This window comes from Lithobates pipiens, unplaced genomic scaffold, assembly GCF_037356315.1.
Source record: "Lithobates pipiens isolate NorthernLeopardFrog02 unplaced genomic scaffold, aLitPip1_a1.2 Scaffold_22, whole genome shotgun sequence".
Lineage (NCBI taxonomy): Eukaryota > Metazoa > Chordata > Amphibia > Anura > Ranidae > Lithobates > Lithobates pipiens.
Window position 1 is genome coordinate 135,725,209 of NW_027507784.1, and position 70,259 is coordinate 135,795,467.

At 50.5% G+C, this 70,259-nt stretch overlaps 12 non-coding genes across 12 annotated transcripts; all 12 read right to left on the reverse strand.

The window, feature by feature from the left end:
• Positions 1-464: 464 nt before the first annotated feature.
• TRNAC-GCA (transfer RNA cysteine (anticodon GCA)) lies at positions 465-536 on the reverse strand. The gene has a single exon. It is a non-coding gene; the product is annotated as a tRNA-Cys (tRNA).
• Positions 537-3,505: 2,969 nt separating this feature from the next.
• On the reverse strand, positions 3,506-3,577 carry TRNAC-GCA (transfer RNA cysteine (anticodon GCA)). The gene has a single exon. It is a non-coding gene; the product is annotated as a tRNA-Cys (tRNA).
• A 13,195-nt stretch (positions 3,578-16,772) lies between these two features.
• TRNAC-GCA (transfer RNA cysteine (anticodon GCA)) lies at positions 16,773-16,844 on the reverse strand. The gene has a single exon. It is a non-coding gene; the product is annotated as a tRNA-Cys (tRNA).
• Positions 16,845-19,826: 2,982 nt separating this feature from the next.
• Positions 19,827-19,898, reverse strand: TRNAC-GCA (transfer RNA cysteine (anticodon GCA)). The gene has a single exon. It is a non-coding gene; the product is annotated as a tRNA-Cys (tRNA).
• A 2,810-nt stretch (positions 19,899-22,708) lies between these two features.
• On the reverse strand, positions 22,709-22,780 carry TRNAC-GCA (transfer RNA cysteine (anticodon GCA)). The gene has a single exon. It is a non-coding gene; the product is annotated as a tRNA-Cys (tRNA).
• Positions 22,781-23,290: 510 nt separating this feature from the next.
• On the reverse strand, positions 23,291-23,362 carry TRNAC-GCA (transfer RNA cysteine (anticodon GCA)). The gene has a single exon. It is a non-coding gene; the product is annotated as a tRNA-Cys (tRNA).
• Positions 23,363-23,482: 120 nt separating this feature from the next.
• TRNAC-GCA (transfer RNA cysteine (anticodon GCA)) lies at positions 23,483-23,554 on the reverse strand. The gene has a single exon. It is a non-coding gene; the product is annotated as a tRNA-Cys (tRNA).
• A 1,865-nt stretch (positions 23,555-25,419) lies between these two features.
• Positions 25,420-25,491, reverse strand: TRNAC-GCA (transfer RNA cysteine (anticodon GCA)). The gene has a single exon. It is a non-coding gene; the product is annotated as a tRNA-Cys (tRNA).
• Positions 25,492-39,017: 13,526 nt separating this feature from the next.
• TRNAC-ACA (transfer RNA cysteine (anticodon ACA)) lies at positions 39,018-39,089 on the reverse strand. Its single transcript has one exon. It is a non-coding gene; the product is annotated as a tRNA-Cys (tRNA).
• Positions 39,090-39,209: 120 nt separating this feature from the next.
• On the reverse strand, positions 39,210-39,281 carry TRNAC-GCA (transfer RNA cysteine (anticodon GCA)). The gene has a single exon. It is a non-coding gene; the product is annotated as a tRNA-Cys (tRNA).
• Positions 39,282-39,973: 692 nt separating this feature from the next.
• Positions 39,974-40,045, reverse strand: TRNAC-GCA (transfer RNA cysteine (anticodon GCA)). The gene has a single exon. It is a non-coding gene; the product is annotated as a tRNA-Cys (tRNA).
• A 4,929-nt stretch (positions 40,046-44,974) lies between these two features.
• Positions 44,975-45,046, reverse strand: TRNAC-GCA (transfer RNA cysteine (anticodon GCA)). The gene has a single exon. It is a non-coding gene; the product is annotated as a tRNA-Cys (tRNA).
• Between the last annotated feature and the right edge of the window lie 25,213 nt (positions 45,047-70,259).

The following is a 70,259-nucleotide window of genomic DNA, read 5'->3' on the forward strand; positions in this document are numbered from 1 at the left end:
AAACCGGATCGACGGCATCGGTAAAGACACTCGCCGGCTCTCCCTTTTTCGGCGCGACTGCGGGCAAAACGCTGAGGGGGCACCCGGATTTGAACCGAGGACCTCTCGATCTGCAGTCGAATGCTCTGCCACTGAGCTATACCCCCCTTGCCTTGTCCTCGGTGTTTGAATTTTTTTTTATTTTTTTTTTGTGCTAAACCGGCTCGACGGCATCGGTAAAGACACTCGCCGGCTCTCCCTTTTTCGGCGCGACTGCGGGCAAAACGCTGAGGGGGCACCCGGATTTGAACCGAGGACCTCTCGATCTGCAGTCGAATGCTCTGCCACTGAGCTATACCCCCCTTGCCTTGTCCTCGGTGTTTGGATTTTTTTTTTTTTTTTTTTTGTGCTAAACCGGCTCGACGGCATCGGTAAAGACACTCGCCGGCTCTCCCTTTTTCGGCGCGACTGCGGGCAAAACGCTGTGGGGGCACCCGGATTTGAACCGAGGACCTCTCGATCTGCAGTCGAATGCTCTGCCACTGAGCTATACCCCCCTTGCCTTGTCCTCGGTGTTTGAATTTTTTTTTTTCTTTTTTGTGCTTATCCGGCTCGACGGCATCGGTAAAGACACTCGCCGGCTCTCCCTTTTTCGGCGCGACTGCGGGCAAAACGCTGAGGGGGCACCCGGATTTGAACCGAGGACCTCTCGATCTGCAGTCGAATGCTCTGCCACTGAGCTATACCCCCCTTGCCTTGGCCTTGGTGTTTGAATATTTTTTTTTTTGTGCTAAACCGGCTCGACGGCATCGGTAAAGACACTCGCCGGCTCTCCCTTTTTCGGCGCGACTGCGGGCAAAACGCTGAGGGGGCACCCGGATTTGAACCGAGAACCTCTCGATCTGCAGTCGAATGCTCTGCCACTGAGCTATACCCCCCTTGCCTTGTCCTCGGTGTTTGAATTTTTTTTTTTTTTTTTGTGCTAAACCGGATCGACGGCATCGGTAAAGACACTCGCCGGCTCTCCCTTTTTCGGCGCGACTGCGGGCAAAACGCTGAGGGGGCACCCGGATTTGAACCGAGGACCTCTCGATCTGCAGTCGAATGCTCTGCCACTGAGCTATACCCCCCTTGCCTTGTCTTCGGTGTTTGAAATATTTTTTTTTTTTGTGCTAAACCGGCTCGACGGCATCGGTAAAGACACTCGCCGGCTCTCCCTTTTTCGGCGCGACTGCGGGCAAAACGCTGAGGGGGCACCCGGATTTGAACCGAGGACCTCTCGATCTGCAGTCGAATGCTCTGCCACTGAGCTATACCCCCCTTGCCTTGTCCTCGGTGTTTGAATTTTTTTTATTTTTTTTTGTGCTAAACCGACTCGACGGCATCGGTAAAGACACTCGCCGGCTCTCCCTTTTTCGGCGCGACTGCGGGCAAAACGCTGAGGGGGCACCCGGATTTGAACCGAGGACCTCTCGATCTGCAGTCGAATGCTCTGCCACTGAGCTATACCCCCCTTGCCTTGTCCTCGGTGTTTGGATTTTTTTTTTTTTCTGTGCTAAACCTGCTCGACGGCATCGGTAAAGACACTCGCCGGCTCTCCCTTTTTCGGCGCGACTGCGGGCACCCGGATTTGAACCGAGGACCTCTCGATCTGCAGTCGAATGCTCTGCCACTGAGCTATACCCCCCTTGCCTTGTCCTCGGTGTTTGGATTTTTTTTTTTTTTCTGTGCTAAACCTGCTCGACGGCATCGGTAAAGACACTCGCCGGCTCTCCCTTTTTCGGCGCGACTGCGGGCAAAACGCTGTGGGGGCACCTGGATTTGAACCGAGGACCTCTCGATCTGCAGTCGAATGCTCTGCCACTGAGCTATACCCCCCTTACCTTGTCCTCGGTGTTTGAATTTTTTTTTTTCTTTTTTGTGCTTATCCGGCTCGACGGCATCGGTAAAGACACTCGCCGGCTCTCCCTTTTTCAAGGCGACTGCGGGCAAAACGCTGAGGGGGCACCCGGATTTGAACCGAGGACCTCTCGATCTGCAGTCGAATGCTCTGCCACTGAGCTATACCCCCCTTGCCTTGGCCTCGGTGTTTGAATTTTTTTTTTTTTTTGTGCTAAACCGGATCGACGGCATCGGTAAAGACACTCGCCGGCTCTCCCTTTTTCGGCGCGACTGCGGGCAAAACGCTGAGGGGGCACCCGGATTTGAACCGAGGACCTCTCGATCTGCAGTCGAATGCTCTGCCACTGAGCTATACCCCCCTTGCCTTGTCCTCGGTGTTTGAATTTTTTTTTTTTTTTTGTGCTAAACCGGATCGACGGCATCGGTAAAGACACTCGCCGGCTCTCCCTTTTTCGGCGCGACTGCGGGCAAAACGCTGAGGGGGCACCCGGATTTGAACCGAGGACCTCTCGATCTGCAGTCGAATGCTCTGCCACTGAGCTATACCCCCCTTGCCTTGTCCTCGGTGTTTGAATTTTTTTTTTTTTTTTGTGCTAAACCGGATCGACGGCATCGGTAAAGACACTCGCCGGCTCTCCCTTTTTCGGCGCGACTGCGGGCAAAACGCTGAGGGTGCACCCGGATTTGAACCGAGGACCTCTCGATCTGCAGTCGAATGCTCTGCCACTGAGCTATACCCCCCTTGCCTTGTCTTCGGTGTTTGAAATATATTTTTTTTTTGTGCTAAACCGGCTCGACGGCATCGGTAAAGACACTCGCCGGCTCTCCCTTTTTCGGCGCGACTGCGGGCAAAACGCTGAGGGGGCACCCGGATTTGAACCGAGGACCTCTCGATCTGCAGTCGAATGCTCTGCCACTGAGCTATACCCCCCTTGCCTTGTCCTCGGTGTTTGATTTTTTTTTTTTTTTTTTGTGCTAAACCGACTCGACGGCATCGGTAAAGACACTCGCCGGCTCTCCCTTTTTCGGCGCGACTGCGGGCAAAACGCTGAGGGGGCACCCGGATTTGAACCGAGGACCTCTCGATCTGCAGTCGAATGCTCTGCCACTGAGCTATACCCCCCTTGCCTTGTCCTCGGTGTTTGAATTTTTTTTTTTTTTTTGTGCTAAACCGGCTCGACGGCATCGGTAAAGACACTCGCCGACTCTCCCTTTTTCGGCGCGACTGCGGGCAAAACGCTGAGGGGGCACCCGGATTTGAACCGAGGACCTCTCGATCTGCAGTCGAATGCTCTGCCACTGAGCTATACCCCCCTTGCCTTGTCCTCGGTGTTTGAATTTTTTTTTTTTTTCTGTGCTAAACCGGCTCGACGGCATCGGTAAAGACACTCGCCGGCTCTCCCTTTTTCGGCGCGACTGCGGGCAAAACGCTGAAGGGGCACCCGGATTTGAACCGAGGACCTCTCGATCTGCAGTCGAATGCTCTGCCACTGAGCTATACCCCCCTTGCCTTGTCCTCGGTGTTTGGATTTTTTTTTTTTTTCTGTGCTAAACCTGCTCGACGGCATCGGTAAAGACACTCGCCGGCTCTCCCTTTTTCGGCGCGACTGCGGGCAAAACGCTGTGGGGGCACCCGGATTTGAACCGAGGACCTCTCGATCTGCAGTCGAATGCTCTGCCACTGAGCTATACCCCCCTTGCCTTGTCCTCGGTGTTTGAATTTTTTTTTTTCTTTTTTGTGCTTATCCGGCTCGACGGCATCGGTAAAGACACTCGCCGGCTCTCCCTTTTTCGGCGCGACTGCGGGCAAAACGCTGAGGGGGCACCCGGATTTGAACCGAGGACCTCTCGATCTGCAGTCGAATGCTCTGCCACTGAGCTATACCCCCCTTGCCTTGGCCTCGGTGTTTGAATTTTTTTTTTTTTTTTGTGCTAAACCGGATCGACGGCATCGGTAAAGACACTCGCGGCTCTCCCTTTTTCGGCGCGACTGCGGGCAAAACGCTGAGGGGGCACCCGGATTTGAACCGAGGACCTCTCGATCTGCAGTCGAATGCTCTGCCACTGAGCTATACCCCCCTTGCCTTGTCCTCGGTGTTTGAATTATTTTTTTTTTTTGTGCTAAACCGGATCGACGGCATCGGTAAAGACACTCGCCGGCTCTCCCTTTTTCGGCGCGACTGCGGGCAAAACGCTGAGGGGGCACCCGGATTTGAACCGAGGACCTCTCGATCTGCAGACGAATGCTCTGCCACTGAGCTATACCCCCCTTGCCTTGTCTTCGGTGTTTGAAATATTTTTTTTTTTGTGCTAAACCGGCTCGACGGCATCGGTAAAGACACTCGCCGGCTCTCCCTTTTTCGGCGCGACTGCGGGCAAAACGCTGAGGGGGCACCCGGATTTGAACCGAGGACCTCTCGATCTGCAGTCGAATGCTCTGCCACTGAGCTATACCCCCCTTGCCTTGTGCTCGGTGTTTGAATTTATTTTTTTTTTTTTGTGCTAAACCGACTCGACGGCATCGGTAAAGACACTCGCCGGCTCTCCCTTTTTCGGCGCGACTGCGGGCAAAACGCTGAGGGGGCACCCGGATTTGAACCGAGGACCTCTCGATCTGCAGTCGAATGCTCTGCCACTGAGCTATACCCCCCTTGCCTTGTCCTCGGTGTTTGAATTTTTTTTTTTTTTTTTTGTGCTAAACCGGCTCGACGGCATCGGTAAAGACACTCGCCGGCTCTCCCTTTTTCGGCGCGACTGCGGGCAAAACGCTGAGGGGGCACCCGGATTTGAACCGAGGACCTCTCGATCTGCAGTCGAATGCTCTGCCACTGAGCTATACCCCCCTTGCCTTGTCCTCGGTGTTTGAATTTTTTATTTATTTTTTTTTTGTGCTAAACCTGCTCGACGGCATCGGTAAAGACACTCGCCGGCTCTCCCTTTTTCGGCGCGACTGCGGGCAAAACGCTGAGGGGGCACCCGGATTTGAACCGAGGACCTCTCGATCTGCAGTCGAATGCTCTGCCACTGAGCTATACCCCCCTTGCCTTGTCCTCGGTGTTTGAATTTTTTTTTTTTTTTTTTTTTGTGCTAAACCGGATCGACGGCATCGGTAAAGACACTCGCCGGCTCTCCCTTTTTCGGCGCGACTGCGGGCAAAACGCTGAGGGGGCACCCGGATTTGAACCGAGGACCTCTCGATCTGCAGTCGAATGCTCTGCCACTGAGCTATACCCCCCTTGCCTTGTCCTCGGTGTTTGAATTTTTTTTTATTTTTTTTTTGTGCTAAACCGGCTCGACGGCATCGGTAAAGACACTCGCCGGCTCTCCCTTTTTCGGCGCGACTGCGGGCAAAACGCTGAGGGGGCACACGGATTTGAACCGAGGACCTCTCGATCTGCAGTCGAATGCTCTGCCACTGAGCTATACCCCCCTTGCCTTGTCCTCGGTGTTTGAAATTTTTTATTTTTTTTTTGTGCTAAACCGGCTCGACGGCATCGGTAAAGACACTCGCCGGCTTCGGTAAAGACACTCGCCGGCTCTCCCTTTTTCGGCGCGACTGCGGGCAAAACGCTGAGGGGGCACCCGGATTTGAACCGAGGACCTCTCGATCTGCAGTCGAATGCTCTGCCACTGAGCTATACCCACCTTGCCTTGTCCTTGGTGTTTGAATTTTTTATTTATTTTTTTTTGTGCTAAACCTGCTCGACGGCATCGGTAAAGACACTCGCCGGCTCTCCCTTTTTCGGCGCGACTGCGGGCAAAACGCTGAGGGGGCACCCGGATTTGAACTGAGGACCTCTCGATCTGCAGTCGAATGCTCTGCCACTGAGCTATACCCCCCTTGCCTTGTCCTCGGTGTTTGAAATTTTTTATTTTTTTTTTGTGCTAAACCGGCTCGACGGCATCGGTAAAGACACTCGCCGGCTCTCCCTTTTTCGGCGCGACTGCGGGCACCCGGATTTGAACCGAGGACCTCTCGATCTGCAGTCGAATGCTCTGCCACTGAGCTATACCCCCCTTGCCTTGTCCTCGGTGTTTGGATTTTTTTTTTTTTTCTGTGCTAAACCTGCTCGACGGCATCGGTAAAGACACTCGCCGGCTCTCCCTTTTTCGGCGCGACTGCGGGCAAAACGCTGTGGGGGCACCTGGATTTGAACCGAGGACCTCTCGATCTGCAGTCGAATGCTCTGCCACTGAGCTATACCCCCCTTACCTTGTCCTCGGTGTTTGAATTTTTTTTTTTCTTTTTTGTGCTAAACCGGCTCGACGGCATCGGTAAAGACACTCGCCGGCTCTCCCTTTTTCGGCGCGACTGCGGGCAAAACGCTGAGGGGGCACCCGGATTTGAACCGAGGACCTCTCGATCTGCAGTCGAATGCTCTGCCACTGAGCTATACCCCCCTTGCCTTGTCCTCGGTGTTTGAATTTTTTTTTTTTTTGTGCTAAACCGGCTTAACGGCATCGGTAAAGACACTCGCCGGCTCTCCCTTTTTCGGCGCGACTGCGGGCAAAACGCTGAGGGGGCACCCGGATTTGAACCGAGGACCTCTCGATCTGCAGTCGAATGCTCTGCCACTGAGCTATACCCCCCTTGCCTTGTCCTCGGTGTTTGAATTTTTTTTTTTTTTTGTGCTAAACCGGATCGACGGCATCGGTAAAGACACTCGCCGGCTCTCCCTTTTTCGGCGCGACTGCGGGCAAAACGCTGAGGGGGCACCCGGATTTGAACCGAGGACCTCTCGATCTGCAGACGAATGCTCTGCCACTGAGCTATACCCCCCTTGCCTTGTCTTCGGTGTTTGAAATATTTTTTTTTTTGTGCTAAACCGGCTCGACGGCATCGGTAAAGACACTCGCCGGCTCTCCCTTTTTCGGCGCGACTGCGGGCAAAACGCTGAGGGGGCACCCGGATTTGAACCGAGGACCTCTCGATCTGCAGTCGAATGCTCTGCCACTGAGCTATACCCCCCTTGCCTTGTGCTCGGTGTTTGAATTTTTTATTTATTTTTTTTTTGTGCTAAACCTGCTCGACGGCATCGGTAAAGACACTCGCCGGCTCTCCCTTTTTCGGCGCGACTGCGGGCAAAACGCTGAGGGGGCACCCGGATTTGAACCGAGGACCTCTCGATCTGCAGTCGAATGCTCTGCCACTGAGCTATACCCCCCTTGCCTTGTCCTCGGTGTTTGAATTTTTTTTTTTTTTTTTTGTGCTAAACCGGCTCGACGGCATCGGTAAAGACACTCGCCGGCTCTCCCTTTTTCGGCGCGACTGCGGGCAAAACGCTGAGGGGGCACCCGGATTTGAACCGAGGACCTCTCGATCTGCAGTCGAATGCTCTGCCACTGAGCTATACCCCCCTTGCCTTGTCCTCGGTGTTTGAATTTTTTATTTATTTTTTTTTGTGCTAAACCTGCTCGACGGCATCGGTAAAGACACTCGCCGGCTCTCCCTTTTTCGGCGCGACTGCGGGCAAAACGCTGAGGGGGCACCCGGATTTGAACCGAGGACCTCTCGATCTGCAGTCGAATGCTCTGCCACTGAGCTATACCCCCCTTGCCTTGTCCTCGGTGTTTGAATTTTTTTTTTTTTTTTTTTTTTTGTGCTAAACCGGATCGACGGCATCGGTAAAGACACTCGCCGGCTCTCCCTTTTTCGGCGCGACTGCGGGCAAAACGCTGAGGGGGCACCCGGATTTGAACCGAGGACCTCTCGATCTGCAGTCGAATGCTCTGCCACTGAGCTATACCCCCCTTGCCTTGTCCTCGGTGTTTGAATTTTTTTTTATTTTTTTTTTGTGCTAAACCGGCTCGACGGCATCGGTAAAGACACTCGCCGGCTCTCCCTTTTTCGGCGCGACTGCGGGCAAAACGCTGAGGGGGCACACGGATTTGAACCGAGGACCTCTCGATCTGCAGTCGAATGCTCTGCCACTGAGCTATACCCCCCTTGCCTTGTCCTCGGTGTTTGAATTTTTTTTTTTTTTTGTGCTAAACCGGCTCGACGGCATCGGTAAAGACACTCGCCGGCTCTCCCTTTTTCGGCGCGACTGCGGGCAAAACGCTGAGGGGGCACCCGGATTTGAACCGAGGACCTCTCGATCTGCAGTCGAATGCTCTGCCACTGAGCTATACCCCCCTTGCCTTGTCCTCGGTGTTTGAATTTTTTATTTATTTTTTTTTGTGCTAAACCTGCTCGACGGCATCGGTAAAGACACTCGCCGGCTCTCCCTTTTTCGGCGCGACTGCGGGCAAAACGCTGAGGGGGCACCCGGATTTGAACCGAGGACCTCTACGATCTGCAGTCGAATGCTCTGCCACTGAGCTATACCCCCCTTGCCTTGTCCTCGGTGTTTGAAATTTTTTATTTTTTTTTTGTGCTAAACCGGCTCGACGGCATCGGTAAAGACACTCGCCGGCTCTCCCTTTTTCGGCGCGACTGCGGGCAAAACGCTGAGGGGGCACCCGGATTTGAACCCGAGGACCTCTCGATCTGCAGTCGAATGCTCTGCCACTGAGCTATACACCCCTTGCCTTGTCCTCGGTGTTTGAATTTTTTTTTTTTTTCTGTGCTAAACCGGCTCGACGGCATCGGTAAAGACACTCGCCGGCTCTCCCTTTTTCGGCGCGACTGCGGGCAAAATGCTGAGGGGGCACCCGGATTTGAACCGAGGACCTCTCGATCTGCAGTCGAATGCTCTGCCACTGAGTTATACCACCCTTGCCTTGTCCTCGGTGTTTGAATTTTTTTTTTTTTTTTGTGCTAAACCTGCTCGACGGCATCGGTAAAGACACTCGCCGGCTCTCCCTTTTTCGGCGCGAATGCGGGCAAAACGCTGAGGGGGCACCCGTATTTGAACCGAGGACCTCTCGATCTGCAGTCGAATTCTCTGCCACTGAGCTATACCCCCCTTGCCTTGTCCTCGGTGTTTGAATTTTTTATTTTTTTTTTTTGTGCTAAACCGGCTCGACGGCATCGGTAAAGACACTCGCCGGCTCTCCCTTTTTCGGCGCGACTGCGGGCAAAACGCTGAGGGGGCACCCGGATTTGAACCGAGGACCTCTCGATCTGCAGTCGAATGCTCTGCCACTGAGCTATACCCCCCTTGCCTTGTCCTCGGTGTTTGAATTTTTTATTTATTTTTTTTTGTGCTAAACCTGCTCGACGGCATCGGTAAAGACACTCGCCGGCTCTCCCTTTTTCGGCGCGACTGCGGGCAAAACGCTGAGGGGGCACCCGGATTTGAACCGAGGACCTCTCGATCTGCAGTCGAATGCTCTGCCACTGAGCTATACCCCCCTTGCCTTGTCCTCGGTGTTTGAAATTTTTTATTTTTTTTTTGTGCTAAACCGGCTCGACGGCATCGGTAAAGACACTCGCCGGCTCTCCCTTTTTCGGCGCGACTGCGGGCAAAACGCTGAGGGGGCACCCGGATTTGAACCGAGGACCTCTCGATCTGCAGTCGAATGCTCTGCCACTGAGCTATACCCCCCTTGCCTTGTCCTCTGTGTTTGAATTTTTTTTTTTTTTGTGCTAAACCGGCTCGACGGCATCGGTAAAGACACTCGCCGGCTCTCCCTTTTTCGGCGCGACTGCGGGCAAAACGCTGAGGGGGCACCCGGATTTGAACCGAGGACCTCTCGATCTGCAGTCGAATGCTCTGCCACTGAGCTATACCCCCCTTGCCTTGTCCTCGGTGTTTGAAATTTTATTTTTATTTTTTGTGCTAAACCGGCTCGACGGCATCGGTAAAGACACTCGCCGGCTCTCCCTTTTTCGGCGCGACTGCGGGCAAGACGCTGAGGGGGCACCCGGATTTGAACCGAGGACCTCTCGATCTGCAGTCGAATGCTCTGCCACTGAGCTATACCCCCCTTGCCTTGTCCTCTGTGTTTGAATTTTTTTTTTTTTTTGTGCTAAACCGGCTCGACGGCATCGGTAAAGACACTCGCCGGCTCTCCCTTTTTCGGCGCGACTGCGGGCAAAACGCTGAGGGGGCACCCGGATTTGAACCGAGGACCTCTCGATCTGCAGTCGAATGCTCTGCCACTGAGCTATACCCCCCTTGCCTTGTCCTCGGTGTTTGAATTTTTTTTTTTTTTTGTGCTAAACCGGCTCGACGGCATCGGTAAAGACACTCGCCGGCTCTCCCTTTTTCGGCGCGACTGCGGGCAAAACGCTGAGGGGGCACCCGGATTTGAACCGAGGACCTCTCGATCTGCAGTCGAATGCTCTGCCACTGAGCTATACCCCCCTTGCCTTGTCCTCGGTGTTTGAATTTTTTATTTATTTTTTGTGCTAAACCGGCTCGACGGCATCGGTAAAGACACTCGCCGGCTCTCCCTTTTTCGGCGCGACTGCGGGTAAAACGCTGAGGGGGGCACCCGGATTTGAACCGAGGACCTCTCGATCTGCAGTCGAATGCTCTGCCACTGAGCTATACCCCCCTTGCCTTGTCCTCGGTGTTTGAATTTTTTATTTTTTTTGTGCTAAACCGGCTCGACGGCATCGGTAAAGACACTCGCCGGCTCTCCCTTTTTCGGCGCGACTGCGGGCAAAACGCTGAGGGGGCACCCGGATTTGAACCGAGGCCCTCTTGATCTGCAGTCGAATGCTCTGCCACTGAGCTATACCCCCCTTGCCTTGTCCTCGGTGTTTGAATTTTTTTTTTTTTTTGTGCTAAACCGGCTCGACGGCATCGGTAAAGACACTCGCCGGCTCTCCCTTTTTCGGCGCGACTGCGGGCAAAACGCTGAGGGGGCACCCGGATTTGAACCGAGGACCTCTCGATCTGCAGTCGAATGCTCTGCCACTGAGTTATACCACCCTTGCCTTGTCCTCGGTGTTTGAATTTTTTTTTTTTTTTGTGCTAAACCGGCTCGACGGCATCGGTAAAGACACTCGCCGGCTCTCCCTTTTTCGGCGCGAATGCGGGCAAAACGCTGAGGGGGCACCCGTATTTGAACCGAGGACCTCTCGATCTGCAGTCGAATGCTCTGCCACTGAGCTATACCCCCCTTGCCTTGTCCTCGGTGTTTGAATTTTTTTTTTTTTTTTTTTGTGCTAAACCGGCTCGACGGCATCGGTAAAGACACTCGCCGGCTCTCCCTTTTTCGGCGCGACTGCGGGCAAAGCGCTGAGGGGGCACCCGGATTTGAACCGAGGACCTCTCGATCTGCAGTCGAATGCTCTGCCACTGAGCTATACCCCCCTTGCCTTGTCCTCGGTGATTGAATTTTTTATTTTTTTTGTGCTAAACCGGCTCGACGGCATCGGTAAAGACACTCGCCGGCTCTCCCTTTTTCGGCGCGACTGCGGGCAAAACGCTGAGGGGGCACCCGGATTTGAACCGAGGACCTCTCGATCTGCAGTCGAATGCTCTGCCACTGAGCTATACCCCCCTTGCCTTGTCCTCGGTGTTTGAATTTTTTTTTTTTTTTTTTTTTGTGCTAAACCGGCTCGGCGGCATCGGTAAAGACACTCGCCGGCTCTCCCTTTTTCGGCGCGACTGCGGGCAAAACGCTGATGGGGCTCCCGAATTTGAACCCGAGGACCTCTCGATCTGCAGTCGAATGCTCTGCCACTGAGCTATACCACCCTTGCCTTGTCCTCGGTGTTTGAATTTTTTTTTTTTTTTTGTGCTAAACCGGCTCGACGGCATCGGTAAAGACACTCGCCGGCTCTCCCTTTTTCGGCGCGACTGCGGGCAAAACGCTGAGGGGGCACCCGGATTTGAACCGAGGACCTCTCGATCTGCAGTCGAATGCTCTGCCACTGAGCTATACCCCCCTTGCCTTGTCCTCGGTGATTGAATTTTTTATTTTTTTTGTGCTAAACCGGCTCGACGGCATCGGTAAAGACACTCGCCGGCTCTCCCTTTTTCGGCGCGACTGCGGCCAAAACGCTGAGGGGGCACCCGGATTTGAACCGAGGACCTCTCGATCTGCAGTCGAATGCTCTGCCACTGAGCTATACCCCCCTTGCCTTGTCCTCGGTGTTTGAATTTTTTTTTTTTTTTTTTGTGCTAAACCGGCTCGACGGCATCGGTAAAGACACTCGCCGGCTCTCCCTTTTTCGGCGCGACTGCGGCCAAAACGCTGAGGGGGCACCCGGATTTGAACCGAGGACCTCTCGATCTGCAGTCGAATGCTCTGCCACTGAGCTATACCCCCCTTGCCTTGTCCTCGGTGTTTGAAATATTTTTTTTTTTTTGTGCTAAACCGGCTCGACGGCATCGGTAAAGACACTCGCCGGCTCTCCCTTTTTCGGCGCGACTGCGGGCAAAACGCTGAGGGGGCACCCGGATTTGAACCGAGGACCTCTCGATCTGCAGTCGAATGCTCTGCCACTGAGCTATACCCCCCTTGCCTTGTCCTCGGTGTTTGAATTTTTTTTTTTTTGTGCTAAACCGGCTCGACGGCATCGGTAAAGACACTCGCCGGCTCTCCCTTTTTCTGCGCGACTGCGGGCAAAACGCTGAGGGGGCACCCGGATTTGAACCGAGGACCTCTCGATCTGCAGTCGAATGCTCTGCCACTGAGCTATACCCCCCTTGCCTTGTCCTCTGTGTTTGAATTTATTTTTTTTTTTTTGTGCTAAACCGGCTCGACGGCATCAGTAAAGACACTCGCCGGCTCTCCCTTTTTCGGCGCGACTGCGGGCAAAACGCTGAGGGGGCACCCGGATTTGAACCGAGGACCTCTCGATCTGCAGTCGAATGCTCTGCCACTGAGCTATACCCCCCTTGCCTTGTCCTCGGTGTTTGAATTTTTTTTTTTTTTTTTTTTTTTTTGTGCTAAACCGGCTCGACGGCATCGGTAAAGACACTCGCCGGCTCTCCCTTTTTCGGCGCGACTGCGGGCAAAACGCTGAGGGGGCACCCGGATTTGAACCGAGGACCTCTCGATCTGCAGTCGAATGCTCTGCCACTGAGCTATACCCCCCTTGCCTTGTCCTCTGTGTTTGAATTTTTTTTTTTTTTGTGCTAAACCGGCTCGACGGCATCGGTAAAGACACTCGCCGGCTCTCCCTTTTTCGGCGCGACTGCGGGCAAAACGCTGAGGGGGCACCCGGATTTGAACCGAGGACCTCTCGATCTGCAGTCGAATGCTCTGCCACTGAGCTATACCCCCCTTGCCTTGTCCTCGGTGTTTGAAATTTTATTTTTATTTTTTGTGCTAAACCGGCTCGACGGCATCGGTAAAGACACTCGCCGGCTCTCCCTTTTTCGGCGCGACTGCGGGCAAAACGCTGAGGGGGCACCCGGATTTGAACCGAGGACCTCTCGATCTGCAGTCGAATGCTCTGCCACTGAGCTATACCCCCCTTGCCTTGTCCTCTGTGTTTGAATTTTTTTTTTTTTTTGTGCTAAACCGGCTCGACGGCATCGGTAAAGACACTCGCCGGCTCTCCCTTTTTCGGCGCGACTGCGGGCAAAACGCTGAGGGGGCACCCGGATTTGAACCGAGGACCTCTCGATCTGCAGTCGAATGCTCTGCCACTGAGCTATACCCCCCTTGCCTTGTCCTCGGTGTTTGAATTTTTTATTTTTTTTGTGCTAAACCGGCTCGACGGCATCGGTAAAGACACTCGCCGGCTCTCCCTTTTTCGGCGCGACTGCGGGCAAAACGCTGAGGGGGCACCCGGATTTGAACCGAGGACCTCTCGATCTGCAGTCGAATGCTCTGCCACTGAGCTATACCCCCCTTGCCTTGTCCTCGGTGTTTGAATTATTTTTTTTTTTTTTGTGCTAAACCGGCTCGACGGCATCGGTAAAGACACTCGCCGGCTCTCCCTTTTTCGGCGCGACTGCGGGTAAAACGCTGAGGGGGGCACCCGGATTTGAACCGAGGACCTCTCGATCTGCAGTCGAATGCTCTGCCACTGAGCTATACCCCCCTTGCCTTGTCCTCGGTGTTTGAATTTTTTATTTTTTTTGTGCTAAACCGGCTCGACGGCATCGGTAAAGACACTCGCCGGCTCTCCCTTTTTCGGCGCGACTGCGGGCAAAACGCTGAGGGGGCACCCGGATTTGAACCGAGGCCCTCTCGATCTGCAGTCGAATGCTCTGCCACTGAGCTATACCCCCCTTGCCTTGTCCTCGGTGTTTGAATTTTTTTTTTTTTTTGTGCTAAACCGGCTCGACGGCATCGGTAAAGACACTCGCCGGCTCTCCCTTTTTCGGCGCGACTGCGGGCAAAACGCTGAGGGGGCACCCGGATTTGAACCGAGGACCTCTCGATCTGCAGTCGAATGCTCTGCCACTGAGCTATACCCCCCTTGCCTTGTCCTCGTTGTTTGAATTTTTTTTTTTTTGTGCTAAACCGGCTCGACGGCATCGGTAAAGACACTCGCCGGCTCTCCCTTTTTCGGCGCGACTGCGGGCAAAACGCTGAGGGGGCACCCGGATTTGAACCCGAGGACCTCTCGATCTGCAGTCGAATGCTCTGCCACTGAGCTATACACCCCTTGCCTTGTCCTCAGTGTTTGAATTTTTTTTTTTTTTCTGTGCTAAACCGGCTCGACGGCATCGGTAAAGACACTCGCCGGCTCTCCCTTTTTCGGCGCGACTGCGGGCAAAATGCTGAGGGGGCACCCGGATTTGAACCGAGGACCTCTCGATCTGCAGTCGAATGCTCTGCCACTGAGTTATACCACCCTTGCCTTGTCCTCGGTGTTTGAATTTTTTTTTTTTTTTTGTGCTAAACCGGCTCGACGGCATCGGTAAAGACACTCGCCGGCTCTCCCTTTTTCGGCGCGAATGCGGGCAAAACGCTGAGGGGGCACCCGTATTTGAACCGAGGACCTCTCGATCTGCAGTCGAATTCTCTGCCACTGAGCTATACCCCCCTTGCCTTGTCCTCGGTGTTTGAATTTTTTATTTTTATTTTTTGTGCTAAACCGGCTCGACGGCATCGGTAAAGACACTCGCCGGCTCTCCCTTTTTCGGCGCGACTGCGGGCAAAACGCTGAGGGGGCACCCGGATTTGAACCGAGGACCTCTCGATCTGCTGTCGAATGCTCTGCCACTGAGCTATACCCCCCTTGCCTTGTCCTCGGTGATTGAATTTTTTATTTTTTTTGTGCTAAACCGGCTCGACGGCATCGGTAAAGACACTCGCCGGCTCTCCCTTTTTCGGCGCGACTGCGGGCAAAACGCTGAGGGGGCACCCGGATTTGAACCGAGGACCTCTCGATCTGCAGTCGAATGCTCTGCCACTGAGCTATACCCCCCTTGCCTTGTCCTCGGTGTTTGAATTTTTTTTTTTTTTTTGTGCTAAACCGGCTCGGCGGCATCGGTAAAGACACTCGCCGGCTCTCCCTTTTTCGGCGCGACTGCGGGCAAAACGCTGATGGGGCACCCGAATTTGAACCCGAGGACCTCTCGATCTGCAGTCGAATGCTCTGCCACTGAGCTATACCACCCTTGCCTTGTCCTCGGTGTTTGAATTTTTATTTTTTTTTGTGCTAAACCGGCTCGACGGCATCGGTAAAGACACTCGCCGGCTCTCCCTTTTTCGGCGCGACTGCGGGCAAAACGCTGATGGGGCACCCGAATTTGAACCCGAGGACCTCTCGATCTGCAGTCGAATGCTCTGCCACTGAGCTATACCACCCTTGCCTTGTCCTCGGTGTTTGAATTTTTATTTTTTTTTGTGCTAAACCGGCTCGACGGCATCGGTAAAGACACTCGCCGGCTCTCCCTTTTTCGGCGCGACTGCGGGCAAAACGCTGAGGGGGCACCCGGATTTGAACCGAGGACCTCTCGATCTGCAGTTGAATGCTCTGCCACTGAGCTATACCCCCCTTGCCTTGTCCTCGGTGATTGAATTTTTTATTTTTTTTGTGCTAAACCGGCTCGACGGCATCGGTAAAGACACTCGCCGGCTCTCCCTTTTTCGGCGCGACTGCGGCCAAAAGGCTAAGGGGGCACCCGGATTTGAACCGAGGACCTCTCGATCTGCAGTCGAATGCTCTGCCACTGAGCTATACCCCCCTTGCCTTGTCCTCGGTGTTTGAAATTTTTATTTTTTTTTTTGTGCTAAACCGGCTCGACGGCATCGGTAAAGACACTCGCCGGCTCTCCCTTTTTCGGCGCGACTGCGGGCAAAACGCTGAGGGGGCACCCGGATTTGAACCGAGGACCTCTCGATCTGCAGTCGAATGCTCTGCCACTGAGCTATACCCCCCTTGCCTTGTCCTCGGTGTTTGAATTTTTTTTTTTTTTGTGCTAAACCGGCTCGACGGCATCGGTAAAGACACTCGCCGGCTCTCCCTTTTTCTGCGCGACTGCGGGCAAAACGCTGAGGGGGCACCCGGATTTGAACCGAGGACCTCTTGATCTGCAGTTGAATGCTCTGCCACTGAGCTATACTCCCCTTGCCTTGTCCTCTGTGTTTGAATTTATTTATTTTTTTTTGTGCTAAACCGGCTCGACGGCATCAGTAAAGACACTCGCCGGCTCTCCCTTTTTCGGCGCGACTGCGGGCAAAACGCTGAGGGGGCACCCGGATTTGAACCGAGGACCTCTCGATCTGCAGTCGAATGCTCTGCCACTGAGCTATACCCCCCTTGCCTTGTCCTCGGTGTTTGAATTTTTTTTTTTTTTTTTTTTTTTTTTTTGTGCTAAACCGGCTCGACGGCATCGGTAAAGACACTCGCCGGCTCTCCCTTTTTCGGCGCGACTGCGGGCAAAACGCTGAGGGGGCACCCGGATTTGAACCGAGGACCTCTCGATCTGCAGTCGAATGCTCTGCCACTGAGCTATACCCCCCTTGCCTTGTCCTTGGTGGTTGAATTTTTTTTTTTTTTTTTGTGCTAAACCGGCTCGACGGCATCGGTAAAGACACTCGCCGGCTCTCCCTTTTTCGGCACGACTGCGGGTAAAACGCTGGGGGGGCACTCGGATTTGAACCGAGGACCTCTCGATCTGCAGTCGAATGCTCTGCCACTGAGCTATACCCCCCCTGCCTTGTCCTCGGTGTTTGAATTTTTATTTTTTTTTGTGCTAAACCGGCTCGACGGCATCGGTAAAGACACTCGCCGGCTCTCCCTTTTTCGGCGCGACTGCGGGCAAAACGCTGAGGGGGCACCCGGATTTGAACCGAGGACCTCTCGATCTGCAGTCGAATGCTCTGCCACTGAGCTATACCCCCCTTGCCTTGTCCTCGGTGTTTGAATTTTTTTTTTTTTTGTGCTAAACCGGCTCGACGGCATCGGTAAAGACACTCGCCGGCTCTCCCTTTTTCGGCGCGACTGCGGGCAAAACGCTGAGGGGGCACCCGGATTTGAACCGAGGCCCTCTCGATCTGCAGTTGAATGCTCTGCCACTGAGCTATACCCCCCTTGCCTTGTCCTCGGTGTTTGAATTTTTTTTTTTTTTTGTGCTAAACCGGCTCGACGGCATCGGTAAAGACACTCGCCGGCTCTCCCTTTTTCGGCGCGACTGCGGGCAAAACGCTGAGGGGGCACCCGGATTTGAACCGAGGACCTCTCGATCTGCAGTCGAATGCTCTGCCACTGAGCTATACCCCCCTTGCCTTGTCCTCGGTGTTTGAATATTTTTTTTTTTGTGCTAAACCGGCTCGACGGCATCGGTAAAGACACTCGCCGGCTCTCCCTTTTTCGGCGCGACTGCGGGCAAAACGCTGAGGGGGCACCCGGATTTGAACCCGAGGACCTCTCGATCTGCAGTCGAATGCTCTGCCTTTGAGATATACACCCCTTGCCTTGTCCTCGGTGTTTGAATTTTTTTTTTTTTTCTGTGCTAAACCGGCTCGACGGCATCGGTAAAGACACTCGCCGGCTCTCCCTTTTTCGGCGCGACTGCGGGCAAAATGCTGAGGGGTCACCCGGATTTGAACCGAGGACCTCTCGATCTGCAGTCGAATGCTCTGCCACTGAGTTATACCACCCTTGCCTTGTCCTCGGTGTTTGAATTTTTTTTTTTTTTGTGCTAAACCGGCTCGACGGCATCGGTAAAGACACTCGCCGGCTCTCCCTTTTTCGGCGCGACTGCGGGCAAAATGCTGAGGGGTCACCCGGATTTGAACCGAGGACCTCTCGATCTGCAGTCGAATGCTCTGCCACTGAGTTATACCACCCTTGCCTTGTCCTCGGTGTTTGAATTTTTTTTTTTTTGTGCTAAACCGGCTCGACGGCATCGGTAAAGACACTCGCCGGCTCTCCCTTTTTCGGCGCGACTGCGGGCAAAATGCTGAGGGGTCACCCGGATTTGAACCGAGGACCTCTCGATCTGCAGTCGAATGCTCTGCCACTGAGTTATACCACCCTTGCCTTGTCCTCGGTGTTTGAATTTTTTTTTTTTTTGTGCTAAACCGGCTCGACGGCATCGGTAAAGACACTCGCCGGATCTCCCTTTTTCGGCGCGACTGCGGGCAAAACGCTGAGGGGGCACCCGTATTTGAACCGAGGACCTCTCGATCTGCAGTCGAATGCTCTGCCACTGAGCTATACCCCCCTTGCCTTGTCCTCGGTGTTTGAATTTTTTTTTTTTTTTTTTTTGTGCTAAACCGGCTCGACGGCATCGGTAAAGACACTCGCCGGCTCTCCCTTTTTCGGCGCGACTGCGGGCAAAACGCTGAGGGGGCACCCGGATTTGAACCGAGGACCTCTCGATCTGCAGTCGAATGCTCTGCCACTGAGCTATACCCCCCTTGCCTTGTCCTCGGTGATTGAATTTTTTATTTTTTTTGTGCTAAACCGGCTCGACGGCATCGGTAAAGACACTCGCCGGCTCTCCCTTTTTCGGCGCGACTGCGGGCAAAACGCTGAGGGGGCACCCGGATTTGAACCGAGGACCTCTCGATCTGCAGTCGAATGCTCTGCCACTGAGCTATACCCCCCTTGCCTTGTCCTCGGCATTTGAATTTTTTTTTTTTTTTTTTTTTTGTGCTAAACCGGCTCGGCGGCATCGGTAAAGACACTCGCCGGCTCTCCCTTTTTCGGCGCGACTGCGGGCAAAACGCTGATGGGGCACCCGAATTTGAACCCGAGGACCTCTCGATCTGCAGTCGAATGCTCTGCCACTGAGCTATACCACCCTTGCCTTGTCCTCGGTGTTTGAATTTTTATTTTTTTTTGTGCTAAACCGGCTCGACGGCATCGGTAAAGACACTCGCCGGCTCTCCCTTTTTCGGCGCGACTGCGGGCAAAACGCTGAGGGGGCACCCGGATTTGAACCGAGGACCTCTCGATCTGCAGTCGAATGCTCTGCCACTGAGCTATACCCCCCTTGCCTTGTCCTCGGTGATTGAATTTTTTATTTTTTTTGTGCTAAACCGGCTCGACGGCATCGGTAAAGACACTCGCCGGCTCTCCCTTTTTCGGCGCGACTGCGGGCAAAACGCTGAGGGGGCACCCGGATTTGAACCGAGGACCTCACGATCTGCAGTCGAATGCTCTGCCACTGAGCTATACCCCCCTTGCCTTGTCCTCGGTGTTTGAATTTTTTTTTTTTTTTTTTGTGCTAAACCGGCTCGACGGCATCGGTAAAGACACTCGCCGGCTCTCCCTTTTTCGGCGCGACTGCGGCCAAAACGCCGAGGGGGCACCCGGATTTGAACCGAGGACCTCTTGATCTGCAGTCGAATGCTCTGCCACTGAGCTATACCCCCCTTGCCTTGTCCTCGGTGTTTGAAATTTTTTTTTTTTTTTGTGCTAAACCGGCTCGACGGCATCGGTAAAGACACTCGCCGGCTCTCCCTTTTTCGGCGCGACTGCGGGCAAAACGCTGAGGGGGCACCCGGATTTGAACCGAGGACCTCTCGATCTGCAGTCGAATGCTCTGCCACTGAGCTATACCCCCCTTGCCTTGTCCTCGGTGGTTGAATTTTTTATTTTTTTTTTGTGCTAAACCGGCTCGACGGCATCGGTAAAGACACTCGCCGGCTCTCCCTTTTTCGGCACGACTGCGGGTAAAACGCTGAGGGGGCACTCGGATTTGAACCGAGGACCTCTCGATCTGCAGTCGAATGCTCTGCCACTGAGCTATACCCCCCCTGCCTTGTCCTCGGTGTTTGAATTTTTATTTTTTTTTGTGCTAAACCGGCTCAACGGCATCGGTAAAGACACTCGCCGGCTCTCCCTTTTTCGGCGCGACTGCGGGCAAAACGCTGAGGGGGCACCCGGATTTGAACCGAGGACCTCTCGATCTGCAGTCGAATGCTCTGCCACTGAGCTATACCCCCCTTGCCTTGTCCTCTGTGTTTGAATTTATTTATTTTTTTTTGTGCTAAACCGGCTCGACGGCATCAGTAAAGACACTCGCCGGCTCTCCCTTTTTCGGCGCGACTGCGGGCAAAACGCTGAGGGGGGACCCGGATTTGAACCGAGGACCTCTCGATCTGCAGTCGAATGCTCTGCCACTGAGCTATACCCCCCTTGCCTTGTCCTCGGTGTTTGAATTTTTTTTTTTTTTTTTTTTTTTTTTGTGCTAAACCGGCTCGACGGCATCGGTAAAGACACTCGCCGGCTCTCCCTTTTTCGGCGCGACTGCTGGCAAAACGCTGAGGGGGCACCCGGATTTGAACCGAGGACCTCTCGATCTGCAGTCGAATGCTCTGCCACTGAGCTATACCCCCCTTGCCTTGTCCTCGGTGGTTGAATTTTTTTTTTTTTTTTTTGTGCTAAACCGGCTCGACGGCATCGGTAAAGACACTCGCCGGCTCTCCCTTTTTCGGCACGACTGCGGGTAAAACGCTGAGGGGGCACCCGGATTTGAACCGAGGCCCTCTCGATCTGCAGTTGAATGCTCTGCCACTGAGCTATACCCCCCTTGCCTTGTCCTCGGTGTTTGAATTTTTTTTTTTTTTTGTGCTAAACCGGCTCGACGGCATCGGTAAAGACACTCGCCGGCTCTCCCTTTTTCGGCGCGACTGCGGGCAAAACGCTGAGGGGGCACCCGGATTTGAACCGAGGACCTCTCGATCTGCAGTCGAATGCTCTGCCACTGAGTTATACCACCCTTGCCTTGTCCTCGGTGTTTGAATTTTTTTTTTTTTTGTGCTAAACCGGCTCGACGGCATCGGTAAAGACACTCGCCGGCTCTCCCTTTTTCGGCGCGACTGCGGGCAAAATGCTGAGGGGTCACCCGGATTTGAACCGAGGACCTCTCGATCTGCAGTCGAATGCTCTGCCACTGAGTTATACCACCCTTGCCTTGTCCTCGGTGTTTGAATTTTTTTTTTTTTTGTGCTAAACCGGCTCGACGGCATCGGTAAAGACACTCGCCGGCTCTCCCTTTTTCGGCGCGACTGCGGCCAAAACGCTGAGGGGGCACCCGGATTTGAACCGAGGACCTCTCGATCTGCAGTCAAATGCTCTGCCACTGAGCTATACCCCCCTTGCCTTGTCCTCGGTGTTTGAATTTTTTTTTTTTTTTTTTGTGCTAAACCGGCTCGACGGCATCGGTAAAGACACTCGCCGGCTCTCCCTTTTTCGGCGCGACTGCGGGCAAAACGCTGAGGGGGCACCCGGATTTGAACCGAGGACCTCTCGATCTGCAGTCGAATGCTCTGCCACTGAGCTATACCCCCCTTGCCTTGTCCTCGGTGATTGAATTTTTTATTTTTTTTGTGCTAAACCGGCTCGACGGCATCGGTAAAGACACTCGCCGGCTCTCCCTTTTTCGGCGCGACTGCGGGCAAAACGCTGAGGGGGCACCCGGATTTGAACCGAGGACCTCTCGATCTGCAGTCGAATGCTCTGCCACTGAGCTATACCCCCCTTGCCTTGTCCTCGGCATTTGAATTTTTTTTTTTTTTTTTTTTTTGTGCTAAACCGGCTCGGCGGCATCGGTAAAGACACTCGCCGGCTCTCCCTTTTTCGGCGCGACTGCGGGCAAAACGCTGATGGGGCACCCGAATTTGAACCCGAGGACCTCTCGATCTGCAGTCGAATGCTCTGCCACTGAGCTATACCACCCTTGCCTTGTCCTTGGTGTTTGAATTTTTATTTTTTTTTGTGCTAAACCGGCTCGACGGCATCGGTAAAGACACTCGCCGGCTCTCCCTTTTTCGGCGCGACTGCGGGCAAAACGCTGAGGGGGCACCCGGATTTGAACCGAGGACCTCTCGATCTGCAGTCGAATGCTCTGCCACTGAGCTATACCCCCCTTGCCTTGTCCTCGGTGATTGCATTTTTTATTTTTTTTGTGCTAAACCGGCTCGACGGCATCGGTAAAGACACTCGCCGGCTCTCCCTTTTTCGGCGCGACTGCGGGCAAAACGCTGAGGGGGCACCCGGATTTGAACCGAGGACCTCACGATCTGCAGTCGAATGCTCTGCCACTGAGCTATACCCCCCTTGCCTTGTCCTCGGTGTTTGAATTTTTTTTTTTTTTTTTTGTGCTAAACCGGCTCGACGGCATCGGTAAAGACACTCGCCGGCTCTCCCTTTTTCGGCGCGACTGCGGCCAAAACGCTGAGGGGGCACCCGGATTTGAACCGAGGACCTCTCGATCTGCAGTCGAATGCTCTGCCACTGAGCTATACCCCCCTTGCCTTGTCCTCGGTGTTTGAAATTTTTTTTTTTTTTTGTGCTAAACCGGCTCGACGGCATCGGTAAAGACACTCGCCGGCTCTCCCTTTTTCGGCGCGACTGCGGGCAAAACGCTGAGGGGGCACCCGGATTTGAACCGAGGACCTCTCGATCTGCAGTCGAATGCTCTGCCACTGAGCTATACCCCCCTTGACTTGTCCTCGGTGGTTGAATTTTTTTTTTTTTTTTTTGTGCTAAACCGGCTCGACGGCATCGGTAAAGACACTCGCCGGCTCTCCCTTTTTCGGCACGACTGCGGGTAAAACGCTGGGGGGGCACTCGGATTTGAACCGAGGACCTCTCGATCTGCAGTCGAATGCTCTGCCACTGAGCTATACCCCCCTTGCCTTGTCCTCTGTGTTTGAATTTATTTATTTTTTTTTGTGCTAAACCGGCTCGACGGCATCAGTAAAGACACTCGCCGGCTCTCCCTTTTTCGGCGCGACTGCGGGCAAAACGCTGAGGGGGGACCCGGATTTGAACCGAGGACCTCTCGATCTGCAGTCGAATGCTCTGCCACTGAGCTATACCCCCCTTGCCTTGTCCTCGGTGTTTGAATTTTTTTTTTTTTTTTTTTTTTTTTGTGCTAAACCGGCTCGACGGCATCGGTAAAGACACTCGCCGGCTCTCCCTTTTTCGGCGCGACTGCTGGCAAAACGCTGAGGGGGCACCCGGATTTGAACCGAGGACCTCTCGATCTGCAGTCGAATGCTCTGCCACTGAGCTATACCCCCCTTGCCTTGTCCTCGGTGGTTGAATTTTTTATTTTTTTTGTGCTAAACCGGCTCGACGGCATCGGTAAAGACACTCGCCGGCTCTCCCTTTTTCGGCGCGACTGCGGGCAAAACTCTGAGGGGGCACCCGGATTTGAACCGAGGACCTCTCGATCTGCAGTCGAACGCTCTGCCACTGAGCTATACCCCCCTTGCCTTGTCCTCGGTGGTTGAATTTTTTATTTTTTTTTTGTGCTAAACCGGCTCGACGGCATCGGTAAAGACACTCGCCGGCTCTCCCTTTTTCGGCACGACTGCGGGTAAAACGCTGAGGGGGCACTCGGATTTGAACCGAGGACCTCTCGATCTGCAGTCGAACGCTCTGCCACTGAGCTATACCCCCCTGCCTTGTCCTCGGTGTTTGAATTTTTATTTTTTTTTGTGCTAAACCGGCTCGACGGCATCGGTAAAGACACTCGCCGGCTCTCCCTTTTTCGGCGCGACTGCGGGCAAAACGCTGAGGGGGCACCCGGATTTGAACCGAGGACCTCTCGATCTGCAGTCGAATGCTCTGCCACTGAGCTATACCCCCCTTGCCTTGTCCTCGGTGTTTGAATTTTTTTTTTTTTTTTTTTTTGTGCTAAACCGGCTCGACGGCATCGGTAAAGACACTCGCCGGCTCTCCCTTTTTCGGCGCGACTGCGGGCAAAACGCTGAGGGGGCATCCGGATTTGAACCGAGGACCTCTCGATCTGCAGTCGAATGCTCTGCCACTGAGCTATACCCCCCTTGCCTTGTCCTCGTTGTTTGAATTTTTTTTTTTTTTGTGCTAAACCGGCTCGACGGCATCGGTAAAGACACTCGCCGGCTCTCCCTTTTTCGGCGCGACTGCGGGCAAAACACTGATGGGGCACCCGAATTTGAACCCGAGGACCTCTCGATCTGCAGTCGAATGCTCTGCCACTGAGCTATACCACCCTTGCCTTGTCCTCGGTGTTTGAATTTTTTTTTTTTTTTGTGCTAAACCGGCTCGACGGCATCGGTAAAGACACTCGCCGGCTCTCCCTTTTTCGGCGCGACTGCGGGCAAAACACTGAGGGGGCACCCGAATTTGAACCCGAGGACCTCTCGATCTGCAGTCGAATGCTCTGCCACTGAGCTATACCACCCTTGCCTTGTCCTCGGTGTTTGAATTTTTTTTTTTTTTTTTTTGTGCTAAACCGGCTCGACGGAATCGGTAAAGACACTCGCCGGCTCTCCCTTTTTCGGCGCGACTGCGGGCAAAATGCTGAGGGGGCACCCGGATTTGAACCGAGGACCTCTCGATCTGCAGTCGAATGCTCTGCCACTGAGCTATACCCCCCTTGCCTTGTCCTCGGTGTTTGAATTTTTTTTTTTTTTTTTTGTGCTAAACCGGATCGACGGCATCGGTAAAGACACTCGCCGGCTCTCCCTTTTTCGGCGCGACTGCGGGCAAAACGCTGAGGGGCACCCGGATTTGAACCGAGGACCTCTCGATCTGCAGTCGAATGCTCTGCCACTGAGCTATACCCCCCTTGCCTTGTCCTTGGTGTTTGAATTTTATTTTTTTTTTTTTTTTTTTTGTGCTAAACCGGCTCGACGGCATCGGTAAAGACACTCGCCGGCTCTCCCTTTTTCGGCGCGACTGCGGGCAAAACACTGAGGGGGCACCCGTATTTGAACCGAGGACCTCTCGATCTGCAGTCGAATGCTCTGCCACTGAGCTATACCCCCCTTGCCTTGTCCTCGGTGTTTGAATTTTTTTTTTTTTTTTTGTGCTAAACCGGCTCGACGGCATCGGTAAAGACACTCGCCGGCTCTCCCTTTTTCGGCGCGACTGCGGGCAAAACGCTGAGGGGGCACCCGGATTTGAACCGAGGACCTCTCGATCTGCAGTCGAATGCTCTGCCACTGAGCTATACCCCCCTTGCCTTGTCCTCGGTGTTTGAATTTTTTTTTTTTTTTTTTTTTTTTTGTGCTAAACCGGCTCGACGGCATCGGTAAAGACACTCGCCGGCTCTCCCTTTTTCGGCGCGACTGCTGGCAAAACGCTGAGGGGGCACCCGGATTTGAACCGAGGACCTCTCGATCTGCAGTCGAATGCTCTGCCACTGAGCTATACCCCCCTTGCCTTGTCCTCGGTGGTTGAATTTTTTTTTTTTTTTTTTGTGCTAAACCGGCTCGACGGCATCGGTAAAGACACTCGCCGGCTCTCCCTTTTTCGGCACGACTGCGGGTAAAACGCTGGGGGGGCACTCGGATTTGAACCGAGGACCTCTCGATCTGCAGTCGAATGCTCTGCCACTGAGCTATACCCCCCTTGCCTTGTCCTCTGTGTTTGAATTTATTTATTTTTTTTTGTGCTAAACCGGCTCGACGGCATCGGTAAAGACACTCGCCGGCTCTCCCTTTTTCGGCGCGACTGCGGCCAAAACGCTGAGGGGGCACCCGGATTTGAACCGAGGACCTCTCGATCTGCAGTCAAATGCTCTGCCACTGAGCTATACCCCCCTTGCCTTGTCCTCGGTGTTTGAATTTTTTTTTTTTTTTTTTTGTGCTAAACCGGCTCGACGGCATCGGTAAAGACACTCGCCGGCTCTCCCTTTTTCGGCGCGACTGCGGGCAAAATGCTGAGGAGGCACCCGGATTTGAACCGAGGACCTCTCGATCTGCAGTCGAATGCTCTGCCACTGAGCTATACCACCCTTGCCTTGTCCTCGGTGTTTGAATTTTTATTTTTTTTTGTGCTAAACCGGCTCGACGGCATCGGTAAAGACACTCGCCGGCTCTCCCTTTTTCGGCGCGACTGCGGGCAAAACGCTGAGGGGGCACCCGGATTTGAACCGAGGACCTCTCGATCTGCAGTCGAATGCTCTGCCACTGAGCTATACCCCCCTTTCCTTGTCCTCGGTGTTTGAATTTTTTTTTTTTTTTTTGTGCTAAACCGGCTCGACGGCATCGGTGAAGACACTCGCCGGCTCTCCCTTTTTCGGCGCGACTGCGGGCAAAATGCTGAGGGGGCACCCAGATTTGAACCGAGGACCTCTCGATCTGCAGTCGAATGCTCTGCCACTGAGCTATACCCCCCTTGCCTTGACCTCGGTGTTTGAATTTTTTTTTTTTTTTTTTTTTGTGCTAAACCGGATCGACGGCATCGGTAAAGACACTCGCCGGCTCTCCCTTTTTCGGCGCGACGGCGGGCAAAACGCTGAGGGGCACCCGGATTTGAACCGAGGACCTCTCGATCTGCAGTCGAATGCTCTGCCACTGAGCTATACCCCCCTTGCCTTGTCCTTGGTGTTTGAATTTTTTTTTTTTTTGTGCTAAACCGGCTCGACGGCATCGGTAAAGACACTCGCCGGCTCTCCCTTTTTCGGCGCGACTGCGGGCAAAACGCTGAGGGGGCACCCGGATTTGAACCGAGGACCTCACGATCTGCAGTCGAATGCTCTGCCACTGAGCTATACCCCCCTTGCCTTGTCCTCGTTGTTTGAATTTTTTTTTTTTTGTGCTAAACCGGCTCGACGGCATCGGTAAAGACACTCGCCGGCTCTCTCTTTTTCGGCGCGACTGCGGGCAAAACGCTGATGGGGCACCCGAATTTGAACCCGAGGACCTCTCGATCTGCAGTCGAATGCTCTGCCACTGAGCTATACCCCCTTGCCTTGTCCTCGGTGTTTGAATTTTTTTTTTTTTTGTGCTAAACCGGCTCGACGGCATCGGTAAAGACACTCGCCGGCTCTCCCTTTTTCGGCGTGACTGCGGGCAAAATGCTGAGGAGGCACCCGGATTTGAACCGAGGACCTCTCGATCTGCAGTCGAATGCTCTGCCACTGAGCTATACCACCCTTGCCTTGTCCTCGGTGTTTGAATTTTTATTTTTTTTTGTGCTAAACCGGCTCGACGGCATCGGTAAAGACACTCGCCGGCTCTCCCTTTTTCGGCGCGACTGCGGGCAAAACGCTGAGGGGGCACCCGGATTTGAACCGAGGACCTCTCGATCTGCAGTCGAATGCTCTGCCACTGAGCTATACCCCCCTTTCCTTGTCCTCGGTGTTTGAATTTTTTTTTTTTTTTTTTGTGCTAAACCGGCTCGACGGCATCGGTGAAGACACTCGCCGGCTCTCCCTTTTTCGGCGCGACTGCGGGCAAAATGCTGAGGGGGCACCCAGATTTGAACCGAGGACCTCTCGATCTGCAGTCGAATGCTCTGCCACTGAGCTATACCCCCCTTGCCTTGTCCTCGGTGTTTGAATTTTTTTTTTTTTTTTTTTTTTTTGTGCTAAACCGGATCGACGGCATCGGTAAAGACACTCGCCGGCTCTCCCTTTTTCGGCGCGACGGCGGGCAAAACGCTGAGGGGCACCCGGATTTGAACCGAGGACCTCTCGATCTGCAGTCGAATGCTCTGCCACTGAGCTATACCCCCCTTGCCTTGTCCTTGGTGTTTGAATTTTTTTTTTTTTTGTGCTAAACCGGCTCGACGGCATCGGTAAAGACACTCGCCGGCTCTCCCTTTTTCGGCGCGACTGCGGGCAAAACGCTGAGGGGGCACCCGGATTTGAACCGAGGACCTCTCGATCTGCAGTCGAATGCTCTGCCACTGAGCTATACCCCCCTTGCCTTGTCCTCGGTGTTTGAATTTATTTTTATTTATTTTTTTGTGCTAAACCGGCTCGACGGCATCGGTAAAGACACTCGCCGGCTCTCCCTTTTTCGGCGCGACTGCGGGCAAAACGCTGAGGGGGCACCCGGATTTGAACCGAGGACCTCTCGATCTGCAGTCGAATGCTCTGCCACTGAGCTATACCCCCCTTGCCTTGTCCTCGGTGTTTGAAATTTTTTTTTTGTGCTAAACCGGCTCGACGGCATCGGTAAAGACACTCGCCGGCTCTCCCTTTTTCGGCGCGACTGCGGGCAAAACGCTGAGGGGGCACCCGGATTTGAACCGAGGACCTCTCGATCTGCAGTCGAATGCTCTGCCACTGAGCTATACTCCCCTTGCCTTGTCCTCTGTGTTTGAAATTTTTTTTTTTTTTTTGTGCTAAACCGGCTCGACGGCATCGGTAAAGACACTCGCCGGCTCTCCCTTTTTCGGCGCGACTGCGGGCAAAACGCTGAGGGGGCACCCGAATGTGAACCGAGGACCTCTCGATCTGCAGTCGAATGCTCTGCCACTGAGCTATACCCCCCTTGCCTTGTCCTCGATGTTTGAATTATTTTTTTTTTTTTGTGCTAAACCGGCTCGACGGCATCGGTAAAGACACTCGCCGGCTCTCCCTTTTTCGGCGCGACTGCGGGCAAAACGCTGAGGGGGCACCCGGATTTGAACCGAGGACCTCTCGATCTGCAGTCGAATGCTCTGCCACTGAGCTATACCCCCCTTGCCTTGTCCTCGGTGTTTGAATTTTTTTTTTTTTTTTTTTTGTGCTAAACCGGCTCGACGGCATCGGTAAAGACACTCGCCGGCTCTCCCTTTTTCGGCGCGACTGCGGGCAAAACGCTGAGGGGGCACCCGGATTTGAACCGAGGACCTCTCGATCTGCAGTCGAATGCTCTGCCACTGAGCTATACCCCCCTTGCCTTGTCCTCGGTGTTTGAATTTTTTTTTTTTTTTTTTTGTGCTAAACCGGCTCGACGGCATCGGTAAAGACACTCGCCGGCTCTCCCTTTTTCGGCGCGACTGCGGGCAAAACGCTGAGGGGGCACCCGGATTTGAACCGAGGACCTCTCGATCTGCAGTCGAATGCTCTGCCACTGAGCTATACCCCCCTTGCCTTGTCCTCGGTGTTTGAATTTTTTTTTTTTTTTTTTGTGCTAAACCGGCTCGACGGCATCGGTAAAGACACTCGCCGGCTCTCCCTTTTTCGGCGCGACTGCGGGCAAAACGCTGAGGGGGCACCCGGATTTGAACCGAGGACCTCTCGATCTGCAGTCGAATGCTCTGCCACTGAGCTATACCCCCCTTGCCTTGTCCTTGGTGTTTGAATTTTTTTTTTATTTTTTTTGTGCTAAACCGGCTCGACGGCATCGGTAAAGACACTCGCCGGCTCTCCCTTTTTCGGCGCGACTGCGGGCAAAACGCTGAGGGGGCACCCGGATTTGAACCGAGGACCTCTCGATCTGCAGTCGAATGCTCTGCCACTGAGCTATACCCCCTTGCCTTGTCCTCGGTGTTTGAATTTTTTTTTTTTTTTTGTTTTTTTTGTGCTAAACCGGCTCGACAGCATCGGTAAAGACACTCGCCGGCTCTCCCTTTTTCGGCGCGACTGCGGGCAAAACGCTGAGGGGGCAGCCGGATTTGAACCGAGGACCTCTCGATCTGCAGTCGAATGCTCTGCCACTGAGCTATACCCCCCTTGCCTTGTCCTCGGTGTTTGAATTTTTTTTTTTTTTTTTTTTTTTTTTTTTTTGTGCTAAACCGGCTCGACGGCATCGGTAAAGACACTCGCCGGCTCTCCCTTTTTCGGCGCGACTGCGGGCAAAACGCTGAGGGGGCACCCGGATTTGAACCGAGGACCTCTCGATCTGCAGTCGAATGCTCTGCCACTGAGCTATATCCCCCTTGCCTTGTCCTTGGTGTTTGAATTTTTTTTTTTTGGTTTTTTTTGTGCTAAACCGGCTCGACGGCATCGGTAAAGACACTCGCCGGCTCTCCCTTTTTCGGCGCGACTGCGGGCAAAACGCTGAGGGGGCACCCGGATTTGAACCGAGGACCTCTCGATCTGCAGTCGAATGCTCTGCCACTGAGCTATACCCCCCTTGCCTTGTCCTCTGTGTTTGAATTTTTTTTTATTTATTTTTTATTTTTTGTGCTAAACCGGCTCGACGGCATCGGTAAAGACACTCGCCGGCTCTCCCTTTTTCGGCGCGACTGCGGGCAAAGCGCTGAGGGGGCACCCGGATTTGAACCGAGGACCTCTCGATCTGCAGTCGAATGCTCTGCCACTGAGCTATACCCCCCTTGCCTTGTCCTCGGTGTTTGAATTTTTTTTTTTTGTTTTTTTTGTGCTAAACCGGCTCGACGGCATCGGTAAAGACACTCGGCGGCTCTCCCTTTTTCGGCGCGACTTCGGGCAAAACGCTGAGGGGGCACCCGGATTTGAACCGAGGACCTCTCGATCTGCAGTCGAATGCTCTGCCACTGAGCTATACCCCGCTTGCCTTGTCCTCAGTGTTTGAATTTTTTTTTTTTTGTGCTAAACCGGCTCGACGACATCGGTTAAGACACTCGCCGGCTCTCCCTTTTTCGGCGCGACTGCGGGCAAAACGCTGAAGGGGCACCCGGATTTGAACCGAGGACCTCTCGATCTGCAGTCGAATGCTCTGCCACTGAGCTTTACCCCCCTTGCCTTGTCCTCGGTGTTTGAGTTTTTGTTTTTTGTTTTTTTTTGTGCTAAACCGGCTCGACGGCATCGGTAAAGACACTCGCCGGCTCTCCCTTTTTCGGCACGACTGCGGGCAAAACGCTGAGGGGGCACCCGGATTTGAACCGAGGACCTCTCGATCTGCAGTCGAATGCTCTGCCACTGAGCTATACCCCCCTTGCCTTGTCCTCGGTGTTTGAATTTTTTCTTTTCAAATATTTTATTAAGGAATCAGGCAGGGTACAGTAAAATAGACTGAACAATTTACGATAAAAACAGCAAAGAAGGATGATCAGATACGCTGTTACTTAAGCATTGTAAAAGTAGATAACTCGGTACAGACACAAGATTGGCCCCTGCTTCCCACATGCATAGGGTAACAAAGAGTCAAAACAATGGGAGGGGGGACCAGATGAAAATAGGCCAACTAGTGTCGGTAGGGAAAAAAAAAACCCGTAGACATTTATGTTCAAATCACCATTCCCTACTCAGGGTAGTAGTAAAGAAGAACAGCGTTGCTTAAGGTATTTTACCCAACATAAAAAAAAGAGTAAAAAAAAAGAAATTACAGGGATAGAAAAAGAGAGGAAAGAGAAGGAGGAAATAGGGTCATAGAGAGAGAGGGAGGAGATGTGATGGAGTAAGGGAAAGGAGGGAGAGGAGGAAAAGCATGGTCGGCGGACCCAGGGGAACCACAGGCCCCAAATCACTGATTATGCTAAGTTAAGGAGCCATAAGGCGTGTGTCAAAGTCCTTAGGTAGAAAATTGTCTACCCATGGTTGCCAAATTTTAGTAAACAGTGGGATTTTGTCTAACGTTACCGCTTCTATTTTCGCATGTATCATCGCTTGTGTGATTCTGTGCTTGGTTTCCGCTACATGTAAGGTAGGTGTCTTCCAGGCTCTCGCTATCGTTTGCTTAGCTGCAGTCAATATTTGGAGAGAAAGTCGAATTTGGGGTTTGGTGAAATTGAGTGGTAGCCAATTCAACAATGCTATTTTAGGATCAGGGTTCACGGGGTGATGAAATAGTGTAGCTAATATTTGAAAGATTAAGGACCAAAAATTTGTTACGATGGGACAGGTCCACCAGATGTGGAGATGAGTACCCCGGTTTTTGCAACCTCTAAAGCAATCGGGCGAATAATTTGGCACATACTTGGCGATTCTAGAGGGGACTAGATACCACCGCATCAGGACCTTATAGTTCGCTTCAGAAGCTACCACATTTTGTGAGGAGTTCTTAGTGTTAGTCCATATAGTGGACCATGACTCTGCGTCAAGATTAAGTGTTAAATCATCGGCCCATGCTTTAGCATAATTCGGAAGGTCTTCAGATGAAGTGGAGAGGTAAGAGTAGAGGTATGAGATGGTGCCCGGGGCATGTGGATCAGAGGAACATATAGACTCAAATTGGGACATAGATCTAAGATTGGGGCCTGTTTTGATATGGGTTTGGAAGAAGTGAGCTATCTGCAAGTAACGGAAGCATTCTTTGTGGGGCAGCTGTGTTTGTGCCTGTAAGTCAGGGAAGGGAATGATAGAGGTTCCTCGAAAAAGATCACATACCCGAGTAAGGCGTGCATGTGACCAGGCTGAAAAGGCGCCTGGCTCCATGCAGGCTGGCATAAAGCTTGGGTGACCGAAAAACGATAATAGGGGGAGATGCGGGGATAAAAATTTAAAAGGAATACATATCTTATGCCAAATTTTCAGAGAGTGACTTGTGATGGGATTAATAAGGGTTTTACACTCCTGGGGGGGGAGCCAAAGTAAGTTGGAGACGGAAATGGGATGAGCTTCCACTGCTTCCAGACTGACCCTTAGTGGAATTTCAGATTCAGCGTGATAGAGGGTCATTTGTGACAATTGAGCGGCATAGTAATAGTGTTTGAAATATGGTATTCCCAGTCCTCCTTGAAGCTTATGCCGAAAAAGGACCATCCTAGAAATTCTAGGTCTAGTATTACCCCAAATGTATTTGAGAGTCTTGCTTTGAATAGCGTTATGGAAATATGTAGGGACTGTGACCGGGAGTACTCTATACAAATATAGTAATTTGGGTAATAAAGACATTTTTACTGCCGTTATACGCCCCAGCCAGGAAACACATAAAGATTGCCAAGAGGAAAGAAGCAACGATAGACTACGTAACATGGGAAGATAATTAGTATGATAAAGGTGAGCAGGTTTACTAGTTAATCTAATACCTAAGTAGGGAATATATGACGATGACCATTGGAATGAATAGTTAGTCCGTAGGTTTTGTAAGGTTTCTGTGGGCAGGGACACTGCAAGGGCTCTAGATTTACATTGATTTACTTCAAGACCTGAGATTTGTGCAAATGTATCAAGAAGCTTAAAGAGGTTGGGCAAGGTGGTATGAGGGGAAGTTACAAACAGAAGGGCATCATCTGCAAAAAGGCATAACTTGTGGGTTGTGGAAGCCACCTCCAGGCCCCGGATATCAGGGTTAGATCTGATCAGGGCTGCTAGCGGTTCTATAGCAAGGGCAAAAAGCAGGGGTGACAAAGGGCACCCCTGCCTAGTACCTCGTTGAATCTGGAATCTATTGGAACTGAAGCCGGAATAGCGAACAAACGCTTGGGGATGGGCATATAAGGTGTCTATCCAACGGAGAAAATGAGGGCCAAAACCCCATTTAAGCAATATATACTTAAGGTAGGGCCAAGAAACTGTATCAAAAGCTTTACGTATGTCAAGTGACAATAAATGCATAGGGATATTCCTAGATCTAGCCAAGTGCTGTAATAGAATAACCCGACGTATATTATCACTCGCCTGGCGCTTAGGTATGAACCCTACCTGATCCTTGTGAATCAACCCTCCAATATGTGGGGACAGCCTTAGGGATAACACTTTGGCTAAGAGCTTAATATCTAGATTCAAAAGTGATATAGGCCTATAGTTTGACCATACGGAATGATCAGCATCAGGTTTGGGTATCATTGAAACTGAGGCCGTAAGTGTGTCACTCCCAAAGGTGCCCCCCTTCAAAAGAGTGTTAAAAGTATTTGCTAAAAGGGGCGCCAGGGTATCCGCAAATTTTTGTAATATAGCCCTGTAAAGCCATCTGGGCCAGGTTGTTTATTAGCTTTAATTAGTTTGATAGCCTGGAGCACTTCAGAGGATGAGACCTCCGCGTCAATGGCGTTTCGGGCCTGGATGGGAAGAGAAGGGATCTGCAGATCGCGGAACAATGTTTCAGCTTTGGTTAAAGGGAAAGAGGAGGGGGATTCGTAGAGTTTCGCAAGGCGTTTGGAAAACTCATCAACTATTTTAAGTGGGTTGCTAGTGTATGACTCTTTCCCCACCTTGAGTCGGATCGGTTTGTATACTCGTTCGGGTTGTCTAAGGCGGAGAGCTAAAAAGGTATCAGGCTTATTAGATTTAGTATAGATGGTATGAAAAGTCCTACGTAAAGTTTTATCTGCTGCGTCTGAGAAAAGCAAGTCCAACTCAAGCCGAATTTTAGTCAGTTCAGACTTATTCGTCTCAGAAGGGGAGGCCTGGAATAGGAGAAATAGACGTTGATATTCAGTTTCTAGGTATTGCAAACGTTGGAGCCTGTCTTTCTTAAGGAAGGAGGCTGTAGATATGCATTTACCCCTAATTACAGGCTTATGCGCTTCCCATAAGAGAATAGGGGAGATACCCGGAGTGGCGTTGTGTGTAAGATAATCACGTAAGGCAACTTGAATGTCGAGCAGGAAGGATTGATTTGTTAAGTGTCTATCGTTCATTCGCCAAAGTCTTTCCCTAGGTCTTGGTACAAGGGAGGAGATGGAGGTGATCACTGCACAGTGGTCAGACCAAGTTATTGGGTGTATAATAGATTGCAGCAGGATTGGGGAGGACGCTATGGGGATAAATATATGGTCTATTCTAGAAAAGGATTTATGGGGATTAGAGTAAAACGAATAGTTCTTTTTTGCAGGATTACATTCCCGCCAGGTATCTAATATTGAGTATTTTTGCAGCAAGGACCAGAATTGAGTTGAGAGTGAGTGGCGGTCTGGTGTGTACGGGGATCTATCTACAGACGGATGAATAACCAAGTTAGAGTCCCCACACATAATTAAAGTACCTTTAAGGTGAGTTTTGATTACTTGGAAAAGGTGGGAAAAAAAGGGAATAGGGTTAGAATTAGGGGCATAATAAGAGACTAGAGTTACATCTGATTCCTGTAGGGAGCCTGTCAAGAGAATATATCGTCCCTCAGGATCCTTGATAGCCGACGTTAGAGTGAACGGGAGGGAACGATGGAGAGCCAGGAGGACTCCTCGATGTTTCGTAGCCGCAGAGGCCGTGTACACTAGGGGATAATTTTTATGAAAAAATTTAGGAGTATTACGTACAGAGAAATGTGTCTCTTGTAATGCTACTATACTTGCATGCAACGATGTAAAGGTGCGAAAAGCTTTATTAGGTTTGTTAGGCGAGTTTAGACCTTTTACATTCAGTGATAATATATTCAGGGGAGCCATAAACCAGGGTGTGGGTAGATGATAAATAAGAGCCCGGGATCCCCCCAGGCCAGCCAACCATTACAAGTAGAAAAAGAGAGCAGAGAGGGTAAACAGAAAAAAGGTGAGAAACAGTGGAAAGAAGACAAAGAAATGTCAAAATAATTATGTAAGGCGAACCTTAGGTAAATGGGCATATCACGAGAAGACTCAAGTCGCCCGACAAAAATGTGCATGGTCTCCACGGCAAAAAATCTCGCCATAGAGAGAACGCACTAAATTGGGAGGAGCAGTGACTGTTCCCCGCAACATACCAGGAGAGGCATTACGTATGTAACATTTTCGCATAGTGTAATAGCCTAAGGCAATTGCAATTAACGCATAGAGAATGCACATATAATAAACTCCAATAAACACAAACAGAGTTGAAAACATAGCAAACTTAATAACATAACTATGAAACCTAAAATTGGGAAAAGAAAATAAATAAATAAATAAATAAAAAAGGGGGGGGGGGCCGGGAAAGGAGAAAAGGGGGAAATAGGAGGGAGGGAGGGGAGATGAGGGATAGTGAAGGGGAAAAAGGTGAGTTGTCTACAGGGGCGACAACAAAAACAAAAAAAATAAAAAATAAAAAAAAAAAAAAAAGGAGGGGGGGGAGGGGGAAGGGGTATTTTTCTGGAGATATTATTTTAGAGGTAAGAATAGGATCAAAAGATCTTCTACGCATTGCGTCTTCAAATATAGCAGGCCAAGTAAGCCGGTGGGTCCAGGATTAAGACTTCCGATAAACGGGGTGTAACATATGAGTCAGAAAATGGTGTAGTAGAGATCCTTCAGCGGGGCACAAAGATCTTGGGGCTGTAGCGATTCTCAGCAGGAGCCTTTGCAGGTGTTCCCTTACGGATGGACCTTGGTGACCGTAAGTCTCTGGGGTCTCGCTTGGGGGTAGCCGCATGAGGATAGGGGGTTAGACGTGCAGGGGTGCGCGGAAGTGTGGTCTCTAACTGTTGTTCTGGAGTAGTCAACCGAAGGGACTCCAAAAGGCGTTGTAGAGCTTCAGGGGTGGTGCAATTATATTGCTGGCCATTGTACGCAAAATGAAGAGCAAAAGGGAACCTCCACACGTATTTGATTTGGTTTTGAATAAGAACCTGTAATTGTGGCTTCATGGCTCGTCGTTTCGTGATCGTAAGGGGAGCCAGGTCAGTGAACAATTGATAAGTGTGGCCTTGGAAAGTAAGTGCGTCTCCTTTGTTGCGCGCAGCGGTAAGAAGTTGTTCCTTCGATCGGAAGAAGTGGAGCTTAATAATAATGTCCCTTGGAGGACCGTCGGGCTGACGACGCGTTAAGGCCCTATGTATTCTGTCGAACTCCAAACGTTCGATCGGAATTTCTGGGGAGAGTTCCTGGAATAGGGCCGTAGTAAAGGACTGCAAATCCACGACCGATTCTGGGATGCCTCGCAAGCGTAAATTAGCTCTTCTGGAGCGATTTTCGCCATCTTCAAGTCGAGAAAGCAGCACTGCATTCTCCTCAGGAAGCAGTAACTGCTCCTGAGCTTGTTCTTTAAGAGTGAGTTCCATATCATCAACTCTAGTTTCAAGGTCTGCGGTGCGCTGTCCCAATTCACGTATTTCACGTGTTAGTTTAGTGGTAATTTGGTCTGACGTCGCTTTAAGCGCTTTGTGAAGCATTTTCTCTATATGAGAGAGGAGGTCTGACTGCGGCATACCTGGGGTTGGCAAAGCAGGAAAGTCTTCTAAGTTGGGTCCGCATTCCTCGTCGGTATCATCACTGTGGTGGTCGGCTGTGTCCGTTGGAGAGCTGGAGCGCTGCAATGCGGCCTGTGCTTGTGCCTTCGCCGCCATCTTGGACGAGGCCCGCACGAGCGCCTCTTTGATTGGTTTCGGCTTAGATTTGCCTCTGTGCCCCGTTAAAACCATCCCGGGGGGAGCGCGGTGTTGTCCCTGGATCGTACCGGTTAGTTAGATGTCACTTGTGTGATCGGCAGGATTATAATAGCCCGGCACTGTTGCGGGGAATGCGGAGCTCTAACGGAAGGCGTCCATCTCGTCGAGCCTCGCGCATGCGCCCCCGGTGTTTGAATTTTTTTTTTTTTTTTTTGTGCTAAACCGGCTCGACGGCATCGGTAAAGACACTCGCCGGCTCTCCCTTTTTCGGCGCGACTGCGGGCAAAACGCTGAGGGGGCACCCGGATTTGAACTGAGGACCTCTCGATCTGCAGTCGAATGCTCTGCCACTGAGCTATACCCCCCTTGCCTTGTCCTCGGTGTTTGAATTTTTTTTTTTTTGTTTTGTTTTTTTTGTGCTAAACTAGCTCGACGGCATCGGTAAAGACACTCGCCGGCTCTCCCTTTTTCGGCGCGACTGCGGGCAAAACGCTGAGGGGGCACCCGGATTTGAACCGAGGACCTCTTGATCTGCAGTCGAATGCTCTGCCACTGAGCTATACCCCCCTTGCCTTGTCCTCGGTGTTTGAATTATTATTTTTTTTTTTGTGCTAAACCGGCTCGACGGCATCGGTAAAGACACTCGCCGGCTCTCCCTTTTTCGGCGCGACTGCGGGCAAAACGCTGAGGGGGCAACCGGATTTGAACCGAGGACCTCTCGATCTGCAGTCGAATGCTCTGCCACTGAGCTATACCCCCCTTGCCTTGTCCTCAGTGTTTGAATTTTTTGTTTTTTTTGTGCTAAACCGGCTCGACGGCATCGGTAAAGACACTCGCCGGCTCTCCCTTTTTCGGTGCGACTGCGGGCAAAACACTGAGGGGGCAACCGGATTTGAACCGAGGACCTCTCGATCTGCAGTCGAATGCTCTGCCACTGAGCTATACCCCCCTTGCGTTGTCCTCGGTGTTTGAATTTTTTTTTTTTTTTTTTTTTTTTTTTTTTGTGCTAAACCGGCTCGACGGCATCGGTAAAGACACTCGCCGGCTCTCCCTTTTTCGGCGCGACTGCGGGCAAAACACTGAGGGGGCAACCGGATTTGAACCGAGGACCTCTCGATCTGCAGTCGAATGCTCTGCCACTGAGCTATACCCCCGTTGCCTTGTCCTCGGTGTTTGAATTTTTTGTTTTTTTTGTGCTAAACCGGCTCGACGGCATCGGTAAAGACACTCGCCGGCTCTCCCTTTTTCGGCACGACTGCGGGCAAAACGCTGAGGGGGCACCCGGATTTGAACCGAGGACCTCTCGATCTGCAGTCGAATGCTCTGCCACTGAGCTATACCCCCCTTGCCTTGTCCTCGGTGTTTGAATTTTTTTTTTTTTGTTTTTTTTGTTTTTTTTGTGCTATACCGGCTCGACGGCATCGGTAAAGACACTCGCCGGCTCTCCCTTTTTCGGCGCGACTGCGGGCAAAACGCTGAGGGGGCACCCAGATTTGAACCGAGGACCTCTCGATCTGCAGTCGAATGCTCTGCCACTGAGCTATACCCCCCTTGCCTTGTCCTCGGTGTTTGAATTTTTTTTTTTTTTGTTTTTTTTGTTTTTTTTGTGCTAAACAGGCTCGACGGCATCGGTAAAGACACTCGCCGGCTCTCCCTTTTTCGGCGCGACTGCGGGCAAAACGCTGAGGGGGCACCCGGATTTGAACCGAGGACCTCTCGATCTGCAGTCGAATGCTCTGCCACTGAGCTATACCCCCCTTGCCTTGTCCTCGGTGTTTGAATTTTTTTTTTTTTGTTTTTTTTGTTTTTTTTGTGCTAAACAGGCTCGACGGCATCGGTAAAGACACTCGCCGGCTCTCCCTTTTTCGGCGCGACTGCGGGCAAAACGCTGTGGGGGCACCCGGATTTGAACAGAGGACCTCTCGATCTGCAGTCGAATGCTCTGCCACTGAGCTATACCCCCCTTGTCTTGTCCTCGGTGTTTGAATATTTTTTTTTTGTGCTAAACCGGCTCGACGGCATCGGTAAAGCCACTCGCCGGCTCTCCCTTTTTCGGCGCGACTGCGGGCAAAACGCTGAGGGGGCACCCGGATTCGAACCGAGGACCTCTCGATCTGTAGTCGAATGCTCTGCCACTGAGCTATACCCCCCTTGCCTTGTCCTCGGTGATTGAATTTTTTTTTTTTTTTTTGTGCTAAACCGGATCGACGGCATCGGTAAAGACACTCGCCGGCTCTCCCTTTTTCGGCGCTACTGCGGGCAAGACGCTGAGGGGGCACCCGGATTCGAACCGAGGACCTCTCGATCTGCAGTCGAATGCTCTGCCACTGAGCTATACCCCCCTTGCCTTGTCCTCGTTGTTTGAATTTTTTTTTTTTTTTTGTGCTAAACCGGATCGACGGCATCGGTAAAGACACTCGCCGGCTCTCCCTTTTTCGGCGCGACTGCGGGCAAAACGCTGAGGGGGCACCCGGATTTGAACCGAGGACCTCTCGATCTGCAGTCGAATGCTCTGCCACTGAGATATACCCCCCTTGCCGTGTCCTCGGTGTTTGAATTTTTTTTTTTTTTTGTGCTAAACCGGCTCGACGGCATCGGTAAAGACACTCGCCGGCTCTCCCTTTTTCGGCGCGACTGCGGGCAAAATGCTGAGGGGGCACCCGGATTTCAACCGAGGACCTCTCGATCTGCAGTTGAATGCTCTGCCACCGAGCTATACCCCCCTTGCCTTGTCCTCGGTGTTTGAATTTTTTTATTTTTTTTTTGTGCTAAACCGGCTCGACGGCATCGGTAAAGACACTCGCCGGCTCTCCCTTTTTCGGCGCGACTGCGGGCAAAACGCTGAGGGGGCACCCGGATTTGAACCGAGGACCTCTCGATCTGCAGTTGAATGCTCTGCCACCGAGCTATACCCCCCTTGCCTTGTCCTCGGTGTTTGAATTTTTTTTTTTTTTTGTGCTAAACCGGCTCGACGGCATCGGCAAAGACACTCGCCGGCTCTCCCTTTTTCGGCGCGACTGCGGGCAAAACGCTGAGGGGGCACCCGGATTCGAACCGAGGACCTCTCGATCTGCAGTCGAATGCTCTGCCACTGAGCTATACCCCCCTTGCCTTGTCCTCGGTGTTTGAATTTTTTTTTTTTTTTGTGCTAAACCGGCTCGACGGCATCGGCAAAGACACTCGCCGGCTCTCCCTTTTTCGGCGCGACTGCGGGCAAAACGTTGAGGAGGCACCAGGATTCGAACCGAGGACCTCTCGATCTGCAGTCGAATGCTCTGCCACTGAGCTATACCCACCTTGCCTTGTCCTCGGTGTTTGAATTTTTTTTTTTTTTTGTGCTAAACCGGCTCGACGGCATCGGTAAAGACACTCGCCGGCTCTCCCTTTTTCAGCGCGACTGCGGGCAAAACGCTGAGGGGGCACCCGGATATGAACCGAGGACCTCTCGATCTGCAGTCGAATGCTCTGCCACTGAGCTATACCCCCCTTGCCTTGTCCTCGGTGTTTGAATTTTTTTTTTTTTTGTGCTAAACCGGCTCGACGGCATCGGTAAATACACTCGCCGGCTCTCCCTTTTTCGGCGCGACTGCGGGCAAAACGCTGAGGGGGCACCCGGATTTGAACCGAGGACCTCTCGATCTGCAGTCGAATGCTCTGCCACTGAGCTATACCCCCTTGCCTTGTCTTCGGGGTTTGAATTTTTTTTTTGTGCTAAACCGGCTCGACGGCATCGGTAAAGACACTCGCCGGCTCTCCCTTTTTCGGCGCGACTGCGGGCAAAATGCTGAGGGGGCACCCGGATTTGAACCGAGGACCTCTCGATCTGCAGTTGAATACTCTGCCACTGAGCTATACCCCCTTGCCTTGTCCTAGGTGTTTGAATTTTTTTTTTTTTTTTTTGTGCTAAACCGGCTCGACGGCATCGGTAAAGACACTCGCCGGCTCTCCCTTTTTCGGCGCGACTGCGGGCAAAACGCTGAGGGGGCACCCGGATTTGAACCGAGGACCTCTCGATCTGCAGTCGAATGCTCTGCCACTGAGCTATACCCCCCTTGCCTTGTCCTCGGTGTTTGAATTTTTTTTTTTTTTGGTGCTAAACCGGCTCGACGGCATCGGTAAAGACACTCGCCGGCTCTCCCTTTTTCGGCGCGACTGCGGGCAAAACGCTGAGGGGGAACCCGGATTTGAACCGAGGACCTCTCGATCTGCAGTCGAATGCTCTGCCACTGAGCTATACCCCCCTTGCCTTGTCCTCGGTGTTTGAATTTTTTTTTTTTTTTGGTGCTAAACCGGCTCGACGGCATCGGTAAAGACACTCGCCGGCTCTCCCTTTTTCGGCGCGACTGCGGGCAAAACGCTGAGGGGGCACCCGGATTTGAACCGAGGACCTCTCGATCTGCAGTCGAATGCTCTGCCACTGAGCTATACCCCCCTTGCCTTGTCCTCGGTGTTTGAATTATTATTTTTTTTTTTTGGTGCTAAACCGGCTCGACGGCATCGGTAAAGACACTCGCCGGCTCTCCCTTTTTCGGCGCGACTGCGGGCAAAACGCTGAGGGGGCACCCGGATTTGAACCGAGGACCTCTCGATCTGCAGTCGAATGCTCTGCCACTGAGCTATACCCCCCTTGCCTTGTCCTCGGTGTTTGAATTATTTTTTTTTTTTTTTGGTGCTAAACCGGCTCGACGGCATCGGTAAAGACACTCGCCGGCTCTCCCTTTTTCGGCGCGACTGCGGGCAAAGCGCTGAGGGGGCACCCGGATTTGAACCGAGGACCTCTCGATCTGCAGTCGAATGCTCTGCCACTGAGCTATACCCCCCTTGCCTTGTCCTGGGTGTTTGAATTTTTTTTTTTTTTTTTGTGCTAAACCGGATCGACGGCATCGGTAAAGACACTCGCCGGCTCTCCCTTTTTCGGCGCGACTGCGGGCAAAACGCTGAGGGGGCACCCGGATTTGAACCGAGGACCTCTCGATCTGCAGTCGAATGCTCTGCCACTGAGCTATACACCCCTTGCCTTGTCCTCGGTGTTTGAATTTTTTTTTTTTTTTTTTTTTTTTTGTGCTAAACCGGATGGACGGCATCGGTAAAGACACTCGCCGGCTCTCCCTTTTTCGGCACGACTGCGGGCAAAACGCTGAGGGGGCACCCGGATTTGAAGCCAGGACCTCTCGATCTGCAGTCGAATGCTCTGCCACTGAGCTATACCCCCCTTGCCTTGTCCTCGGTGTTTGAATTTTTTATTTTTTTTGGTGCTAAACCGGCTCGACGGCATCGGTAAAGACACTCGCCGGCTCTCCCTCTTTCGGCGCGACTGCGGGCAAAACGCTGAGGGGGCACCCGGATTTGAACCGAGGACCTCTCGATCTGCAGTCGAATGCTCTGCCACTGAGCTATACCCCCCTTGCCTTGTCCTCGGTGTTTGAATTATTTTTTTTTTTGGTGCTAAACCGGCTCGACGGCATCGGTAAAGACACTCGCCGGCTCTCCCTTTTTCGGCGCGACTGCGGGCAAAACGCTGAGGGGGAACCCGGATTTGAACCGAGGACCTCTCGATCTGCAGTCGAATGCTCTGCCACTGAGCTATACCCCCCTTGCCTTGTCCTCGGTGTTTGAATTTTTTTTTTTTTTTGGTGCTAAACCGGCTCGACGGCATCGGTAAAGACACTCGCCGGCTCTCCCTTTTTCGGCGCGACTGCGGGCAAAACGCTGAGGGGGCACCCGGATTTGAACCGAGGACCTCTCGATCTGCAGTCGAATGCTCTGCCACTGAGCTATACACCCCTTGCCTTGTCCTCGGTGTTTGAATTATTATTTTTTTTTTTTGGTGCTAAACCGGCTCGACGGCATCGGTAAAGACACTCGCCGGCTCTCCCTTTTTCGGCGCGACTGCGGGCAAAACGCTGAGGGGGCACCCGGATTTGAACCGAGGACCTCTCGATCTGCAGTCGAATGCTCTGCCACTGAGCTATACCCCCCTTGCCTTGTCCTCGGTGTTTGAATTATTTTTTTTTTTTTTTGGTGCTAAACCGGCTCGACGGCATCGGTAAAGACACTCGCCGGCTCTCCCTTTTTCGGCGCGACTGCGGGCAAAGCGCTGAGGGGGCACCCGGATTTGAACCGAGGACCTCTCGATCTGCAGTCGAATGCTCTGCCACTGAGCTATACCCCCCTTGCCTTGTCCTGGGTGTTTGAATTTTTTTATTTTTTTTTGTGCTAAACCGGATCGACGGCATCGGTAAAGACACTCGCCGGCTCTCCCTTTTTCGGCGCGACTGCGGGCAAAACGCTGAGGGGGCACCCGGATTTGAACCGAGGACCTCTCGATCTGCAGTCCAATGCTCTGCCACTACGCTATACACCCCTTGCCTTGTCCTCGGTGTTTGAATTTTTTTTTTTTTTTTTTTTTTTTGTGCTAAACCGGAGGGACGGCATCGGTAAAGACACTCGCCGGCTCTCCCTTTTTCGGCACGACTGCGGGCAAAACGCTGAGGGGGCACCCGGATTTGAAGCCAGGACCTCTCGATCTGCAGTCGAATGCTCTGCCACTGAGCTATACCCCCCTTGCCTTGTCCTCGGTGTTTGAATTTTTTATTTTTTTTTGTGCTAAACCGGCTCGACGGCATCGGTAAAGACACTCGCCGGCTCTCCCTCTTTCGGCGCGACTGCGGGCAAAACGCTGAGGGGGCACCCGGATTTGAACCGAGGACCTCTCGATCTGCAGTCGAATGCTCTGCCACTGAGCTATACCCCCCTTGCCTTGTCCTCGGTGTTTGAATATTTTTTTTATTTTAATTTTTTTTGGTGCTAAACCGGCTCGACGGCATCGGTAAAGACACTCGCCGGCTTTCCCTTTTTCGGCGCGACTGCGGGCAAAACGCTGAGGGGGCACCCGGATTTGAACCGAGGACCTCTCGATCTGCAGTCGAATGCTCTGCCACTGAGCTATACCCCCCTTGCCTTGTCCTCTGTGTTTGAATTTTTTTTTTTTTTTTTGGTGCTAAACCGGCTCGACGGCATCGGTAAAGACACTCGCCGGCTCTCCCTTTTTTGGCGCGACTGCGGGCAAAACGCTGAGGGGGCAACCGGATTTGAACCGAGGACCTCTCGATCTGCAGTCGAATGCTCTGCCACTGAGCTATACCCCCCTTGCCTTGTCCTTGGTGTTAGAATTTTTTTTTTTTTTTTCGTGCTAAACCGGCTCGACGGCATCGGTAAAGACACTCGCCGGCTCTCCCTTTTTCGGCGCGACTGCGGGCAAAACGCTGAGGGGGCACCCGGATTTGAACCGAGGACCTCTCGATCTGCAGTCGAATGCTCTGCCACTGAGCTATACCCCCCTTGCCTTGTCCTCGGTGTTTGAATTTTTTTTTTTTTTGGTGCTAAACCGGCTCGACGGCATCGGTAAAGACACTCGCCGGCTCTCCCTTTTTCGGCGCGACTGCGGGCAAAACGCTGAGGGGGCACCCGGATTTGAACCGAGGACCTCTCGATCTGCAGTCGAATGCTTTGCCACTGAGCTATACCCCCTTGCCTTGTCCTGGGTGTTTGAATTTTTTTTTTTTTTTGTGCTAAACCGGATCGACGGCATCGGTAAAGACACTCGCCGGCTCTCCCTTTTTCGGCGCGACTGCGGGCAAAACGCTGAGGGGGCACCCGGATTTGAACCGAGGATCTCTCGATCTGCAGTCGAATGCTCTGCCACTGAGCTATACCCCCCTTGCCTTGTCCTCGGTGTTTGAATTTTTTTTTTTTTTTTTTTTTTGTGCTAAACCGGATGGACGGCATCGGTAAAGACACTCGCCGGCTCTCCCTTTTTCGGCACGACTGCGGGCAAAACGCTGAGGGGGCACCCGGATTTGAACCGAGGACCTCTCGATCTGCAGTCGAATGCTCTGCCACTGAGCTATACCCCCCTTGCCTTGTCCTTGGTGTTTGAATTATTTTTTTTTTTTTGTGCTAAACCGGCTCGACGGCATCGGTAAAGACACTCGCCGGCTCTCCCTTTTTCGGCGCGACTGCGGGCAAAGCGCTGTGGGGGCACCCGGATTTGAACCGAGGACCTCTCGATCTGCAGTCGAATGCTCTGCCACTGAGCTATACCCCCCTTGCCTTGTCCTCGGTGTTTGAATTTTTTTTTTTTTTTGTGCTAAACCGGCTCGACGGCATCGGTAAAGACACTCGCCGGCTCTCCCTTTTTCGGCGCGACTGCGGGCAAAACGCTGAGGAGGCACCCGGATTTGAACCGAGGACCTCTCGATCTGCAGTCGAATGCTCTGCCACTGAGTTATACCCCCCTTGCCTTGTCCTTGGTGTTTGAATTTTTTATTTTACTCTGCCACTGAGCTATACCCCCCTTGCCTTGTCCTCGGTGTTTGAATTTTTTTATTTTTTTGTTGCTAAACCGGCTCGACGGCATCGGTAAAGACACTCGCCGGCTCTCCCTTTTTCGGCGTGACTGCGGGCAAAACGCTGAGGGGGCACCCAGATTTGAACCGAGGACCTCTCGATCTGCAGTCGAATGCTCTGCCACTGAGCTATACCCCCCTTGCCTTGTCCTCGGTGTTTGAATATTTTTTTATTTTAATTTTTTTTGGTGCTAAACCGGCTCGACGGCATCGGTAAAGACACTCGCCGGCTCTCCCTTTTTCGGCGCGACTGCGGGCAAAACGCTGAGGGGGCACCCGGATTTGAACCGAGGACCTCTCGATCTGCAGTCGAATGCTCTGCCACTGAGCTATACCCCCCTTGCCTTGTCCTCGGTGTTTGAAATTTTTTTTTTTTTGGTGCTAAACCGGCTCGACGGCATCGGTAAAGACACTCGCCGGCTCTCCCTTTTTCGGCGCGACTGCGGGCAAAACGCTGAGGGGGCACGCGGATTTGAACCGAGGACCTCTCGATCTGCAGTCGAATGCTCTGCCACTGAGCTATACCCCCCTTGCCTTGTCCTCGGTGTTTGAATTTTTTTTTTTTTTTTTGGTGCTAAACCGGCTCGACGGCATCGGTAAAGACACTCGCCGGCTCTCCCTTTTTCGGCGCGACTGCGGGCAAAACGCTGAGGGGGCACGCGGATTTGAACCGAGGACCTCTCGATCTGCAGTCGAATGCTCTGCCACTGAGCTATACCCCCCTTGCCTTGTCCTCGGTGTTTGAATTTTTTATTTTTTTTTTGGTGCTAAACCGGCTCGACGGCATCGGTAAAGACACTCGCCGGCTCTCCCTTTTTCGGCGCGACTGCGGGCAAAACGCTGAGGGGGCACGCGGATTTGAACCGAGGACCTCTCGATCTGCAGTCGAATGCTCTGCCACTGAGCTATACCCCCCTTGCCTTGTCCTCGGTGTTTGAATTTTTTTTTTTTTTTTTGGTGCTAAACCGGCTCGACGGCATCGGTAAAGAGACTCGCCGGCTCTCCCTTTTTCGGCGCGACTGCGGGCAAAACGCTGAGGGGGCACGCGGATTTGAACCGAGGACCTCTCGATCTGCAGTCGAATGCTCTGCCACTGAGCTATACCCCCCTTGCCTTGTCCTCGGTGTTTGAATTTTTTATTTTTTTTTTGGTGCTAAACCGGCTCGACGGCATCGGTAAAGACACTCGCCGGCTCTCCCTTTTTCGGCGCGACTGCGGGCAAAACGCTGAGGGGGCACCCGGATTTGAACCGAGGACCTCTCGATCTGCAGTCGAATGCTCTGCCACTGAGCTATACCCCCCTTGCCTTGTCCTCGGTGTTTGAATTTTTTTTTTTTTTTTTGGTGCTAAACCGGCTCGACGGCATCGGTAAAGACACTCGCCGGCTCTCCCTTTTTCGGCGCGACTGCGGGCAAAACGCTGAGGGGGCACCCGGATTTGAACCGAGGACCTCTCGATCTGCAGTCGAATGCTCTGCCACTGAGCTATACCCCCCTTGCCTTGTCCTCGGTGTTTGAATTTTTTTTTTTTTTTTTGGTGCTAAACCGGCTCGACGGCATCGGTAAAGACACTCGCCGGCTCTCCCTTTTTCGGCGCGACTGCGGGCAAAACGCTGAGGGGGCACCCGGATTTGAACCGAGGACCTCTCGATCTGCAGTCGAATGCTCTGCCACTGAGCTATACCCCCCTTGCCTTGTCCTCGGTGTTTGAATTTATTTATTTTTTTTTTGGTGCTAAACCGGCTCGACGGCATCGGTAAAGACACTCGCCGGCTCTCCCTTTTTCGGCGCGACTGCGGGCAAAACGCTGAGGGGGCACCCGGATTTGAACCGAGGACCTCTCGATCTGCAGTCGAATGCTCTGCCACTGAGCTATACCCCCCTTGCCTTGTCCTCGGTGTTTGAATTTATTTTTTTTTTTTTGGTGCTAAACCGGCTCGACGGCATCGGTAAAGACACTCGCCGGCTCTCCCTTTTTCGGCGCGACTGCGGGCAAAACGCTGAGGGGGCACCCGGATTTGAACCGAGGACCTCTCGATCTGCAGTCGAATGCTCTGCCACTGAGCTATACCCCCCTTGCCTTGTCCTCGGTGTTTGAATTTTTTTATTTTTTTTTGGTGCTAAACCGGCTCGACGGCATCGGTAAAGACACTCGCCGGCTCTCCCTTTTTCGGCGCGACTGCGGGCAAAACGCTGAGGGGGCACCCGGATTTGAACCGAGGACCTCTCGATCTGCAGTCGAATGCTCTGCCACTGAGCTATACCCCCCTTGCCTTGTCCTCGGTGTTTGAATTTTTTTATTTTTTTTTGGTGCTAAACCGGCTCGACGGCATCGGTAAAGACACTCGCCGGCTCTCCCTTTTTCGGCGCGACTGCGGGCAAAACGCTGAGGGGGCACCCGGATTTGAACCGAGGACCTCTCGATCTGCAGTCGAATGCTCTGCCACTGAGCTATACCCCCCTTGCCTTGTCCTCGGTGTTTGAATTTTTTATTTTTTTTTTGGTGCTAAACCGGCTCGACGGCATCGGTAAAGACACTCGCCGGCTCTCCCTTTTTCGGCGTGACTGCGGGCAAAACGCTGAGGGGGCACCCGGATTTGAACCGAGGACCTCTTGATCTGCAGTCGAATGCTCTGCCACTGAGCTATACCCCCCTTGCCTTGTCCTCTGTGTTTGAATTTTTTTTTTTTTTTTGGTGCTAAACCGGCTCGACGGCATCGGTAAAGACACTCGCCGGCTCTCCCTTTTTCGGCGCGACTGCGGGCAAAACGCTGAGGGGGCACCCGGATTTGAACCGAGGACCTCTCGATCTGCAGTCGAATGCTCTGCCACTGAGCTATACCCCCCTTGCTTTGTCCTCGGTGTTTGAATTTTTATTTTTTTTTGGTGCTAAACCGGCTCGACGGCATCGGTAAAGACACTCGCCGGCTCTCCCTTTTTCGGCGCGACTGCGGGCAAAACGCTGAGGGGGCACCCGGATTTGAACCGAGGACCTCTCGATCTGCAGTCGAATGCTCTGCCACTGAGCTATACCCCCTTGCCTTGTCCTCAGTGTTTGAATTTTTATTTTTTTTTTGGTGCTAAACCGGCTCGACGGCATCGGTAAAGACACTCGCCGGCTCTCCCTTTTTCGGCGCGACTGCGGGCAAAACGCTGAGGGGGCACCCGGATTTGAACCGAGGACCTCTCGATCTGCAGTCGAATGCTCTGCCACTGAGCTATACCCCCCTTGCCTTGTCCTCGGTTTTTGAATTTTTTTTTTTTTTTTTGTGCTAAACCGGCTCGACGGCATCAGTAAAGACACTCGCCGGCTCTCCCTTTTTCGGCGTGACTGCGGGCAAAACGCTGAGGGGGCACCCGGATTTGAACCGAGGACCTCTCGATCTGCAGTCGAATGCTCTGCCACTGAGCTATACCCCCCTTGCCTTGTCCTTGGTGTTTGAATATTTTTTTTATTTTAATTTTTTTTGGTGCTAAACCGGCTCGACGGCATCGGTAAAGACACTCGCCGGCTTTCCCTTTTTCGGCGCGACTGCGGGCAAAACGCTGAGGGGGCACCCGGATTTGAACCGAGGACCTCTCGATCTGCAGTCGAATGCTCTGCCACTGAGCTATACCCCCCTTGCCTTGTCCTCTGTGTTTGAATTTTTTTTTTTTTTTTTGGTGCTAAACCGGCTCGACGGCATCGGTAAAGACACTCGCCGGCTCTCCCTTTTTTGGCGCGACTGCGGGCAAAATGCTGAGGGGGCAACCGGATTTGAACCGAGGACCTCTCAATCTGCAGTCGAATGCTCTGCCACTGAGCTATACCCCCCTTGCCTTGTCCTTGGTGTTAGAATTTTTTTTTTTTTTTTTCGTGCTAAACCGGCTCGACGGCATCGGTAAAGACACTCGCCGGCTCTCCCTTTTTCGGCGCGACTGCGGGCAAAACGCTGAGGGGGCACTCGGATTTGAACCGAGGACCTCTCGATATGCAGTCGAATGCTCTGCCACTGAGCTATACCCCCCTTGCCTTGTCCTCGGTGTTTGAATTTTTTATTTATTTATTTATTTATTTTTGGTGCTAAACCGGCTCGACGGCATCGGTAAAGACACTCGCCGGCTCTCCCTTTTTCGGCGCGACTGCGGGCAAAACGCTGAGGGGGCACCCGGATTTGAACCAAGGACCTCTCGATCTGCAGTCGAATGCTCTGCCACTGAGCTATACCCCCCTTGCCTTGTCCTCGGTGTTTGAATATTTTTTTTATTTTAATTTTTTTTGGTGCTAAACCGGCTCGACGGCATCGGTAAAGACACTCGCCGGCTCTCCCTTTTTCGGCGCGACTGCGGGCAAAACGCTAAGGGGGCACCCGGATTTGAACCGAGGACCTCTCGATCTGCAGTCGAATGCTCTGCCACTGAGCTATACCCCCCTTGCCTTGTCCTCGGTGTTTGAATTTTTTATTTTTTTTGGTGCTAAACCGGCTCGACGGCATCGGTAAAGACACTCGCCGGCTCTCCCTTTTTCGGCGCGACTGCGGGCAAAACGCTGAGGGGGCACCCGGATTTGAACCGAGGACCTCTCGAGCTGCAGTCGAATGCTCTGCCACTGAGCTATACCCCCCTTGCCTTGTCTTTGGTGTTTGATTTTTTTTTTTTTGTGCTAAGCCGGTTCGACGGCATCGGTAAAGACACTCGCCGGCTCTCCCTTTTTCGGCGCGACTGCGGGCAAAACGCTGAGGGGGCACCCGGATTTGAACCGAGGACCTCTCGATCTGCAGTCGAATGCTCTGCCACTGAGCTATACCCCCCTTGCCTTGTCCTTGGTGTTTGAATTTTTTTTTATTTTTTTTTGTGCTAAACCAGCTCGACGGCATCGGTAAAGACACTCGCCGGCTCTCCCTTTTTCGGCGCAACTGCGGGCAAAGTGCTGAGGGGGCACCCGGATTTGAACCGAGGACCTCTCGATCTGCAGTCGAATGCTCTGCCACTGAGCTATACCCCCCTTACCTTGTTTTCGGTGTTTGAATTTTTTTTTTTTTTGCTAAGCCGGCTCGACGGCATCGGTAAAGACACTCGCCGGCTCTCCCTTTTTCGGCGCGACTGCGGGCAAAACGCTGAGGGGGCACCCGGATTTGAACCGAGGACCTCTCGATCTGCAGTCGAATGCTCTGCCACTGTGCTATACCCCCCTTGCCTTGTCCTTGGTGTTTGAATTTTTTTTTATTTTTTTTGTGCTAAACCGGCTCGACGGCATCGGTAAAGACACTCGCCGGCTCTCCCTTTTTCGGCGCGACTGCGGGCAAAATGCTGAGGGGGCACCCGGATTTGAACCGAGGACCTCTCAATCTGCAGTTGAATGCTCTGCCACTGAGCTATACCCCCCTTGCCTTGTCCTCAGTGTTTGCATTTTTTTTTTTTGCTACGGTGGCTTGATGGCATTGGTAAAGACACTTGCGGGCTCTCCCTTTTTTGGCGTCACTGTGGGCAAGGTGCTGAGAGGGCACCCGGATTTGAACTGAGGACCTCTTGATCTAGCAGTTGAATGCTCTGCCACTGAGCTATACCCCCTTGCTTTGTCCTCAGTGTTTGAATTTTTTATTTTTTTTGCTAAACCAGCTTGACGGCATCGGTAAAGACACTCGCCGACTCTCCCTTTTTCGGCGCGACTGCGGGCAAAAGGCTGAGGGGGCACCTGGATTTGAACCAAAGATATCTCATTCCTGCAGTCGAATGCTCTGCTTCGGAGCTATACCCCCCTTGCCTTGTCTTCAGTGTTTGAAATTTTTTATTTTTTTGCTAAACCGTCTCGACGGCATCAGTAAAGACACTCGCCGGCTCTCCCTTTTTCGGCGTGACTGCGGGCAAAATGCTGAGGGGGCACCCGGATTTGAACCGAGGACCTCTCAATCTGCAGTTGAATGCTCTGCCACTGAGCTATACCCCCCTTGCCTTGTCCTCAGTGTTTGAATTTTTTTTTTTTTGCTACAGTGTCTTGATGGCATTGGTAAAGACACTTGCCGGCTCTCCCTTTTTTGGCGTGACTGAGGGCAAGGTGCTGAGAGGGCACCCGGATTTGAACTGAGGACCTCTTGATCTAGCAGTTGAATGCTCTGCCACTGAGCTATACCCCCTTGCTTTGTCCTCAGTGTTTGAATTTTTTATTTTTTTTGCTAAACCAGCTTGACGGCATCGGTAAAGACACTCGCCGACTCTCCCTTTTTCGGCGCGACTGCGGGCAAAAGGCTGAGGGGGCACCTGGATTTGAACCAAAGATATCTAATTCCTGCAGTCGAATGCTCTGCTTCGGAGCTATACCCCCCTTGCCTTGTCTTCAGTGTTTGAAACTTTTTATTTTTTTGCTAAACCGTCTCGACGGCATCAGTAAAGACACTCGCCGGCTCTCCCTTTTTCGGCGTGACTGCGGGCAAAATGCTGAGGGGGCACCCGGATTTAAACCGAGGACCTCTCAATCTGCAGTTGAATGCTCTGCCACTGAGCTATACCCCCCTTGCCTTGTCCTCTGTGTTTGAATTTTTTTTTTTTTACTACAGTGTCTTGATGGCATTGGTAAAGACACTTGCCGGCTCTCCCTTTTTGGTGTGACTGTGGGCAAGGTGCTGAGAGGGCACCCGGATTTGAACTGAGGACCTCTTGATCTAGCAGTTGAATGCTCTGCCACTGAGCTATACCCCCTTGCTTTGTCCTCAGTGTTTGAATTTTTTATTTTTTTTGCTTTCCCAGCCTGATGTGTCGGCTTCCCAGCCTGATGTGTCAGCCTTTCAGTTTGATGTCTCTGCTTCCCAGCCTGATGTTCCGGCTTCCCAGCCTGATGTGCCAACTTTCAAGTTTGATGTCTCTGCTTCCCAGTCTGATGTGCCAGCTTCCCAGTCTGATGTGCCGAGCTTACCAGTCTGGTGTGCCGAGCTTCCCTGTCTGATGTGCCGGCCTTACAGTTTTATGTGCCAGCTTCCCAGTCTGATGTGCCAGCTTCCCAGTCTGATGTGCCTGCCTTCCAGTTTGATGTCTCTGCCTCCCAGTCTGATGTGCTGGATTTCCAGTCTGATGTGCCAGTCTTTCAGTCTGATGTGCCAGCTTCCCAGTCTGATGTGCCAGTTTCCCAGCCTGATGTGTCGGCTTCCCAGCCTGATGTGCCAGCCTTTCAGTTTGATGTCTCTGCTTCCCAGCCTGATGTGCCGGCTTCCCAGCCTGATGTGCCAACTTTCAAGTTTGATGTCTCTGCTTCCCAGTCTGATGTGCCAGCTTCCCAGTCTGGTGTGCCGAGCTTCCCTGTCTGATGTGCCGGCCTTCCAGTTTGATGTATCGGCTTCCCAGTCTGATGTTCCAGCTTCCCAGTCTGATGTGCCAGCCTTCCAGTTTGATGTCTCTGCCTCCCAGTCTGATGTGCTGGATTTCCAGTCTGATGTGCCAGCTTCCCAGCCTGATGTTTTGATATTGGTGTTCCAGTCTGAAGTGCCCATGTCTCAGCCTGAAGTTTCGGTGCCCGTGTCTCAGCCTGAAGTTTCAGTGCCCGTGTCTCAGCCTGAAGTTTCGGTGCCCATTACCCAGTCTGCGGAGCCGGTGCCCGTTACCCAGTCTGCGGAGCCAATGCCCATTACACAGTCTGCAAGGCCGGTGCCTGTTACCCAGTCTTCTGAACCAGAGTCCGTCACCTGGCCTGTTAAGCTTGTGCCTGTTATTCGGCTTGCTGGACCAGTGCCTGGTGTCCAGCTTGCTGAGCCGGGGCCCGTCACCCAGCCCGCTGGGCCGGGGCCCGTTACCCAGCTTGCTGAGCCAGTGCCTGTGATCCAGCTCGCTCTTATGGTACTTGCTGTTCAGCCTAAGGTCCTGGAGATTGCTGCCCAGCCCGACGACCCGGAGATTGCTGCCCAGCCTGATGACCCGGAGATTGCTGCCCAGCCCAACAACCCGGAGATTGCTACCCAGTCCGACAACCCGGAGCCCGCTGTCTGCCCTGATGTGCCCACTGTCTGCCCTGATGTGCCCACTGTCCGGTTTGACGCATCCGCTGCCCAGATTGATGTGCCCTCATCCTTTGTGTGGTTTGGTGTCATGAAAAGGTCCACCCATTGGTGGCGCTTTTGGTCTCTTCGATTGCAGTACCAGTGTCCACCAGCGGGTGTCTTCTAACACCCAGGGCCTGTAATAAGAGGACCTACCTCCTGGTGGCACTGTTGGATCCTTGGGCTGTAGTACCAGTGCCCACCAGCGGGTGTACTCCGGCAGTGTGGAGCAGACAGCACCTTCTGCGCTCAGCTGTTACGTGAGGTTAATCATTGGTAATCTTATAAATACCCGGCAAGCCCTCACATGCTTGCCTTGGTATCGCTCTCTCCATGTGCCCTGACCTTGTTGCCTTACTTGGACCTTGAGCCTGCATCTACCCGACCTGAGCCCATCCTGGACCTGTCCCTCTTGTCTCCTGTTACCTATGGATCCCTGCTCTGCAGCCCATCCATCCATCCTCTCCCTCTTCTGCATGTATTCCATCCTTACCCATCTACTGATTCCCCGGTGTATGACCTCGGCCTGGCTTTTGTTTATGACTCTGGTATCTTCCATTTATTGTATATATTACTTGTTGTTTGTGGTTTATTTGTTTTTACTTTCTTGTCACTTATAATAAACACTATTGTTTTCTCACCTACATGCGTTTTGGGTTTCCTCTGTGTAGTCCACACAGCCTAGTCTGCTAATCCCCTGACATAAAGACACTTGCCGGCTCTCCCTTTTTTGACATGACTGCGGGCTACATGCTGAGGGGGCACCTGGATTTGAATTCCTTGGATATGAACTGAGGACCTCTTGATCTGTAGTTGAATGCTCTGCCACTGAGCTGTACCCCCTTTTGCTTGACTTCAGTGCTTGAATTTTTTTTTTTTTCCTTAGCCAGCTCAATGGCATTGGTAAAGACACTTGCCAGCTCTTTTCGGGGTGACTGCAGTCAAGATGCTGAGGGGGCACCTGGATTTCATCCGAGGATCTCCTGAGCTGCAGTTAAATGCTCTGCCACTGAGCTATACCCCCCTTGCCTTGTCCTTACTGTTTGAATTTTTTTTCCTAAACCAGCTTGATGGCATTGGTAAAGACACTCACCACCTCTCCCTTTTCATTGCGACTGCGGGAAAAACACTGAGGGGGCAGCAGGATTTGAAGTGAGGATTTCTCAATCTGCAGTTGAATGCTTTGCCACAGAGCTATACGGTCCAAGAAGTACTCCTGGGTGATAAAGCTCCCCGAGGGGATAGCACAGATTAATATGGTTTGGCCTTCATTACTACATTGTCTAGCCAACACTGAGCTATTAAGAGGATTATCAAAAGGCATTGGCCCATGGGCTTGAATGTGTAGTGAGACATCAAGCTCTTTATCAATAATAGTTGATGTCCCCTCCTATATGCACAGTCTCACTATTCTGTTCTAGACTTCTGTCCCCTTTTTTACTTTTCTTTTCTTTTTATTTAATTTTACTATTATTATTATTTCCTTTTATTATTGTTAGTAATATGTATATTTGGATTGGATATATATATATATATATATATATATATATATCTTTTGTAATAAAGTATGCAGTTTTAATGATATATATTGTTGATCAGTTAAGGCTTGTTGGCAACACATAGAAGCTAACCTCTATTATTATTTGTATAGACAAATCGCCTTGTTCCTTTTTTACCACAAGATGGCAGCACAGTTAAAATAGTGTTTCTGTTTAATTCAGTTCATACTCTCTTGGGTTGATGGACATACAGTTCAGCCAATGGCTACATGGAACACTCTCTCCTCATCTTTGATAGGCCTGGTCTGTCCAGCCAATGAGTGCTTTTGGGCCATTTGACCCTAACCAATGGCAGCGCTCCTCTATCTTGCCAATGGACTATATATAGCAGTGATGGCAAACCTTGGCACCCCAGATGTTTTGGAACTACATTTCCCATGATGCTCATGCATTCTGCAGTGTAGTTAAGCATCATGTGAAATGTAGTTCCAAAACATCTGGGGTGCCAAGGTTCGCCATCACTGATATAGAGCGTCAGCACAGACTTCTGGGCATACCCTGATGATGTCACATCTGACAAAATGATAATCGGGACGCCACGCTCACATGTTTTGCGCATGCTCAATCGCCTATACATGTTTGTTTGTGGATTTTATACTTTCAAGGAATCCTTTTTATCCTAATTTGCACTGGAGACTCGTTTGAGTCAGAATACCAGTATGCGGCACTGAAATTTTTACCATTAAATATACCACTTCAGCCCTGGAAGATTTGGCTGCTCAATGACCAGGCCATTTTTTATGATACGGCACTGCTTCTCTTTAACTTACAATTGGGCCGCCGTGTGATGCTGTATCCAAACAAAATTGATGTGCTTTTCCCCACAAATAAAGCTTTATTTTGGTGGTATTTGATCACCTCTGTGATTTTTATTTTTTGCGTTATAAACAAAAGAAAAGCGACAATTTTAAAACTAACAATATCTTTTACTTTTTGCTATAATACATATCCCACATTTTTTATAAAAAAAATAAATAAATACATTTCCTCAGTTTAGGCCGATATGTATTGTTCTACATACTTTTGGTAAAAAATTTCAATAAGCTTATTTTCATTGGTTTGCGCAAAAGTTATAATGTATAATAATAGGGGATAGATTTATGCCATTTTTATTATTCTTTTTTTTACTGGTAATGGCAGCGATCTGCGATTTATATTGGGACTGCGATATTTTGGTGGACAAATTGGACACTTTAGACACATTTTTGGGACCAATGACAATTATACAGTGATCAGTGCTATAAAAATGCACTGATTACTGTATAAATGTCACTGGCAGGGAATGGGTTAACACTAGGGGCGATCAAGGGATTAATTGTGTTCCCTAGATGTGTTCTAACTGTAGGGCGGAGGGGGCTTTCTAGGAGGAGAGAGAGATTGGTGTTCACGTTTAGTATGAACACACAATCTGTCTCTACTCCTCTGAAAGAACTGGGATGTTTGTATTTACACACACACAGATCCTGGTTCTCGCTCTGTTTCAAACGATTGCAGGTACCCAGCGGTCAGCACGCCTGCCGAACCCTCGCATCACTCCGGGCTCACCTTGCAGGCGCCCCTAGTGGCCAAAAGCGAAGCGACATAAGGTACCATTGTTTCACCCAGCCATGCCATTCTGCCCTAAGTAAAACTGTGGCGGCTGGTCGGCAAGCAGTTAAAGAGACAATACTGCACTATTGGAGTTCTTTGCTTCTGTGCATGTTTGCACCTCCTAATACTGTGGATATCTATTCTGGCCTTACCACCGCCTGGTGTATATGGAGGCTTCTGGTGGGAGACGCTCAGGACATCTGGACATCCTTCTATGGGATCATTAATCCAACAACCGCTTTGCGACTGTGGGGAAAATGTTGAGGGGGCGCTCACATTTGAGGAATTCTTAATACTCTCCTGCATTTGGCAAAGCTGCTTTTCTTGTTTTTTTTTCAAACCCCTTTTTAATTGCATTTCTAAACACATTTCATGGCCTTCCTTTTCAGCACAACTGTGGGCAAAGTGTGGAGGGGCATCCAAATATGTGTGAATTTTTCTCTCTGCACTAATTAGTGAACAGAGGCATGAAGTTGCAAAGGGAAGGTAATATAGGCTGCTATGGTGGTCAACAAAAAATAAATCAACTTTCATGGGCAAAGTAGAGGTTTACTTTGTTGGCTTGTACTCCCGGCATTATTTGGTCCTTAACAGGGGTTTAATATCTCTGAGTGGAGCAATCTTCTAATGTTTTTCCCTAAGAGAATCCCTCAGCCTCGAAAATTGAAAAAATTGATTTCTTAGTTAAGCTGGATGTGGGTAATAGTGCAACAAACAAGGTAGGACTCAACTGGCATGATGAGGCATATAGGCAAGCCAGATAAGTGTCTATATAATTGTTCTGCAATCACTCTGTAGCTCTTTACTAGATTATGGACTGAATGATTGCTTTTGTGAGAAATAATTGGAGCTGATCAGTTAATAGCTGTAGTAAGTAGCTCAAGGAAGCTATTGGCCACAATTGACTACTAAAAACCATTCATTATAACAACACGGTGATATAAGACCCCTGGAGACCCTTTTTGTCTCCCGTGATGCCGCTTCTTAAAATGGAGCAGAGTGGAACATGAAGAGGCAGCACCTGCAGTGCTGGGTGTAGAAAGGTGATTGATTTTTATCTAAATGGACAGCAATTTCTTCCATTGCTCACCATAATGCACTTCATCTTTTCTGGGGGCAGGTGAGGGAAGAAGATCCCAAACTTAACCCCCCTTGTTTGAGCTGCAATGGTGGTAGTTCTGTCATACATATAACGTACTATGTAGAGCCTGACAAAGTGAAACAAATCTCACAATATAAGTTTTATTTGTATATCTGCTGTCTTCAGCTTTCTATACTGTTTAGAAATCATATATTGTATTCAATTTTGTTCTTCCTGTTTCAGCTGTGGGAGTGTATGTGACAGCTGATTGGAGGAAAGGCACACACCCCCTCTCCACAATCCAGGCAGCGTAAGGAAGGAATGTGCAGAGCTGTGCTGTGAATAGACAAGCTCTCTGCTAATATATTCATAGCACTCATCCTGACAGAAATTTTCAACTGCTTTTATTTCCTGTCTCGAAGAACTTGTCAGACATTATCATGCTGATAACAGAAGACTGAAGCAGCAGAAAGAGAGATAAGTAAACACTACAGATATATGTGCCCAGGTCAAATTTCATGAATGGGGTTTACATCCACTTTAAGGCTCAGTTCACACTAGCCTGACTCCAAAGTTGTGCAACGTTTAGTGTAAGGCCTGGTTCACACTGGTGTGACACGGCAGTCATATGACTGTCGATCTGACTTTGTCCTGAGACTTTGGTCCGACATCGATCTGACTTCCAACCGAATTTAATGAACGGGATATGATTTTGGTCCGACTTTGAGATAGTCCAACTTGTCCTTTAACCAAACAAAACCGAATCAAAATCAAGTGTAATATAAATTATTTTTCCTGCTGCTGTAATCCATGTCGGATGTCACAAATTGGATAGTACTTTGGAATCTGACTGATACGACTTTGATGTGACTTTTTACACTCTTTGGCATTGAAGTCATATCAAAGTCGGACTAAAGTAGTGCAGGAACCTTTTCTAAAATCAGACAAACTTGTGTAGTATCAGTTAAGACGGCTCTCGTAGAATAACATTGAATTTCACAGGTCATTTGACTTGGGGTATCATAAGTCGGATCCCATGTTGCACCAGTGTGAACCAAGCCTATGCGCACTTTTATACTGAACGCAGTTGGATGTAGTTGGCTGCAGTTGAATGCATTTTGAACTGCACTCCAACTGCATAGACAGCCCAAAATCAAGGTAATATCTTGGGCATAGTTCACATCATTGCAGTGCAGTTCAACACAGCTAACAGAAAGTAGAGCATGCTGTATTTTTACAAATGTAGGTAACGCTACAAACATGCTTCAAATGAACTGCACTGCACCCCTTTAAGCCAAGATAGCCAAGACCAAAAATGTGTAGAAAAATGCACTGCAAATGCTGTGCTAAACACAGTACAAAATGCATGCAAAACACATTCAAGCACACATGAAGTGGGCGGCAAGCGCACGTTAAATGCATGTGAACATGCGCTCAAAAACACACAGTTATGTGCAGTTTATGGTATGAATAGGCCCTCATTGTGCTGCACAGCAGCACTGCTGCATTTTTCACCTGGGAATCCTCCTCAGCCTTCCCTGATTCTGCACATGCACAGATGTGTCACAGAATTTTAGGTACCAAGAGCCCCGCAACACATCTGCACATGTGTGGGTTTGCCTGTACATTGTTCACATGCATGGATTCTATGTGCATGCGTAAGGATGGGTAGTACAGAAGTTCATAATACCTCCCCTGTCCGTGGACCAGTGGGGGCTGGTGGTCTGCTCGGTCCGGTCCGGAGCACTTACCCCATCATGGGTGGCAGGCATAATGGATGGCTTCCACTTCTCTCCTCTGCGGGCATCATGGGCAGCGGGCATCACGGGCAGCTTCCTCTTACCCTGCTCGGCGGCTTCCGTCTCCTCCCTCCTCCTTGGTGTCAATAGGAACGCTTCTCCTTTTGGCCAATCGGGAAACGGGTCTCAGACCCACTTCCTGATTGGCGGGGAGGAGATTTAGTGTGAAAATAGCATCCTGCAAGGGGCCGGATGTATGGATGGGGGGGCGCAGGTGCTCCCTTAATGGACAGGCCCCCCCTGCCTAGTACACTGCTAGTAAATATCCTACATGCACGGAGATGGGGCTCTGCCAGGACCTAGCAGCTGGGCAGAGCTCTTCATTACACCTGTGCAGGCACAATAATGGTGACACAGAATAAGGGGAGGAGAAAATAGACAGGGGACTGAAGTTCATCTTTAGGCCTCATGCACACTCAGGGTTATTACAGCTGATGTTTTGGGCGTCAGACGTTTTTTTTCTACAGACAGTAAACTCCCTAGCATGTTATCCTATATGTCCATGCACACATAGGCTTTTATCAATGTTTTTTGGCAGGGGTGTTTTCAGGCTGGAAAAAAAAGTCAAAATGCTAAAAAATGCTAAAAAGACGATAATGCAAAAACACGTCAAAACTCATATGTTTTTATAACGTCCAGTGTGCATGAGGTCTTAAAGTGATTGTAAAGTCTAAAACTAAAATAACAAACATGTCATAAAAACAAACAACCCTAGAAATTCATAAGTTCATAAGTTCGGAATAAACACAGAATAGTGTCAAAGTGCCCTATAAAGGGCGAGTCCGAAAAAACACAAGACTTTGGTATTCCTATAGAGTGCTCATATGGGATCTTGTCAGAAGAAATGACAGGCCTTCGCCACATCACATGACACTGCTCCCCTTAAATTTAACACTGACCAGAAAGATCTGATAAAACAGCTTTGGTATATAAAGAGGGATATTTGGCAAGCAGCTACCCCACTCCCTTGAATCCTTAAATCGATACTCGCAAAGGGTTAGTACATCGCTCCCGACAGATATAGTCAGTCAGATAGGATTTCCACTTAATGGCTCATTTCTGTATAATTGGCTTGTGACATAAGGAAACAGAGATAATCCTCATAGTGTGAACCTGTTTTAAAATGTTATTTCCAGCAAAAAGAACCCCCCTTCAAGATTTACACCTACAAACTGTTAAATATAAAAAAGCATTTCATGGTATAATCATCTGGTCTGTATAGCATAGCCTGATACTCTCTCACTGTCACAAAGATATCTCGTCCGGAGTGATGCCCGGGTGGAGATCGTAACAGCTGATAGGTACAACAAGTCATCTGGTCACGTCTAGACGCGTTTTATCATTACGTCTTTCTCAATAGGACTAGACTAGATGGGGCGGGCGTGTAACTTTATAGTCTGCGTTCTTGGGTATTTTACCCCATTGTATACACATATCATAGCACCTCACCGGTTCTCACCACGGGACATTAGCATATATAAATCGTGCATAACATTACATCCATATGCTGAAACATCACAAATACAATTAAATAACATTATAAAAACCATATATTGTAAGCTAGAATCTAATGATATCATTTGCACCAAGCACATTAAATCAGTAATCCACTGTTGTATCACTCGTGATGGAATTAGCACCCTTTTTCAAAAAAAGTGATCATAGTATCACATCACAAGGCATAGTCAAGGTATAGTCAAACTAACTAAAGCACCATTTAAAAAAATATTTTTTTGTATAAAGGGGAGGACATCTTGCATACTAAAAGCCCAATTCAGGGCTAATAGTGCGTCTTCATGTTGAATGTTGTTACCAAAAAGACCTGTGTTAGAAGAGTAAGAAAGTCTTTAGTGTCCTTAAGATATGCTTTAGCGTTAATGGTAAGAGAGATATCTAAAAGCAAAACAAGATGGATTTATCTTGCGGATACTCTCCAACCCAAAGGGTTAAAGGTTGAGCTGGACCTGAACTGTTTTATCAGTGATTACTGATCTGACAGTTCAGGTCCAGTATTATTTCACATGCATTTATATTGTATCATACCTGAACAGTGTGGTGTGTGGTTACACCAGTTTATGGTGTTGGATATAACAATATGTATGACATAATTACTGCAAATAATATATTAACCCTGGGGAAATAGTGACAATATATTGGCATAGTGTGCATGAATACATGCGGCTATGACCAATGGAGTTAATTGATTCCTTGTATGTCTCTGCCTACATAGTGGATTTCAGGATAAGGTGTACTATATTTCCTCCGACTAGCTTGTGGCAATACTAATGGGGACACATCTGTTAGTAAGAAGTAATCTTAGATGTTTGCCATTATGCTACATTGTTTATATATTGTTTGACATGAGAGACAATTATAGGTTTTATATTGTTGACGATTATGGGTAAGGATACATATTAGTTGTTGGTTTGATACTTAATCAGACATTCAATATACATGTTTTATAAGTGTGGTTTTAATAAGATGGTATAGAGCGTTGAAGATCTACACAACAGTTTTCACGAGTTAGTTTGTTGTTTGGTATAGATAAGATTGTACACTGAGTTTGTAATCAATTGTATCAAATACAAATCAATCAATTCTAAAGCGCAGCCAGCTCCCAATTAGGGGACAGCAGCAGTGATTTTTCAATCAGCTCTTCAAACAATGCAGAATTTCTTTGTATTTGGCTGTTTTTTGAGCCAAGTCATTAAATAAGGTAGAATGTTATTTAATAATATATATCAATTAAATGATTACAAAAAATACATTTTATTTCTGAATACAAGTGAACTAGTATACATGGATAAAAGAGTGTTAGCTTTAATTTTTTACAGTACATCACTAGTTAATGTATATTTTATTAATTATACCCCTTGAGCAAAAAATGCACATTCATGAGACAGGCTCCTTCCCCCAAATTAAGCAGTCTTCTACGTTGCAGCCATTTCCTATTGTGCAGTGACAATAGAGCCCTTTTGTAAATTACCTGTGACATGAATAAGAACACTGATTGATGGCTTGTGCTCCAAATAGCAATTTTCCAACTGTATGCCAACTATACATAAAAAACCCCAATCGTATTAACCCCTCCATGATAAGGAAACGGGTGTAGCTGATAAGATATGTGACATAAATTGGGTGGTTTATCTTTTGGACAGTTCAGATAAAATTGTAAAACATTTTAATTAAAGGGGGCCCATGAAAAGAGATATGGGAGGGGCTGACCATTTTAAAGTAAAACTGTGGCCAGACTATAAATATTCAAATACTATATATACATATTCTTAACAAATAGTAAGCTTTAAAACTTAAAAAAAAAAAAGTCCTCACTGGCCTCAGCAACAACTTTAGTAAATTGTTCCTGTATTTTTTTTAATGAATCCTTAAAGTTTGTAGTATGGACTTTCCAACTTTACTATTAAAGTAAACTTGATTAGTAGGGACGAGCTTCGTGTTCGAGTGGAACGTACGTTCGACTCGAACATTGGCTGTTCGTCCGTTCGGCGAAATCCGAACACTTGGTCCGTTCGCGTCAAAATTCGCATGGCGCTCACGGCCCACAATGCACTGCGATGGCGCAGTGCATTGCTGGCTCATGATTGGCCAAGCATGCACTGTGACCCCGCATGCTTGGCCAATCGCAGCGCCAGCAGCGAGGAGAGCCATGATTGGCCACAGGCAGTATGCCTGTGGCCAATCATAGCTCAGGCTGTGTAGTGCACGCCCCACACTATATAAGGCCGCCATTGAGGCGGCCTCGTGTAGTATGTTGGCATCTGAAGCAGTGGGTGTTCTGTGTACCTTCAACACAGTACACACAGATCGTTTTGGCTGATTTCCTATCTTGCTGTTGTGTAGTGGTTATTGTCTGTGCCCTGACCGCAGTATACACCACTATATTCACCTCACCTATATAGCTAGTGATCTATCTTTAATAATAGAGCTTGCAGTCAGTAGTGTTAGGAGATAGTGCGTGCTGTCTGCGTGCTCTGTACCCAGTACATACCTCTATAATCCACCTACATAGCTGTTCTCTATTTGAGCCCAATTGCCATCTGCAGGAGTTATTGGAAGTTGTGTGTGCCTCCAGCAAAGCACAGTATACATCTGTATATACCCCTTTATCTCTGCTGTTTTCTGGTTATTGTCTGCGTGCCCTGACCGCAGTATACACCGCGATATTCACCTCACCTATATAGCTAGTGATCTATCTTTAATAATAGAGCTTGCAGTCAGTAGTGTTAGGAGATAGTGCGTGCTGTCTGCGTGCTCTGTACCCAGTACATACCGCTATAATCCACCTACATAGCTGTTCTCTATTTGAGCCCAATTGCCATCTGCAGGAGTTATTGGAAGTTGTGTGTGCCTCCAGCACAGCACAGTATACATCTGTATATACCCCTTTATCTCTGGTGTTCTATAAAAAAAGGCATCTGCAGGAGCTAGTGGGTGTTGTGTGCCTCCAGCACAATATAAACTACCCAACTGCTGTTTTACCCAACTCCCTTCAGGCCATTACCATGTCTGGAAGGCCAGCAAGGAGAGGCAGACAGGCGCGAGCCGATAAAAGAGGGCAAGCAGGCTCTGTGTCTAGAGACAACAGTGCTGGTCGTGGACGCGGTGCATTGTCATCAGCACGTGGCCATGGGACATGCTTGTCCTTCTTTTCGGCAGCTGGACATGTTGAACCGCAACATGCCAACGACTTGGTAGAGTGGATGACCAAGCCCTCTTCATCCTCCTCATCCTCTCTCACCCAGTCTCAGGGTAGTATCAAAGCAGCTGCCAACGCATCGTCATCCCTCCTCTCAATGTCATCATCAGTGACTCCTTCCCTAGACCCACCACATCCTCCTGAGGAGTCTCCTGAACTCTTTGAGCACAGTGTTGGGTACATGCTCCAGGAGGATGCCCAGTGTTTGGTGGGCTCTGATGATGACACTCAGCTAGAGGAAGGCAGTAGCGTGAGCGCAGAGAGAGGGGATGCTCAAGAAGGACAGCAATCTGGCAGTCATGTTCCACAAGCTGCAGCATACTGCCAGGTTTGCTACAGCGATGAAGAGGGAGGGGATGATGAGGGCACTGACTCCACGTGGGTGCCTGGAAGGAGGGAGGAGGAGGAGGAGGAGGCACATGTCCAACGAGGCAGGATGCCCTCCGGGGGCCAGCTTAGGGGCAGCACACCGACTGAATCACACCGCAGAGCTCCGCCTGTGCAGAGCGCTGCCTCTGCGCGTTATTCTAAAAGTTCTTTGGTGTGGGCCTTTTTTGAGACGAGTGCATCAGATCGCACCGCTGCTATTTGCAACATATGTCTCAAGCGTATCTCACGTGGCCAAAACATCAGCCGCTTGGGCACCACATGCTTGACCAGACATATGTTGACCTGCCATGCAGCTTGTTGGCAAGCGTACCTCAAAGACCCACACCAAAGAACAAAGCGGACCTCTCCTTGCTCCTCATCAGCTGGCATCTCCAACCCCACTAGACCTTCAGTCCTCTCTGAAACCTGCTCTGAGAGGAATGAAGGTGTAGAATTAGGTGTGTCACAGCCAAGTGCTTCCGGAAACTCTGCTAGTGGTACACCCACGTCCGATTATAGCAGGCAAATGTCCCTGCCCCAGCTGCTGGACCGGCGGAAGAAGTTTACTCCCAGCCATCCACATGCCCAGCGGTTGAATGCTAGCTTGGCTAAATTGCTAGCACTTCAACTGCTGCCTTTTCAGTTGGTAGACTCGGCCCCCTTCCGTGAGTTTGTACAATGTACGGTTCCTCAGTGGCAGGTCCCCAAATGCCACTTTTTCTCACGGAAGGCGATTCCGGCTCTCTACCGGCATGTGGAAGGCAATGTCCTTGCCTCGCTGGACAGGGCGGTCAGCGGTAAGGTGCATATTACCGCTGACTCATGGTCCAGCAGGCATGGACAGGGACGTTACCTGTCTTTCACGGCCCATTGGGTCACTCTTCTGGCTGCTGGGAAGGATGCAGGACAAGGTGCAGTAGTGTTGGAGGTTGTTCCGCCACCACGCCTCCAAAATGCTACTATTGGTTGTGACACACCTCTCTCCTCCACCCCCTCCTCTTCTTCTTCCTCCATGGCCTCTTCCAGTGCTCTGTCCTCAGAACCAGCGGTGCTCCGTAGGCGTTCCAGGGGCTACGCAAGTACGCAGGCAAAACGATGCCATGCCGTGCTTGCGCTGGTTTGTTTGGGGGACAGGAGCCACACTGGGGCGGATGTTTTGTCAGCTCTGCAGGGGCAGGCCGAGAGGTGGTTGACGCCACGCTAGCTTAAGCCAGGAATGGTGGTTTGCGACAATGGCACCAACCTCCTCTCCGCCCTCCGACAGGGACAACTGACCCATGTGCCCTGTGTAGCTCACATCCTTAACCTGGTGGTGCAGCGGTTCTTGGGCAGGTACCCCGGCTTACAGGATGTCCTGAAGCAGGCCAGGAAAGTCTGTGTGCATTTCCGCCGATCATTTAATGCCTGTGCTCGGCTGGCTGAGCTCCAAAAGGAGTTGAACCTGCCCAAGAACCGCCTTATATGTGACATGCCCACCAGATGGAACTCAACATTGGCCATGCTGCAGCGGCTGCACACGCAGCAGAGGGCCATCAATGAGTACCTGTGCGACTACGGCACCAGGACAGGGTCAGGGGAGCTTGGTTTTTTCTCACCACGCCAGTGGGGCATGATCAGGGATGCATGCACTGTCCTGTCACCGTTTGAGGAGGCCACAAGGATGGTGAGCAGTGACAGTGCATGCATCAGTGACACTGTACCTCTTGTCCACCTCTTGGAGCATACGCTGCGTGGAATAATGGACAGGGCACTTGAGGCAGAACAGAGGCAGGAAGAGGAGGACTTCCTTGCCTCTCAAGGCCCCCTTTATCCAGACAGTGTTCCTGCTGTGCCACCCATCACACAGGAAGAGGATGAGGAGGAGGAAGAGGAGGAGGAGGATGATTGTGTCAGCATGGAGGTGGAGGCTGGCACTCAGCATCAGCATCAGCAGCAGCAGCAGCAGTCTTATAGGGATGATTTACAGTCCCAAGAAACACGTGGACTTGTATGTGGCTGGGAGGAGGTAGCTGTGGATCATGTTGTCCTTAGTGACCCAGAGGACTCCGGACTGAATGCCTCAGCTAACCTACGCTGCATGGCCTCCCTGATCCTGCAAAGCCTGCGGAAGGATCCTCGTATTCTTCGGATCAAGGAGAGGGACCATTACTGGCTGGCCACTCTCCTTGATCCACGGTACAAGGGTAAGGTTGCCGACCTTATCTTGCCATCGCAGAGGGAGCAGAGGATGAGACATCTCCGGGAGGCCTTGCAGAAAGCTCTGCGCAACGCGTTCCCAGAGACTGGGAGGTTACAAACTCCTGGTCCTGGACAACGTGTTGCTGAGGCATCGGTCAGAAGGAGCGGTGGAGAAGGTGGCCGTCTGACTGATGCTTTCAGACAATTTTTTAGTCCGCAGCCCCAAGGTATGATTGGTTCCAGCACCCATCGCCAGCGTCTGATTTACATGGTGCAGGAATACCTAGGGGCAAGGTCAGACTTGGACACCTTTCCCACCGAAAATCCTCTGGCTTACTGGGTCTTGAGGATGGATCACTGGCCAGAGCTTGCACAGTATGCAATTGAGCTACTGGCCTGTCCTGCATCCAGCGTTCTTTCGGAACGCACCTTCAGTGCTGCTGGTGGCTTTGTTACCGATCACAGGGTGCGCCTGTCCACCGAATGAGTTGATCGACTGACCTTCATCAAGATGAATCAGTCTTGGATCACCCACAGCTACCAAGCACCTGAAGCTGATGTAACCGAATAATTTTTTTTGAAATACCACATCCCTTCAAGACTGCCTATGCTGATGCTGAGTGACTGTCCTGTTATGTTGATTGTCTATCCTCTTCCTCCTCCGCTGATATGTTGGAAGAACATTTTTGGTTCTGGGTGATGCCAGCAGCCCAATTTTTCTGCCCCTGTTTAACAGGGGCGTTTAATTACAATTTTTGATGCAATGCTTTGCAGCAGGGCTAATTCCTGCAATAAAACTAGAGTATATGGCAGAGGTTGCAGTGTGGTGGCACCAGCACCAGTGCCTAAGGCCCAATTTTTCTGCCCCTGTTTAACAGGGGCGTTTAAGTACAATTTTTGATGCAATGCTTTGCAGCAGGGCTAATTCCTGCAATAAAACTAGAGTATATGGCAGAGGTTGGAGTGTGGTGGCACCAGCACCAGTGCCTAAGGCCCAATTTTTCTGCCCCTGTTTAACAGGGGCGTTTAAGTACAATTTTTGATGCAATGCTTTGCAGCAGGGCTAATTCCTGCAATAAAACTAGAGTATATGGCAGAGGTTGCAGTGTGGTGGCACCAGCACCAGTGCCTAAGGCCCAATTTGTCTGCCCCTGTTTAACAGGGGCGTTTAAGTACAATTTTTGATGCAATGCTTTGCAGCAGGGCTAATTCCAGCAAAAAAACTAGAGTATATGGAAGAGGTTGCAGTGTGGTGGCACCAGCAGCAGTGCCTAAGGCCCAATTTTTCTGCCCCTGTGTAACAGGGGCGTTTAAGTACAATTTTTGATGCAATGCTTTGCAGCAGGGCTAATTCCAGCAAAAAAACTAGAGTATATGGAAGAGGTTGCAGTGTGGTGGCACCAGCAGCAGTGCCTAAGGCCCAATTTTTCTGCCCCTGTTTAACAGGGACATGTAATTACAATTCTTGATATAATATTTCACAGGAGGGCCCCTTCCTGTGCCCACCCAGAGTAACGGTGAGGACTTATAGTGTTGTGGCACCAGCACCACAACCACCAAAGGTCAATTTTTCTACCACTGTTCAACAATGGCATGTAATTACAATTCTTGATATAATCGTTCACAGCAGGGCGCTCCAGCGCCCCCACCAAGAGTCACTTTGAGGGCTTACAATGTTGTGGCAAAACCAACACCTTGTTCCACCATTTCTGCAGAGCATATAGGGCAGGCCCCTACTTTCAAACATCCAACTTACAAACATCTCCTACTTGCAAACGGAAGGAGACAACAGCAAGTGAGGTGAAAAAAGATGGACGACAAAACAAATTATACAGGGGTGATAACCCTTCCCTATGTTTTACAAAAAGCTTAAAAATCGTTTTTTTGACTGGAGCTACACTTTCAAAATGTACCATTTGAAAATTACAAACAGATTCAACTTAACACAACAAACCTACACAGTCCCTGTCTTGTTTGCACCGCCTGTATACTGCTGTTCTGAGTATATAGGGCCTGGGGGCCACACGCATTTCCTTTTTTTCATATGGGTACAGGGTTCCCCTTAATATGCGTACAAGACCCAAATAGGCTGGTAATGGGCAGGGAGGGCTACCCATGCAATTTTTCTCAATGATTTTCAACCATATTGCAGGAACCAGATATAACATTAAAACCGCAAGCAGTTTTAAATGGTGTTATTTCCGTTAAATGTCATTTTGTGCAGGGACTGTTCTAAACACGGGAAACACGTGGCACTTCACAGGCATACTACAGACACCCCCCAGGCACCATATTTACAGGAATATTTCACTTTTTTTTTTCACTTTAATCGTCATTAAAATCAGTGCTCCCGCCAAAACGGCCATTTTTAAAAACATTTTAGGCATTGACCCATGTCCCCTGGAGCAGGAGCCAGGTCCCCAAACCCTTTTTAGGACAGTATCTTGCATATTAGCCGTTAAAATTAGCACTTTTCATTTCGAACGTTCGAGTCCCATAGACTTCAATGGGGTTCTAACGTTCGAGAGTTCTGGTACGAACCGAACCGGGGGGTGTTCGGCTCATCCCTATTGATTAGTTACACAGCTTCTGTTGTGAGCTATGCGGATGAATTACTCCACAGTGGCTGTAACTTCAGTGGTCATTTAGATCACATTGTAAAGTTTGTTTACTTCTTGTTTGGCTGCAATAGACAGGTTGGTTACTCATTTACAAGCACCATATTTCACATAGATTGCATAATCCCTAGGGCTAACATGCTTCTTTAAAAAAAAGACTTAGTGCTGTGTCCTTAAAGAGACCAATTCACCACATCCTACATTTTAATTAAACACCAGAAGGACTTAAAATGATAAAACTAATACCAATACCAATAAAAATTATTTAAAAGTATGAACATTCAAAAAATCCTAATATATACTATATATATATATATATATATATATATATATATATATATATATATATATATATTACAATCCTGGTTGGGTAGGGAAAGGGACCTGATCTTTATTTGCTGCAGTTTCATTTTCACTTAAAGCTCTCATCAAATGTGTCTATTATTTTTTAGATATAACAAAGATTGACAAATTGAGTACATACAAGGATGGTAGTGCAATATTCAAATAGCAATAAAGCTAAACATATCAATTTATCAACAGGATGAGTGCATAACAATGTAAAAATATAACAAGTAGAACAACAAATAAACCAATAAAATATTACATCAAAAGCATTACAAAATACCATCATGTTTTGCAGCTGTTAGGAGCTGTAAAAGAAGGTGAATATGATTCTGTGTGATCCCATCAGGTTCCAGGCTTAACCACTTCTGGACCAGCCACTGCAGTTTTACTGCGGCAGGTTGGCTCGGCTGGGCAAATTGGCATTACCTTACGTCGCTTCAACTTTTGGCCACCAGGGATTTTTTTCAGGACTGCAACATTACGGTGGACAGATTGGACACTTTTGACACTTTTTTGTGACCAATGACATTTATACAGCGATCAGTGCTATAAAAAATGCACTTATTATTGTGTAAATGTCACTGGCCGGGAAGGGGTTAACATTAGGGGGCAATCAAGTGGTTAATGTGTTCCCTAGGTATGTTTCTAATTGTG